Here is a 61115-nt window from a genome sequence, read left to right as displayed (position 1 = left end):
AATGAAGCCCAGGCACTACAACGACCTGTAAAAAGATGTCCTGTGTTGTACAGCCCCTTCGCTTTACGAACGTGGATTTCCGCATCTCGTCGGCCATTTCAGGACTGTTGGAGTAAAATGGTGCCCCGTTTGTGCTTGTATCCGTTAGGGGGTAGTAGAGCACAGGCACGTGTTTGGCAAGAAATATGTATATAACAACTACAGATATGGAAAAGGAAGGTGCTGGGGCTTTTCCAGCGTGTTTCTCGGTATTCACCACAGGCCCCAGAATGTGACACATTAAAGGCGAACCATAGCAGCGTTATGCAATCCCAGGGTGAAAAAAAAAATCAATGGTCATAGCTCAAATCTCAAAATTCCAGTATCTTAAATAATATCTACTCATTCTAGACTGGACACATACACACTACAGGACCACCAACACAGCGGACACAAACTCTACACTTCCCGCCACAGTACGTCGTGCAGAGTGGGCTGAGAGACGAGGCACCGGAGCACGACATTAATAAAATGGCATTCAGAGCACGTTGCTGTGGACGAGGTCTAAATGACCGTCGTCATTAGCAAAAACCAACAAGCTATACCTGTTGGTCAACCAGGCATCACACAATGCAGCTTTACACTGTTACTTATTAACCTAAACATGAACTATATGTATATATGTTTGTTGCTATTTACAATCATTTTTTATTCGACTTAATTTCTCTTTATATGTGAAGTTGAGTGGCTCTGACTGAGTTCAGGCCGTTAATTCAGATTCTGACAAGTGCTTATTAATCAATAACCAAATCTTGGGCAATTGGCCCTCCTGCAAATTTCAGGTTGTTGACATGATGAAAGGGTGGCAAAGTGCAGATCGGAATTCGTGAGGGTGCCGCGGATGCCAGCCTCAGTACTTCATTCTTCCGTGTTGTTCTTGTTTTTAAGCCTTAGAGAGGCAACTAAGAAGTAATAAACCTCTTTATTACTTCTGCCCTGATGTTGTGCATGTCTGTAAATAAGATCCTGATTGTATATTGTAAATTTTGCTCTCTACTGTATATTATTTTGTGTTGTATTGTGTTGCTTGACAGACTCCAAACCAAATTCAGTGCCTACAAAGTTGGCCAAGGCACACGATTGTAATTCTTCTGAATTAATGGCATGAGAGCAGCGCAGTTATGCGGGAGATGGTCTGATCGTTATAACCAGTTCCTTATTTCCGTATTCAAAACACCGATAGCCGCTGCGCTTCAAACTCGCCGGGGAATGGCCGCCATTTTAGGTGCCGCACAGTAAAATGGTGGCCTGGCGTTCAACTTTACCTGCTCCACCGCGTGACTGTGTTCCCTGTAGGGGGTAGTGGAGCACCGGCACGTTCACGTATTGAGCGCTGTGGTTATAATACCGTGTGCCAAGACAAGAGAGAAAGTGAAGGTACGATTCGGGGACTTTCCAGACTGGGTGTGCCTTTTGGTAATAACCATGGACACCGTCCTGTACTCTGAACTCTGAATACCAACACGTAGAGATATGTTGATATTGTATTGACGTTTATGTGCAATTATAAATAAAATTCTTAACCCAGAAGAAGTCCTTGTGGCAGAAAACAATAATTGGTCTGGAAGACCAATCAGACATTTACATATATTACATTCCATATTACAAGTAAACATTTTGCCCTTGAAATTGAAATGATTTAAGCAGAAGAAATTTGTAAGCGTAAGGATTTTGTGGACGAGGTCACAGCATCCCCAATACAGCTGCTCTTTGTGGGAAGTTCCTGCTTTGGTCAAGGAAGGCCACTGATGTTGCTGAAAAAGCAACTGCTGGTTCTGATGGGGATGTGCCAGAACACACAGCGCATCACAGTCTGTTGTGTATGGGGCTGAGAGGCGGCAGACCAATCGTGGATGTCCATTCTGACCCGTGTCCTCTGAACTAGACCACCGAGCAGTGGAAGAAGGTGTCCTGGTCTGATGAATCACATTTTCTGACACTGAGCAAAGCACCGTCCCCACACACTGCTCCCCGGGTGCCCGTCATGGCTGCCCACTGCTCACCAATCGTGATGGTTAAAAGGAGAGGACGCATTTCACTGTGTCACCATGTGCTGTGTATCACAATGACAATCGCTTCACTTTCACTAATTAATAAAACAATTAATGAGCAGTGGTTTCTGCAAATGACCCTTCAGCTCCGGTGGAAGCAGAAAAAACACACAGATGTATAAATAAATTATTGAAACGTATTATTATGTATAATAGATATGCAATTATTCATTATTTGTCTATTTAGGAAATAGTTTAAAACTATGTTAATGCTTCTCCGTAACAAATTTCTGAATGTTAATCATATACAGGAAACATAAACTAGTAAAGGTTGTTGTTGGTTACTGATGTGGGTGGCTGGACACCTCATTCCTCTATGCTCATAAATGCAGTCATGTCAAACTTAATTTTTAACCCCAGTCCATGACAATAACGGATACCTGGTGGGACTTACAAGGTTCTGGAAATGAGGTTTTCTGTGGGAATCTTTCCTGGCCCTCTTGTCCCTTTTTTATGCTCCTCATTCCTTCCACTCATACAACGTACTTCTCACACTCACAATACATGAATATTTTGGATTTATTGTTTAATTTTTTTAATTAATAACTTCAAGAAGTACTCAAGGAGGCCAGGTGATCTAAGGAGGCCAGGTGATCTAAATTTCATACAACTTGCTCAGGGCTTCTTTTTTTGTAGTATTGGGGATCTAGCTCTTATTTTACTATTATTATTTGTTCAGAGTGACAAGTATTCATTATTTAAACATAGATATTCGTTTGGGATGTATTATCGATAGCTGTATTGTAATGGCATGTTTCTCTCTAGTTTGCTGTTTCCTACATAAATGCAGAGAGGCTAACAAACAATAGGTTCTTGGTAAATTCTCAGGATGACTCCATGCAGTGAAAAATAAGCAGCCCTCATGCTTACCAGCCAGCCAGCTGACCCCACCCCTCTACCGCAGAACCAACAACAACAGGTTTCTAGATACACTGACAAGACAAATGATGCCTATTATCCATGCAAACAACGATGAAAGAACGATGAATATTTTATGGGTCCATGTACACTGGTAACATTTTACACAACCAGACAAACCCATTCAACAACAGAAATAAAAATGGACTTGTTTTGTGAGCTGTGTTTCAAATTTTAGGCTGGTATTCTACGGTTAAGTAAAACAATCACCCCGGCAAGGTCTTGTGAAAAGCAAACCAACCTGCAGAACAAGATCTGCTGTGGCACTGCCAGGAAGAGTGCCAGTCACACACACACACACACACACACACAGAATCAGAGGGGGAGGGGGAGACAGGAAGCAATGGGACTTTATTAGCACACAAGACAGACTCATACACCGACTCACAAAAGAAATCCGAATAGAAGCGTTTCTTTAATTCTCAGTGAGAATATTTTATTGGTTTTCACTAATGTTAAATAATATCTCTAGTTTACAGCAACAGCAGAAAATGTACAACTTGATAAAAGATACAGTATATTTACAGTTCAGGAAATTTAGCATGCACATGATGCTGTCAAGAAAGCTGTTCATTGGGACTGGCCTCCTGTAAAAGTGAATTTCTGGTTGAGAGTTTTCTGATGTTGATGTTGTCTGCCCTTATCCAAGTCCTACTCTGTCTATCAATGTTTATATGTCTGTAGATGTATTTGCCTTTTGTCCTGTATGCTGTGCTTTTGTTGAAAGTCATGCAAATGTGTCCTGTGTCTTTTCCATGCCGCGTCCTGACACATTATTTTGGTATAATCCCAAAATTGGCTCGTGGAACTGTTACCTCCAAAATATATACATTTCATTAGTTTTGCACTTTATATAAATGTGAAAATTTTGCAGTAGCCTGTAGGAAGGGTGGAACGGGCATTTTTTTTACATAAATTGTTAATGCTGCCCCTGTGTTGTGTTATGATCTGTGAAGAGTCTCTCTCTCAGTCGGTAGTAACTGCCCTTCTTGTCCATCAGCTCTTCGTGAGTGCCACGCTCAGCCACCGTGCCCCCGTCAATCACGACGATCTGATCCGCCCTCTCAATGGTTTTCAGCCTGTGTGCGATCACCAGAAGGGTCTGATTGGGGCAGTTGGCCAGGGTTTGCTGGACCTGTGGCAGAAGTCGGCATGTTTTTTTTTATCATTTACGTTTATGGCATTTATTCAGAGCGACTTAAAATCAGTAGTTACAGGGACAGTCTCGCCGGAGACACTCAGGGACACAATGGTAGTAAATGGGGTTTGAACCTGTGACTTTTGGTTCATAGGCGAGTTTGTTACCCACCAGACGACTACCACCCATAATAGACATAACACAAATCATGCCTATACATGTGTTTTAACTGAATGTTTTTTGATGGAGGTTTTCATAAATAGAATATAATGAAAATGTGGCAATATTGAACTTTTTTTCCCCCCCAGATGCTCACTGACATGAATGCAATTGACTTACACCAAGTTTGACTCATTGAAGCAAATGGATCAGGAACTTGTTACATTGAGTGTCCTTTTAAAGAAAGAGTTCGCCATTTCCCTAAAGGCGTTTATGGCTTTAGAATCAATAGAGGTTTGTACTGTGATGTCTGGGTTTGACATCAGAGGAGACTAAATATGGAGGGGGGTTGTGCACTATGTACACGTGTGTGCATGTTAAAGAGCGGAAGTGAATTTTAAACACAGTCACTGTACCATGTTTTCGCTCTCCATATCCAGGGAACTGGTGACTTCGTCCAGGATGAGGACCTGGGGCTCTCTGACCAAAGCCCTGGCGATAGCGATCCGTTGTTTCTGCCCACCAGCCAGCAGACTGCCCCGCTCCCCAACATCTGAAACAGGACAAAAACAAAAGGCTGTCGAAATACTGCAGGCTGTTTAGTAGCACTATACCTATGTTCTGGATGAGTACCTGTGTCATAACCTTTCTCCAGCTGACATATGAATTCATGGGCGTTGGCTTTGCGCGCCGCCTCCTGTACCCGCTCCAGAGAACAGTTTTCCAGACCGTATGTGATGTTGTCCTTGACCGAGCCAGAGAATAATACTGGTTCCTGCCCCACCATTACGATCTGTAGTTCACAAAGATATGTACATTGAACATGAATTCTTATTTTAGGTACAAATAATGTCTTGTTATATTAGTTTACTGTCATCTTTACCTGGTTGTGAAGGTACTTATGCTGGTAGCTTTGCAGTGGCAGTCCGTCCAATAGGATCTCTCCCTGCTGAGCTTGGTAGAATCTCTCCAGGAGGCTCACACAGGTGGTTTTACCTCCTCCTGAAGGCCCCACCAGAACAGTCATCTTACCAGGCTTCAGCTCCAGGGAGAAGCTCTAAACACAGATACATTTACACTTTTTACACTTTTCACTACCTGACTGGATGGCAACAATCTGAACGTAAAGCCTCCATCTGATATTTTGTCATAATTAACTTAATTTGTAGACAAATATTCAGTACTTAGTCCAATAATGTACCTTAAAGACCTGATGCTCAGCCTGGGTTGGGTAGGAGAACGTGAGGTTTTGAAACTGGACATGTCCCTTCAGGGTGTCTGGCTTAAGGGTCCCTTTGGTTTTGACCTTTGGCTCCCTGTCCAGGTAGTCAAAGACTTTGCCTGCAGCACCCACTGAGTTCAGCATGTCCCCAAATATGTAGATCAAAGTCTGAGCACAACAACAACTTTTTTGATAAATATCTCATCAATTTAAAATTCCTGCCAATAACATAAGCATAAAATGTATGACATTTCTGTTTTATGAATTAATCAAATCAGTAAATTATTGAAAATGCATGGAAGGTTTGATATATACCAGCTAGCCACACTCACCCTGATATTATCAGCCAGGTCAGACTGGTAAAGGAGGAAGGAGACCAGGTTCCCGGTACTCATCTGTCCCGACTGGATGATTAGCCTTCCATAGTACAGCATTGCTACCTTCACGGCCACCTCTGTCAGCTGTTTACAGCGCACACACAACACAGTTCAAAACTGATGCCGTCCACATACAGTTCCATTTGTTTCTGCTGTGCAGAGAGACCAGAGTTTCTCATTTCATTCCATGGTAATTAGAGGTAGACATGGAACACATTTTTCAGGTGAGCAAATGTTTTAGAACATGACAAGTAAAATTGACTGTTCAAGTAGCTTAAATACATGAATTTATTTATTGCACAGTAGAAAATAATGAATTGGCCTTAATGTTCTGCTACTTTTGGAGGAGACTAGTTCTAATATTTTGGTCAATTTATCTATCTGTTTATCTTTATCTGTTTATATGTTTCTATTTTTTATGACAATTTGTCCACTATTTTTATCATGTCATGTCTGTACTAATGAAAGGTGAATAGACAGGTATTTTACCCTTCGGACGAGCAGGTACACAGCTCGGACCGTGTCCCTGTGAGTCTTCAGGTTGTGGGTGTCCATCAGTCGGGCGCCGTAGTGACGAGACTCGCTCCGCTCTGCATTAAAACCACGTACTGTGCGGATGCCTGACAAGACCTCTTCTGCAGTGTCATTTGTACGCGCCATGGAGTCCTGCACCTCTTTTGAGAGCTTCTAATATGTAGAAAATGTATTTGAAAAATTAAAGGTTTCTATTTAATCTTACTGTACTTCTTTAGTTCTTCCAACACTTAACTGAAATCTGTGTTTTTGGTGGCGTCAGTACCTGGTAGTAGGTGTCGTACATGTTCTGTGCCAAGCCGGTTAGCGGCATCTCCATCAGTGTCAGCACTGTGAGCTTCCAGGAGAGGCTGAGCATCAGAGAGAGCATGCCCAGGGTTCTAATGAACGTCCGCACAAGAACATTGACATTCAGGGCCACAGCTCGACCCATCAGATTGGTGTCTATGGTCAACCGGGAAGTGATGTCCCCTGCAAAACAGATCCAAATAACGACTTTATTATTATTACAAAATAATAATAATTTACAAAATAGTATAGCAGAGAACAAAGTGTTCTTCTTTTATAATGCACCCTGAAAGTAGACATAGCCGAGGAATTTGTTGACCAAGTCATGAAACACACAATGCTGGAGAGTTTACCTGTCTTAGTGGTGTCAAAGAACCCAATCTCCTGCCTCACCAGCGCCCCAAACAGCTGAACTTTAATTCTTTTGGTGAATCTAGCGATGGCACACATGAAGAGACCGCCCCGGCTACCTGCACTGAAAGAACTGTGGATAAAAGCATGTAAAATATCATGCAAAATCACACAAAATCCTTACTGAAGTATGTTTTGTCTAGTAAATGTCTAGTTAAAAACTTATCATGCAGAATTCTACAGTGGTTCTACAGCAACCCACTAATAATTTAGTTATAAAGTTACTTTAAGATGCTCCTCTTCTTTGCACTGACCTGCCCAATGAGAAAAGTCCCATGAAGACAATAGCCACGAGGAACTCATTCCACTGGTACTGAGACTGCAGGATGTCGATGACCTTCCCGGTGTAGAAGGGGATGAACATCTCACCTGGCCACACACACATACAGCAAATAACAAGTCTTCATTGTAAAACTCAGGTGCATTTATAATGTTTAGGTTATAACACATTCGTTGGACTCACAGAGGACAGCTAAGGCGAGGAAGATGAAAGCGCCCAGCATGAACAGGAAGTCGGGTCTGTAGAGTCGGATGACCCTCATGAAGAGGACCCGGGCCTTCTGCTTCTTCTCCGTCCCGTTACTTTCCCCGTTCCCGTCCGGCCACGTGACCTCCCAGAAGAAGCAGGCGACCCCGGCAGCAGCCAGACTCCCGGCCCACAGCCTGAAGCTCTCCAGCAGGCAGTCGCTGGCCAGCAGGACCCGTCCGGTCTCCACCACCGGACCCAGGGCGCAGTGGGTGGCGAGCAGGCGCCGCAGCGCCGGCCTGAAGCTGCCGGGCGCGACCAGCGACGTCCCGCACGCCGCCGCCCACCGGAGACACGACGACAGCCACCGTCGCAGCAGGGTGGCGGCCACGTGGCCGTCGTCCCGCAGGGACCAGCCGAGGTCCAGCAGATACACCAGCGCCAGGTCCACGCACACGGCCGCCACGGTCACGGCGAGCGCGCGCGTTCTCTTCAACATGACCACAGCAAAACTATAACTGTGTTCAGCAGAGCACGAACAGAATCAGCATCATACGGCTTCGATATCGCCGAGCAAAAGTTTCGGTTGCTTTCGCTTTCGTTGTGTTCACGGAATCCCCCACCCCCTCCGGCCCAAAAAAAAAAGGAGACATTTAACTGTAAAACGTGCGTGATCCAACATCTCCTTCCATCTACCTCCATCACCCTTCAGTTGCCTTCTGGACAGCCCTTGATATTGTTTTATTAACAGAAGACTAAACCTACGCTTTTCTTTTTTGCCTAGCAACTAATGATGCGAAAGGATATTTTAACACAATGGAACAACGTTTTAAACATTTAAAGACAATTCTGAGACCTTTTTTTTTAACCACAGTTTATTTTACCAACATGACTTCCAAATATGATGTTTAGTGCTTCAGTAATTTCTTATGCCATACAATTTGCCACGTGTCAATAGTAAGTTTCATAGATTGTCCACTTTCACTGGTCAAAGAATGTGGGAAGTTCGTTGCCAAGTACACATTTCTCTTCTGTGCCTGTCCGATCGATGGTGACAACATAGGCCACACCGCCGCTGGAGCCATCCCGACCCATGGCCAGTGCGAGGGCTAGAAGGAGAGGCAGGGAAATTACAATAATTACAGAGAGCAAGCCGGCTGAAAACTCAACAAACCTTATTTACAGGTCCTTTGAGGAATAAAAAATGAAAGCACTCACCATTAACAACAAATTCCTGACTCTCTTTCCGACTCATGCCCTTCCGATACTCAGCATCAACAAAGCCGTAGATGTAGGAGCTGCCAGAGCCACCAATTGCAAAGGGCTGTCTGCACAGAAGGCCTTCCAGGGTCACATATACCTACATTCGGGGTACAAATGCAGCGTGTGAGCCACAGCAAAAACACTGGTCAGAGTTTATATGTATTCGCACCCACATTTAACATTTTACAGAGATCGGTCTGTAAAACTGACACTATTTTAAATCACATTTACTCCGCCCTCCTCAGGTAAAAGCCCCATAGTACTATGAATGAAATTTTATGGCACTATTAGGATGGTTTTAATGTTTGATTATTCTTGATATTTTACAGGAGTGGTTGGAGCGACACACTGGGCAGCCAGAACACTCCTGTGCCATTAATATGTAATAGTTCTACACCTTTAATCTGAGACAGACTACTACATAAACGAGAAATCCACCCTTCTACCTCTAACTAACGGCAAGCAGAAGCAAGCAAAGAATCAGCAAAATGTTAATTCAACTTATGTTAATTCAAGGAGAGTGTTCCTTAAATTCCAAAAGCAGAGCACCGGCCATGAACCCAAATTTAATATTTAGAAAAAGAAAAGTCAGTGATATCCACATCAGTGTTCTTCATGACAGTGGGTAAATCTCACTGATATGGCTTCTTGGATTCATATTAAGATGGTGCTGACATTCACCACCTGTTGGGTACCTGGGGAGAGGCGGAGTCACTGTGAATTTTTGACAATTTTACAGTCCTACAGTGGAGGAAATAATTATTTGACCCCTCGCTGATTTTGTAAGTTTGTCCAATGACAGAGTAATGAAAAAAGTCTCAGAACAGTATCAGTTTAGTGGTAGGTTTATTTTAACAGTGACAGATAGCACATCAAAAGGAAAATTGAAAAAAATAACTTTAAATAAAAGATAGAGACTTATTTGCATTTCACTGAGTGAAATAAGTATTTGAACCCTATAACAAAAAAAGACTTAATGGCAAAACCCTTGTTTGCAAGCACAGAGGTCAAACGTTTCTTGTAGTTGATGATCAAGTTTGCACACATTTTAGGAGGAATTTTGGTCCACTCCTGTTTGCACATCATCTTTAAATCAATAAGGTTTCGAGGCTGTCTCTGTGCAACTTTGAGCTTCAGCTCCCTCCATAGGTCTTCTATTGGATTAAGGTCAGGAGACTGACTAGGCCACTCCATGACCTTAATGTGCTTCTTCTTGAGCCACCCCTTTGTTGCCTTTGCTGTATGATTTGGGTCATTGTCATGCTGGAACACCCATCCACGACCCATTTTCAATTTCCTGGCAGAGGGAAGGAGGTTGTCGCTCAGGATTTTACGATACATGGCTCCGTCCATTTTCCCGTTGATGCGGTGTAGTTGTCCTGTGCCCTTAGCAGAAAAACACCCACAAAGCAAAATGTTTCCACCTCCATGCTTGACAGTGGGGACGGTGTTTTGGGGGTCATAGGCAGCATGTTTCTTCCTCCAAACACGGTGAGTTGAGTTAATGCCAAAGAGCCCAATTTTGGTCTCATCTGACCACAGCACCTTCTCCCAGTCACTCTCTGAATCATCCAGGGGTTCATTGGCAAACTCCAGAAGGGCCTGCACATGTGCCTTCTTGAGCAGGGGGACCTTGCGAGCACTGCAGGATTTTAATCCATTGCGGTGTAATGTGTTTCCAATGGTTTTCTTGGTGACTGTGGTCCCAGCTACTTTGAGGTCATTAACTAACTCCTCCCGTGTAGTTCTAGGATGATTTCTCACCTTTCTCAGAATCATTGAGACCCCACGAGGTGAGATCTTGCGTGGAGCCCCAGACCGAGGTCGATTGATGGTCATTTTGTGCTCCTTCCATTTTCGAACAATTGCACCAACAGTTGTCACCTTCTCTTCTTGCTAATGGTTTTGTATCCCATTCCAGCCTTGTGCAGGTCTACAATTTTGTCTCTGACATCCTTGGACAGCTCTTTGGTCTTTCCCATGTTGGAGAGTTTGGAGTCTGCCTGATTGATTGATTCTGTGGACAGGTGTCTTTTATACAGGTGACTAGTTAAGACAGGTGTCATTAATGAGGGGGACTAATTGAGTAGGCGTGTCTAATCACTCTGAGCGGGAACTCTTAATGGTTGGTAGGGGTTCAAATACTTATTTCACTCAATGAAATGCAAATCAGTCTCGGTATCTTTTATTTAAAGTAATTTTTTCAATTTTCCTTTTGATGTGCTATATGTCACTGTTAAAATAAACCTACCATTAAAATGATACTGTTCTGAGACTTTTCATTTCTTCGTCATTGGACAAACTTACAAAATCAGCGAGGGGTCAAATAATTATTTCCTCCACTGTAACTGTGTAAAGTGTTAAATTCGGCCGTGGATTCATATAAACTGTGTTCATGCTGTGTTAATAAAGAAAATTAGCTCCACATGCACATGATAATGGGCCCGTTTTCATACCTGTCCTCCTGCTTTTCTGTCCCATCCTGCTACAATGAGATGTGCTGACAGTTCTTCTTTGTACTTGTAGGAAATGCTCTTCACCAAAGTGGCTGCAGACTGGACCAAAGGGTCTTCTCCCACCTCCATGCTGAAAACAAGCAGAATCTTTTGTTACAGACTCCTTGTTGTAATTTACTGCTAGCGGTGCTAGTAGGCCTGCTTACCTGTGCACATCAAGCTGGTAGTTGACGGCCTCAGCCATGGTCTGTGCATCAGCGGCCGATCCCGACAGGGCACAGTAGATCTTGTCGTGCAGCACCGAGAGCTTATTCATCACCCGGTTCACCACTGCCGCTCTGCAACACCAGCGCGTTTGGTGAATAGGAAGAAGCATCACTGTTTCAGGTATTCAAAACACATTTCACAGTGAGTGGGAAATGCTGGACGTGGAATGGAGTGGGAATCTCACCCTGCGGACACGCGAGAGTCCGAGCCAATCACGACGCCTCCTTCAAACTCAACCGCTATAATAGTGGTCTGTGAACACAATGCATTTACTTTATTTGCATTAAACAAAACCCACAAGAACAACTCCCACCGCGCACTTACCCCCGTTTTTACTTCTTCGGAGAGCCATTCCGGCTGCAGCGATTCCTCCAGCATTTTCAGCAGCCAGAGAAAATGGACTTTTTAGACTACCGCGGCTCAAGCGATACGGACGAGGACGCAACCGAAACCGATGGATATTTAATATCCCACAGCCCAGCCGCGACCATATATCGTCTTTAAACGCTTTCGTGAAATAAAAACGCACGCTGGTCCGCCGTTGTTCCGGGTGGAGGTGAAACCGAAAGTAATGTCCAGCGTTCCCGGTCCACTGCGCCGCGAGTCTTTACAGGAGCGAGGTGTGGTGTGAACAGTGAATGCATTCATTTCTATCTTTCCTTAAAACGCTTTAAACAGATGATGTTGCATTAGCAGTGTCTTTTAACCCCTTAAAAAGATATATCGTCTTGGCAGTGTCGCAGTCTGGTGACCTTAGTTAACCCCGCCACTCATCAGTGAATACAACAAATCAAACGGGCCGCTTTTTACAGCCTTTTATTCTCAGAGTTCATTAAAAAAGAATGAACAGGCCACAAAACCACTGTAGATATCTGTGGAAATTTAAAAGACATTTTTTTTATCCATTGTTCCACTTTGCCAATGTACACCCCACACCTCAACAGAACCATATACACTATATGTCATATAAAGGATTTAGATGGATAAGAAACAGCTGCATGATATTTTCTACTCGTCGTGGAACTTGGGCAGCTTGTTCCCGGGGACGATGACATGTTCAGCCTTGTCCTCTGTTATCACCACCAGGTGTATTATGCCTCCGCTCACATTGTCTCTGCCCATAGCCAGGGCAAGAGCTACAGAGAGAATAAAAAATATATATATTAACAATGTTACAAAGAAACACAAATGAAGTGGAAATACAAATCTTTACCGTTTGTGGCGAACTGCATGCACTCCTCTCTGCTCATGTCGGGTTTGTATTTGGCATCAACGTAGCCATAAATGTAGGTGCTACCTGAACCAGCAATAGTGAAGGGCTGACTTACTAGCATCCCACCCAGGGACACTGTGTATACCTAGACCGACACATGTGAAAAGAAAAAAAACACTCAGACTAGACTATTCTGATATGTTTGACCCCATACATATGTCTTCATATATGCTCCATGAACCCATTCCATGAATTTATTATATGTTCTTGCATTAATACAAAATACTGATTTAATAGATGTATTGTGGTGTTCAGAAAAACCACACCTGTGGTCCCTTTTTCTTGTCCCAGCCAGCAGTTATGAAGCCTGCCTGCAACTCCTCCTTATTTCTGTAGCACAGCTCCTTCAACACAGACGCAGCAGCCTTTACCAGAGGCGGTGATTCCATCTGGATACTGAAACAGAGGAAGAATTAATTTAGCTATGTCTATGGTTCTTACTCACACTACTTCTTTACATAATAATCTGTCTACAATTTGTTAAGTAGTGGTCCTGATTCAAAAACAGATTTAATGCAGGTATTATGTGACTATTTATTTTCAGGAAGTGGTAAGCTGTAGGTGGGATTCCACTCTGAATAATTTGATGAAGGATACCTACCTCAGGAAAGAAAGCTGGAACTTAGCCATTTTGGTGACAGCTTGTGCATCTGCTAAAGATCCAGCTATGCAGCAGAATATCCGGTCATGCACCTGGATAAGCTTGTTGACAACTTTGGAGACAACATAATCCCTGTGGGATTTACACAATGTTTAATACAGTTTTGTTATTTACAAATTGAATCAAGCGATTACTTACAGCACATCATCATAGATTATCATTGAGTTGCTGTAGGGTGACTGTCCCTGACTATACTGATGGTAAGTCATTGTGGATAAATCTGTTAAATGGTATAATGCAAATTATGTCTATTCTCTTTGCACTTTGGGCTTCATTTTTGTGCTCAGAGAGATGTGCAGATCTCACAATGGGGAAACAGAATAGAACATAAATCATGGAACAAAAGTTTAAACTGAGAAAATGTAGCATTTTAAGGGGAAAATATGTTGATTCAGAATTCAGCAAATCCCCAAAAAGTTGGGACAAGGTCATTTTCACCACTGTGTGGCATCTGAAAGTGAAGTGATTGTCACATGTGATGCACAGCAGCACAGCACACGGTGCACACAGTGAAATTAGTCCTCTGCATTTAACCCATCACCCTGAGTGAGCAGTGGGCAGCCATGACAGGCGCCCGGGGAGCAGTGTGTGGGGACGGTGCTTTGCTCGGTGGCACCTCAGTGGCACCTTGGCAGATCGGGATTCGAACCGGCAACCTTCTGATTACGGGGCCGCTTCCTTAACCGCTAGGCCACCACTCTCGCCTTCTTCTTACAACACTCAACAGACGTCTGGGGACTGAGGAGACCAGTTTCTCAAGTTTAGAAATAGGAATGCTCTCCCATTCTTGTCTAATACAGGCCTCTAACTGTTCAATCGTCTTGGCCCTTTTTTGACGCACCTTCCTCTTTATGATGCGCCAAATGTTCTCTATAGGTGAAGATCTGGACTGCAGACTGGCCATTTCAGTACCCGGATCCTTCTCCTACGCAGCCATGATGTTGTGATTGATGCAAAATGTGGTCTGGCATTATCTTGTTGATGCAGGATCTTCCCTGAAAGAGATGACGTCTGGATGGGAGCATATGTTGTTCTAGAACCTGAATATATTTTTCTGCATTGATGGTGCCTCTCCAGACATGCAAGCTGCCCATGCCACACGCACTCATGCAACCCCATACCATCAGAGATGCAGGATTACATGGCATCCCAGGTTTATAAAAAGAACTTCAAATCGTGACTCGTCTGACCACAGAACAGTCTTCCATTTTGCCACACTCCATTTTAAATGATCCCATGTGAAAACACCTGAGCTTGTGGATCTTGTGGCTTCTTCTTTGCACTGTAGAGTTTCAGCTGGCAATGGCGGATGGCACGGTGGATTGTGTTCACTGACAATGGTTTCTGGAAGTATTCCTGAGCCCATTCTGTGATTTCCTTTACAGTAGAATTCCTGGTTGTGGTGCAGTGTCGTTTAAGGGCCCGGAGATAACAGGCATCCAGTATGATTTTACGGCCTTGACCCTTATGCAGAGAGATTGTTCCAGGTTCTCTGAATCTTCGGGTGATATTATGCACAGTTGATGATGATAGATGCAAAGTCTTTGCAATTTTTCGCTGGGTAACACCTTTCTGATATTGCTCCACTATCTTTCTGCGCAACATTGTGGGAATTGGTGATCCTCTACCCATCTTGGCTTCTTTTTATACCCAATCATGTTGCCAATTGACCTAATTAGTGTTAATTGGTCTTCCAGCTCTTCGTTAGGCTCAAATTTACTTTTTCCAGCATCTTATTGCTACTTGTCCCAACTTTTTTGGGATTTGTTGACACAGTGAAATTTTGAATCAACAAATGTTTTCTTTTAAAATTATACATTTACTTGGATTAAATGTTTGATCTGTCATCTACGTTCTATTACAGATAAAATACTGACATTTGCCATCTCCACATCATTGCATTCAGTTTTTATTCACAATTTGTTTAGTGTCCCAACTTTTTTGTAATGCGGTTTGTAGAATAACTGAAACGATTGCACCAAATTAACATTAATGGCATTAATCAGATGCCCTTATCCAGACTTAATCAGTAGTTAAGTGACAGTCATCTTAGAGAAACTCAGGGATAAGTGTCTTGTTCAGGAAAACTTTTGCAGTAAGTGAGGTTTGAACCTGGGTCTTTGTGATCTTCTGGTTCATTTTTTCAAATAATTGTTGAGGTTTTTGCCATTCCTCTTGTTGTTTATCCTATGGAAAACTTGTGAAAACAGCTGAAGGAGTACAGATGTTGTCCTCCAAACAGACCCAAATGGAGGATTACCTTATAATGTCAGGATTCCGCACCATGGACATCCTCTTTCAATTATTATTAGGGTGGTAGTAGCCTAGTGGGTAACACACTCGCCTATGAACCAGAAGACCCTGTAACAACTGATTGTAAGTCGCTCTGGATAAGGGCGTCTGATAAATGCTGTAAATTTTATTTAAATATTCAGTAAACAACCTGTATTATGTACTGCTTTACTCCATGAGTGTGAGTATGTATGAGTATGCACCTGGGGGTAAGAACTGTTTTCCAAGGCTCTTTTTTTATCTACTGCCACTCACCCTCCAATAGACGCCCTGGAGTCTGAACCAATGATTACACCTCCTCTGTACTTCACAGCAAGTATAGTAGTCTATGGACAAGTACAAAAAAGAGAGTGAAAAAGAACGATAATGCATTATAATGGACACTGTGTTTAACGTCATTTTGATGTTGCAGTAATATTTATATGCATTGAGTAGGCGTGGACAGTAACTGTAGACCACTGGATGCAGGATGAATGAGTCCCATTAATGGAACGCGTGCCCTAGTTGAAAGTGAAAGTGACTCGAACTCGAGATATTTACGATTAAAAACTCGAAGTAAAGTCGCCAGGAAACATCAATACTTTAATACAAATCTGAATTAAAGCACATCCGGCAGATCCCTGCGATACCCAATGTGCAATTCACCTTGTTCGGGCTCCATTGCATAATGAATAAGAGGGCAGTCGCCAGGCGGAATGCGGGTATTGATCGGTATTGATCAGTATTTATCAGTAAAGTCTGTACTTACTCCAGTGCTGACGCCTTTTACTTGGGACCCCGACATCTTTGGATGTTCTCCTCGCGAACAGGGAAGCGCAGTTTAGGACTCTTTCATGCCGGATTTGAGGTGTTTTGGCGACACGGTGGGAACAGCGACCCCCTTCGACCATAAACTGTAACTGCACCCTCCTCCCAGCCTGCCGTGTCGGGGAACAACGAGGAAATTCTCCCCGTGTGGACATGGCGCTATCAAACGTTCTCGAGCTTCCAGCGTCGGGGTTCAACTTCGAAAACTCCGCAAGGTAGGAGCGGCAGGTCACTGCGTTCCTCTGCAGTTTTAAATATTTCAAAAGCAGCAGAGGCTCCGAAAAGTCTCGTGGTAAAAGTGAAAGTAAAGTTATCTGCATTATAATTTCGTTGCACCTACTATTATTTGAGTCACTTTTCAATGGTAAACCTACAGACCATCGTAAAATTATGATTACTGGATGGTAACCATGCTGCAATGTGACTGACCCTCAGAAATGCTGTACTCGAGGATGTGCTTGGAGATGGAAAGACCAAGACCCCCAAGCCGATGAAAACGGGGACCACGATTGCTGGAGTTGTTTACAAGGTAGTTTCTAAGATGCTGTTCAGCAGCACGTTCATAATTACGGAATAAATGTTTTTTTCCTCCTCATGCACAGGATGGTGTGGTGCTGGGAGCGGACACCAGGGCCACTTCAAGTGAGGTTGTGGCTGACAAGATGTGTGCAAAAATACATTACATCGCTCCTAATATATAGTGAGTATTCCTTTGAAATATTTCTTTATTAGTGATTATAATTAAGTGAGGTTCATTTTGTTTTCTGTGTGCAGCTGCTGCGGTGCAGGTACTGCAGCTGATACAGAGAAGACCACCGACCTGCTGTCCTCCAACCTCACCATCTTCTCCATGAACAGCAGCAGGAACCCACGCGTCATCATGGCAGTCAGCATCCTACAGGACATGCTCTTCAGGTCAGTGTTAAACAGTTCATTATCAATACAACTATGACAAGAGATGCTGCTGTTATTTTGGTCCCAATTCACACCCATTGTGTCCCTCAAAGCGGTCGTCTCATCCCTGTGTTCACATCACAGTAATAATACAGTATTGCAATAACCCACACAAATATTTTCATTGGTTATTGAGATACCATATTCATCAGCATATTATTCATCTACATCTGACGAAAACTATTCATAGCACATAAGTATCTATAATTAAAAAGTGTGCCAAATAGTGAATTTCCCATGAAATTCATGAAATGCTCATCATCAGTGTTTGACTTTTTCTCTGCAGGTACCATGGCCAAATTGGAGCCTTTCTGATCTTGGGAGGAGTGGACTTCACAGGCAGTCATCTCTACAGTGTTGGTCCTTATGGAAGCGTGAATGAGGTTCCATATCTGGCTATGGGTGAATACTGATTTTTTATTTTGTTTTATTTATCTAACATGGTGAGGGTTGTCATTACATTTATCTGTTTGGTGTAGGATCAGGAGACCATGCTGCCATGGGAATTTTAGAAGACGGTTTTAAGCCCAGATTGGAGGTACATATTTGTATGTATATACATCAACGTATTGACTTCAAATGGAAAGTTATGAGGACACAAGTATTCACGTCTCCTTCAGCTGGATGAAGCAAAAACGCTGGTATGCAGTGCCATCCATGCTGGCATCATGAGCGACCTGGGCTCAGGCAGCAACGTGGATCTGTGTGTTATCACTAGGCAAGGGGTGGACTACATCAGACCATACCAAGAGTCTGAGTTTAAAGACCAGAGGTAAGATATTTCATAGAACATACTTCACCTTTACAGATGGGTTCTTGTACAAATTGCAATGTGACTATTATTACTATTATTTTCTTCTCAGGCAAGGAAGGTATAAGTACAAGCCAGGCACAACCCCAATTTTGAGAGAGAATGTAGAGCCTGTGGAAGTGGAGGTAATGCAGGAGACCGTGCAGAAGATGGACACCGCATAACCGGCCTGGCCCAATGCTGAAGTGTGCTACACTGAAACACAGGACTGAATCTACGGATCACCGTTTCCTGTTAACCCAGTTGTTGCCTATTTGAGAGCAACAAATGGGAAATAAAGTTTTCACCTTTCAAGTCGTGGCATCTGATGCCATGTGTTAAAATGTAAAGATGGTTTGCTCTGTGGTACTGACAAATAATTCTGCGCAGGAATGCTGAACGCTGAATAAACTGGCTTCATGTGATTATTTAGTGCATCTCGATCTTGACAGGAGGAGGGCTGACAACATCAACTGTATTTTTATTATTCATTTTTATTTTTTTTCACGTTCACAAAGCCCCCCTCACTCAACAACCAAATAACAGATGAATACACCGCGTCATGACGCTTACCTCCGCCAGGAAAGGGGCAGAAACACCTGGAAACGTGAAGTCTGCATAAAGACAGATGACGCAGAACATCGCAGCCTCCCATTGGTCCACGATGCTTAACACATTTAGTGAAAAGTGAGGTGAATAAACGCAGGAGTCCTGAAAATGGAAGGTCTAAGTAAAGGCGACGTTTTAAACCCACGCGGAACGTACATTCTCCTTCTTGGCCCCCGTTTCGCGTTGCATGCGATTGAAGTTTGACGATAAGCGCCGTTTCTAATCGAAAGTAACGCGTCCCAGTCGGAATCCTTTCAGTTTCGACGGTTCCCCTCATCTTCCCCACGCGATCGTGTTTCCGTGTCTGGTCGTGGAGATTTAGCTTCTTCTTTTTTGGGGTTAAATTAGTTAGTCTGAATCCACCATGGCACTTTTCGACGTTACGGGATTCCGGTGCGGTTCGGAGCTCCGCGGGCAGCTGTTCGGAACCGGACCGTCGCTGCTCTCCGACCGAGCAAATCATTTTACATTCGGCACCAAATGTCAGGAATTTGCGGTACCAGCGGGAGTCGACGTGAGTGCAATTTAAATAAAAGTTATTAATTAATACCAAACACAGTGTTTACAAAGAAAGTAGAAACTTTTAAAAATGCACACAGAATATTTGGACCAAACCTATTAAAAAAAAAAAAAGAAATCGCCTCTTTATTGGACTGGTGGTTAGAAGCGACACCAGAAGCGACCCAGACCAAGACCAGGTACAAAATACCTGATAGATTACAAAGATTAGAGGCTTCATGAATTATATTTTCTTCTTGTGTCTTCTTCAGTCCCTGCTCCAGTCTGCTATAAAATACACAGAATTATTTAATAAATTGTAGGACAAAATTAATATTTTCTGTTGGTTTACCACATGAACCACGCACACCTATATGAAATATAAAAACAATATTTCTATATTAAAATAGATTTAAATAAAATTAGCTCTTTTTAATATTACAAAACGAGATTTGTTGTTGTCTGCATGTCTGTCTCTGTTCTCCAGACCTCAGCTTTCCTGAAGTCATGCAAACAGGATGATGGTGTGTCCATAGAGATGAACCATGGAACCACAACCCTGGCTTTCAAATTTCGCCGTGGTGTCATCGTAGCAGTCGACTCCAGAGCCTCTGCTGGGAGTTACATAGGTATCATGTCAAAACATCAGCACAAATTCTTCCACAATATCATGTTTGTAGTTGACAGGGATTTTCAAAACAGAAATGACATGCCATCCCTTCATGTGATGTACCATTTCTTATTGAATTTTCACCAAAAAATATATATATAAACTTTACCTGTATATTTTCCAGCTTCAAAAGATGCACTCAAGGTGATCGAGATAAACCCTTACCTCCTGGGCACCATGTCTGGCAGCGCTGCAGACTGTCAGTACTGGGAGAGGCTCCTGGCTAAAGAGTGCAGGTCTGTCCCAGCACGCTTTAGTGGTTTCAGCTGACTCCAAAATGTTTGTATGCTATCTTGCCGTTGTCAGCTTTTAAAGTAATAGAGCAGCAGTGATGCAGTATAGATTTACAGAACACAGAAGCCGTGCTTCACAACCAGAGTTTATGTACCATTATTATGTGTGTAAAATTCCAGGCAGTGCAATTACAAATGAAATATTCCATGCTTTTGTGAATTATAATTGTCTTGATTCTCTCACAATTTATTAAACCAGGCTTTACAAACTGCGCAATAATCAGAGAATCTCAGTGTCTGCTGCCTCCAAGCTGCTGTCCAACATGATGCTGGGGTACAGAGGCATGGGTCTCTCCATGGGGAGTATGATCTGTGGCTGGGATAAGAAGGTATGTGTTTTATGGGTGGAGGACTACTGACCCCATAACTGTTCATGAATGTTCCCTTAATGTTCTCTCATTCTATTCCTTCAGGGTCCTGGGCTGTACTACGTTGACCATAATGGCACACGTTTCTCTGGTCGCATGTTTTCAACTGGCTGTGGGAACGGTTACGCATATGGCGTGGTGGACAGTGGTTACCGTGAGGATATGACTGTTGAAGAGGCTTATGAACTGGGCCGCTGTGGCATTGCCCATGCCACACACCGAGACGCCTACTCTGGAGGGGTAGTTAACAGTGAGTGACCTTCATTAAGCAGAATTTTATCCCTGTAACACCTACAGGAATCAAACAGAGAATTTCAGAAATATCAGAATATCAGCAGTATCATTAAAACTTTTTTATGTCATACACCTTAAATCATGTTTCTTATGTGCATATGTAAAGGAACATATTTAACACACTGTCACATAGTACACACATATACATAACAGTGCTGCCACATACCTAATTCTTACAGTCGAGATATTACTGTTGTCTTATTTATTCATTTTGTAGACTGCACTTGTCAGCCATAACATTAACACAAATCACAATGTGGTATCTGGAACAAAGCAGTCAGTAGTAAATTATATATATTAGATACAAAACACTTCACATCCAACATGTTTCTGGAAAGAATGAGGCCATCATTAAACAGATTTACAGTGGAGAAGAAACAAGGGTCCAGAACAAATTTTTTTTTTTTACAAATAATAGAATAGGCAACATCGGGATAGCTGAAATAAGTACAGAAATGTGCAGATGAATGCTTAGCCAGTTAAGTCATGGACATTATTTTTGTGGATGGGGATTACTGGCCCTATCGGGATGGAATTGGTGTATCTTTTGTGTTCTAACTGGTGTTCTGTGGAATTACATTTAGAACTAAGTATAGGTTTACATCATTAGTTAGTCATAAATTAATATCATTAATAGTGCCCCATACTGTCCCACAGTCTGAACACAGATTAAACTTTCCTACTGTCTGCATAAATATTAAGGTGTGTGTGTGTGTCTGTCTTTGCGTTTTTGCAGTGTACCACATGCAGGAAGATGGCTGGATCAAGGTGTGCAAGGAAGACGTGTCAGAGTTGATTCATCGCTACAAGAAGGGAATGTTCTGAATAGTTCCCTGATTTCCCCATATTTATGTTCATCTGTTGTCTGGGAAGGTCACCATAAAGACCAGTCTAAAACCATACTTGATGTGTTGATTCAAATTTATACAATGCAAAGAGTATTTAAGATTTACATTTAAGGCATTTGGAGCAACTTATCTAGAGCTTATCTAGAGCGACTTACAACGTTACAAGATGCTGGAACTTCAAGGCCTCCAGAAAAAGGCAAAACAACATAAACTGTATTCACAACATATCTATAATCTATTTTAAATTTACAATTATATGGTTTAATGCAGATCATACTGTAGATGATACAGTCAATGAATTGTTTTTCTTCATGTAGAATAGTTTGCTAGAATGTTCAACATGAATCTGTATTTGGTGCTCTTTCAAACAAAACAAGATCATATTTTAAACTACCGCATCATCAGCGTGCTGATTTGTATAAATGCATTGGGGCTACATTTACAACACTATTACAATACTTGACTTATAAAACAAAATATAGTGCTTTATTCACATGATACTTATTTAATAGGATGTCATTTTATAGAAAAGTGCATCCTATTTTTTCATTTTATTAATAAATGTGCATCCCAGTGGATTTTACTAAAAAATGTTCTATTAAAATTGGGTTTAAATTTTGTGTAACTGATTCATACCCCCTTAAAAGTTGTCATCCTTAATTCAGTTAAAAATATTGTGAGGAAAAAGTATATTAAATTTAAAAATGTGAATTGTATTGATTTGCATTTTGAGTGCATCATAATATCTTCATGGCAGGTATTCTATGAACATGTAGGTTGTAATTGATGCACTTAATATATATTGATGCACTGCTTTAATCTGTAATATACAGAAATGGTTTGAATGAAGCCGGACATCTATAGTGAGTTTTTGCTCTGCTCCAGAGCTGTCAGACCCTGCATCAGAAAAGCAGAAATAATGTATAATTGAAAACATAAAACAAATAAAAATCTGTACTGTGCATAATTCTTTACATTATAGTATATAACATTATGATCAAATGATCAAATATTTTTAAAAGACAAATATTCTCTCATGTTTTGAGATGAGTGTAATACTCATGTCTGGCCTTCTTGTAACCTGCATAAAAGAGAAGTATTTAGTATTTTACTGATTAGTATTTTCCCCACATGACACCATGTTTGGTGTAGAAGTTACTGATGTTGTTTGCTGCATCTCTCTCACCTGATCTTCTCTTCACAACCATCACAACACCAACAACCACAGCGATGAGAACGAGAGCAGCAACAACCAACCCAGCAACGATGCCTGGAACATTATTAACTGCAGTAACATTAAAACATTTTCATTATTATATTAATTTCACAGTTTCTTCATAAAACATAATATTTCTAAAAAAAAATGTAATTTAAATTCATTTAAGCACATATTTGAATCCGCAGAAACTTCTTAAATTGATTTTGTATTTTGCTCTGTGTTTAATGTGTAAGTCATCTGAAAAACATCACCAGTTTCTTAAATATATCTTTTATAATTGAGTATTTTTTTTCATTTTATTATTGATTGTATATGTGTCATTTTGTTTAAAGGAGTTGAAATTATATGTCTTTTTAAGGGCAGGATGGTAAATACAATTCAAATCAGGTCAATACTGGAGGAATATGAAGTTAGTATGGAGTGTAATTTTTTTTGTGGTCACTACCATTATTTTTATGGTTACAGGTCTTCTTCAGAATAGAACTGAACAGAACATTTTAAGATAATGACAAGTAAAGGAGAAAAAATTATACAGACATTTCTTTAAATTAGTTTACTCTGCACAGTGTGATTCTCTCTAACCAACTTTAAAATGTTCAAAGTTCCTGTATTCAGTATTAATTTCTGTCTGCTGCTAGAAGCTCCTGTACCTGCACTGTTGGTCCTGATCTTCTCCTCAGTCAGGATCATGTGGATTGGGTCTCCACTCTTGTGCTCCACCACACAGGTGAACTGGTTCTTCTTCCTCTCATCAGGTGTCACTTTGAGTTTTGCACGTTTCTGGAAGGTTCCGTCATTCCGTCCAACATTTACATCTTCATGCAGGTCCTGTCCATCTTTCTGCCAGCTGATCTTCACCTTATCAGGGTAGAAACCTGTAGTGTGACAGACCACTGGAGAGGAGGGGTCTGTCTGCAGCAGAGACACCTGAGGAGGAACTAGAGACAGGAAGAGAGGAGGGGGACAGGACACCTTCATATAAACAGATCAATCAACAAACACTTTACATTTGTAGATGATTCCTGTGTATGTTTTGTCTCTGTTTTACTGTGTTGTTAGTAAATGTTATTCTTTACATTATCAGGTTTACTGGATGTTTTTTGCTTATTTAATGTGTTTGTAACAATGTTTACAATGCAAATATAAACAACAATAAAATATTTTCTGATTTTAATAATAACATATAAACTGTCTCAGCGTTTGTGTTTCTCGTTGTTCTGTGTGCTGCTGTACCTTTTCTCTCCAGACTGATCTTCCCATAGTCAACATACTTCTTCAGCCATTCAAGACAAGTCTGGGTCAGGTAGTTCTTCTGATACTCAGCAGTAGCTCCATCATTTTTCTGTTTGGTATTTACAGCCTGTGAAACTGGAGCTACATAAGATGTGCTCCTCAAATCCAGTGAGATAAAATCTGCTCCATTGTAACCATACTGGTCGTATCCATCTGTAGCTCCAGTCTCATCATCCAACTCACAGCCGTACATCTTCTGTACAATGTGGATTCCTGTAAAGAGAAAAGAAGACAGAGGGGGAGTTTATATCTGTGCCAGTGTGTGATTTTAATGTATTTTTAGTTTTAGTCTGTTTATATATGCAAATGAATTTATTTATTTGTTCTGTCTCATAAGTAACTGCTTTAAGGAGTTTATTATTTTATAGTTATAGTAAACAGTTGTACATTCACATTTACTGACAGAACCATTTCTAACTCATGTAGCCTCTCAACATGTAACTTCTGCTGCTCATACATACTGAAAAGTAATTAATTATTTGAAATTAATTTTTTTAAATGTGTCCTCATTCCTCAATTTTCCACTGTGTTTTGGTACAAATAAGATGCACAAAGTGCAGAATGGGACAACACAGAAATGACAAACCACATAGAGTTTATCTAAGATGATGATGATGGATTTATTTAAATCATCGTCATGCTCCCACTTATTTTACAAATAAAATGTCTTTTATTTAACTTCTACCTGTGAACGTATCATCAATACACGACAATACACGACACCGAACCAGTTTCTCCCGGTTTCTGCCGATTCTGCTGCACATGAAACCCAGATCAGGGTGTGGAGACCAGACCAACCTTCTCACTTCTGTTCTGCTGACCTTATTTCTAGATTTTGTATTTGCGGGTCTCAAGTCGCACGTTCTTGGTCTGATCAAGTTTCTTGGTTCTCCAGAATTCCATGAGTACAAGATCTCCTCTCTCACTTCTTCTTCTTCTGGAGGAGTGAAGACCTCCTGCTTCTTCTCTCCTCCCCTCTCTCTTCATGTGTGTGAACCTCTGTACTTTACTGTGTGAATAACACACACTCCTCTGCCTGCGGAAGTGAAGCTTCAGTGTTGAATTTTTCCTCATTTTCTTCAGTTTATGTGGCGCAGAGACTCAGCAGCAGAACCGATAAAAACCTGGCGAGCAGCCATGACACCAGTTTACACCGCGCCTCCACATTTACTTCCAGAGTTTCAGGCTTTATCCTGGCTGGGGAGGGAAAAACATAGGTAAACATGTTTATCTACCTGCTTAGAAACCAACCAGCATTTTCTCTGTTGACACACGACTGTGCTGCACAGTACAGTTCGAACCACATTATCAAGTTTGCAGATGACACCACGGTAGTGGGTCTCATCAACAACAATGATGAGTCTGCTTACAGAGAGGAGATAAAACATCTGCTGGATTCCGAGCCAGAGTGAGCTTGGAACGTAATGAAGGACTCTCACCACCCCTCATATGCCCTGTTCCCCCTCCTACCTTCCGGCAGACAGTTCCGCAGCATCAGAACTGTAACTTCCAGACACTGCAAGAGCTTCTTCCCCCAAGAAGCCAGAGCTCTCAACTCTCAACTGCCATTATCGAAAAACTGATAAACTCAACAACAATACACATTAAGCACCTACTAACATTCTGCTAATTTTGCACATGATTTTGCATTCCTTATGGAAGCGTTGATGAAGTGCCATTTCTGGCTATTGGTAAGCACTAGTACCTTGTCTCTTTAAGCTGGAGGAGGCAAAAACATTAGTATGCAGTGCCATCCATGCTGGCATCATGATGGCAACGTGGATCTGTGTGTTATCAATAGGCAAGGGGTTGACTACATCAGACCATATCAAGAGTCTGAGTTTAAAGACCAGAGGTAAGTGATGTAGGCATAGATTTATAGTTAGCTCATAATATTTTTTACCTTTATATTATATGTAACATCGCTCTCTTTCTCTCCAAGGCCAGGAAGGTATAAGTACAAGCCAGGTACAACCCCAGATTTGAGAGAGAAGGTGGAGCCTATAGAACTGCAGCATTCAGAAGATGGACACGGAATAACCCTCCTACTCACACCTACTATAAAAGCAGTTCTGCACAGACTGCAGTTATCTGAAAAGTTCATGTGCACTTATTTTCTGGAAGGAAATCTTTAAGCTGAATACATTTCTGATGTACTTTATTAATATTCACGTAGTCAGTTTTCACATGTTGATGTTCTTTTGTACATTTTCAAAACCAAAAACATGAGGGATGCACAGACCAGGAAGAAACAAAATTATGCTTTGTGATCCTCCACCAGGAAATAAAAAACCTGAAAATATGAAGTTTGCATGTGTGCCGGAGTTAAATGGTTACACTAGATTTATAAATGTATTTCTTCTTTCTTGTGTCTTTTATTTTCTTATTTTCTAAAGACTTTTATTTTGTTTACCTGTATTCTGATGTGGGTAAGGGAATTATAACAACAATCAGGGTGTTTGTTTAATTGTAGAATGTTAAAATGTGTTAATGTTTCTGGTTATGTTAAATATGTTTCTGTATTTTTGTTTGTTCAATTTATGATTCTTATAAAAAGTTATGTGGGTTCTAAAAACTTTGATCCCCCCCCGAAAAGTGGTTGGATGCGGCCGTGCCCTTGGGTTAGTGGGTTGGAGACCCGGTTTAGTTCTCTTGGACACATGGCATGAGCTGTGAGAGGTGCGTGGGGCTTGTGTGTAAAAAGTTATTGCTTCTGTTTTAATTTATGTACATATTCGGAATATTTTGCATGCGTGTTACTTTGTGAATATTTTAATGTTCTGTTATTACTGTATATTGTAGAGATAGGTGCAGAGATACGCGATTTGTGACGCGATGTTCTGATGTGACCTCGCTTTTGTACAGAATACAGTTTGCACGGAAAATCTCGTGGGTGTCGGCTCGTCATTACGGTTCAAGAAAAGAAATTAAAAAATTACACAACGCAGAAGAAGAACCGCTACACACCGCAGTTTCTAATTGGTCCAGAAAAAACTGGCTGATAAGTATCATGAACAGAAATCAAGCCTGCTAATGAAGGCAATAAACTTTGAGTTTTAAGTCTTAAGTTTGCATTTTCACCCTCATCCATCCCCTTCCACACTGTGCACCCTGCTTTAATTAAAGCAGAGTGATGAGCTTAATTTTTTATTGAAATTAAATCTTCAGAATCGTTTCAGTTTCAATTGCAGCTCCTCCTTTCATTCGCGATTCCGCGAATGGTTGTGGACGGGTTTTTTTTGTTTGTTTGTGTTTTTATTTAGAATACAGCAATGTTCACCTCATTTGTGGTTGCTGCTGAATGTGATTGTCTCTGATGAACTCTCTGTGTTCTCCAGCCCTCAGCTTTCCTGAAATGAAGATGATGATGAATGAAGATGAACCATGGGACCACGACCCTGGCCTTCAAATTTCAACATGGTGTCATCATTGCAGTCTGTCACTGCTGGAGTTTGGGGATGCATTTGCAGGCATGCTGGGAGCAAGGGGACAAGTCGTCGCACGGGGAGCAGACATAGGACGCGCTGGGGAGGAGGACCGGAGGCGTTTGGTCGGGGAGAGGGAGGCCGGAGGTAAGTTGGGACGGGAGTGTAATCGTGGACACGCCGCAGCACGGCGTGGAGGGAACTAGGGCTTCGTGGGGGGTAGCGGGGAGATCGTCTTGTCACAAGGGGCAGGCAAACTCAGTGTCAGTGGCAGGCGAAGGTCGTGGTGTCGAGGTAGAATCCGTCAGGAGATCGTCGTAATAAAAGGGGCAGGCAAGGCTCGTGGTCAGGGACAGGCAAAGGTCGCTGTCCCGAAGGAGCGCTGCCCGCTCTCGTTTCCGCTTCCGGGTTGCCGTCTCTCTGTCTGGTCTGGTGCTCTCTGGTGGGCTGGAGGTGTATTGGCTGTGACACAGTCGATTCCAGAGCCTCTGCATGTAACTATATTAGTACGTATTGCCATAAAATGCGTTATTAAAACTTATGTTTGTAGTCAGCAGATCTGTGAAATGACTTCAAATACAAATCATTTCATTTACAGTAGTACTTCTGTTCAGGCACAAAGGAGTTCAACAAGGTGATCGAGATAAACCCTTACCTCCTGGGCACCATGTCTGGCAGTGCTGCAGACTGTCAGTACTGGGAGATACTCCTGGCTAAAGAGTGCAGGTCTGTCCCAGCACGCCTCTGGACTGCTGAAGTGCCTGACACGCAGTATATGAGCTTGCATTCGTCACCGTTTATAATACGAGAACAGCAGTGAAGATGTATCAATTTACAGAACAGAGAAGACATGTTGAATCCATAGTGTTTCTATATATATTATTTAAATCCAATATTATTTATATTTACATTTTTGAAAGACATAATTAAACTGTTCCAGTGAATTATTATATGCAATATTACATACGTTTGTAATATATGTATAATGACTTATTTATTGTATAACATACTTTACAGACTGCGCAATAATCAGAGAATCTCAGTGTCTGATGCCTCCAAGCTGCCTTCCAACATGATGTTGGGGTATAGAGGCATGGGTCTCTCTATAGGCAGTATGATCTGTGGTTGGGATAAGAAGGTATGGTGACTTTTTGTTTGGTACTTTCCACTTTGTAATGTGGATTTTTACTCATCCCATTGAATCATTATTACTTTTTTTCTAAATGCTCTTCCATCCTGGGTTTACAGGGACCAGGCTTGTACTATGTTGATGAAAATGGCACTCGACTCTCTGGTCGCATGTTTTCGACCGGCTCTGGGAACGGTTACGCGTACGGTGTGGTGGACAGCGGCTACCGTGAGGATATAACCGTGGAGGAGGCTTATGAGCTGGTATGTTGTGGTATTGCCCATGCCACACACCGAGATTCCTACTCTGGAGGGGTGGTTAACTGTGAGCATCCTTAATGCCATTTTTCAACACCTTAATTTTATTCAAGCAGAAACTATAAGTGTGTCTGACATTCAAATGCCATGTACACCTTCACCTTCAGAATCAGCATTTAAACAAATTGCTGATGATGGTTATTTGCATAAATACTGACATATAAAAGCCTCAAACACAGAATAAATGCATTTTTGTAAATCATTCTGGATAATGCTGTCAATTTAAACAACAGATAATACTAATGTAAACATTTGTTACTAGCTCACAGTATAAACTTTTTATATTTGAGTATTGAGTATTGTCACATGACGAATGCTAACTATATTATTTTGATACAATGTTTGTATGGCTTTTGTGAGAAACTTCAGATTAGGTCCCATTAAATACACCCACTCAGGGGATGATGATAGTCACTTTGTTACTGTAAGCAATAGTGTAAAAAATATACTTAACACATCACTCATCTAATTAAAATGCCATGTAGGAAAAACTGGAATAATGTTAAATGTATTATTTTCATACTGTGCTAGGTGAAATACTGTAAATGTTAAAACATCTCTATATTTTTGCAGTGTACCACATGCGGGAAGATGGCTGGATCAAGGTGTGCAAGGAGGACGTGTCAGAGCTGCTTCACCGTTACAAGAAGGGGATGTTCTGAGATCAGTTTTTCTCATATTCCAAGGTCATGCTTGTCGGTTTCCAGTTCAGTTAAAAATAAAGAAAAAAAAAATCAACAAGTTGTGTGTCTGTGCTTTGTAACAGGCTGCTGAATGGTGCAATGAAGGGATCAAATGAAACTTCTTTTCACCTGGCAGGAAGACAGGAAAAAAAAGACAAAAACACCAGTTTTTACATTCATTCATCCACTGTAATAATTTATCTTAATGATGGAATAGTATACGTGCAAATCATACTGTAGTTCATCACCCCTGGACATTGTAGACAAATCCAGGCCTTGTTTTCAGTTGTCAGTATTTCCTCATTCTGACTGACCATGCTGTAGGAAGGTTACAGCTGTGAACCTGCAAACTTCTGTAATTTCAGAATCATTGAGTTTGCCTGGGAAATTTAATTTCTTATTCAACATTAATTTAATGTAGCTAGATGTTCATTGCCAAAAGCCGTCCAAGAAAGGAAACACATTATCATTATCATGTTATTTTTCATGTAGATTTGATACTTCGGTTTCAGCACATTTTTTAAAAAATATTTTATTATTAAAGTTTATCATAAAGATCAAATCAAAAAAAGAAGCTAACACATGACACAACCAGACAGACAGATAAATACAGTGTCTCAGAAAGCACGGCCCCACGTAACCCCCCATTTTGTCTTGTCCGCGGGGGAAGGAAGCGCAGAGGCGGGACATGCTGGGAACGGTGATTTATTAAATACAAATTAAACAGCACGAGGGCCAAAAACGGGAAACAAAAAGGGGAAAACATAAACAAACCCGCAGGCATGTAGCCATTGCCTGAGCTGAAAAACAACACTACACAACAGTGGGCTGATCCACAGTGCCGTTTAACCGCCATCCGGATAGGTCCCAGGTGTGTTTCCAGGTGCAGCTAATCCAGACAATTTTCGACTGATTGGTAATTTGTCTTTTGTATCATGTATTTATGTTATGTGTCATGTTCATTTGACAGATATAAGACAAAGTAATATTTTAATCATCTCATGACAACCCGCCCTTCATCACTTCTATCATTAAAAATTCCATAACTGGTCTTTTCCTAACAGCCTTCAAAAGGGCTAGAATCATCCAGAACCTTAAGACTTCCACTTCCAATCCATCCTACCTTTTCTCTCTAATATCCTAGAACAGTGGCTCCCAAACCTTTTTTTCACTGAAGCCCCCCTGCATGTGTCCAAGACAAGGCAGGTACCCGCCAACCAAAGTTCCTTCCCACATATATACGCATTTAAAGAATAAATTAAATACAATTGAATACAATTGAAACATTTATTTGCAAAAAAATTTACTAAAATAAAATAAATAAAATAGGTTTTTGTTCTTATTTTCCTTGTTTTACACTGAAGGTTATATAGAGTCTACATATTTTACGGGATTGTACGGGATTATCCTTTTGGGTGTATTATTGAGGTTTTATAAATTTAATGCTGACATATATAATTTTTGCAGATGACACCCAACTCATCTTCTCTTTTCCACCATCAGATGTACACGTGTCCACCAAGATCTCCTGGATGGCAGCACATCATCTGAAACTCAACCCAAACAAAACTAAACTGCTATTCCTCCTGCTGATTCTTCCCCTCAACAGGATCTTAAAAATTCTCCAATCTCCCTCTGTCACTGCACATAACTTTGGGGTATTGTGTTTATTTGTGTGTTTTTGCTGTTCACTTATACTGGAGCTTGTTGGAGTACATCCAACACTATGAGGTTACATCACACATGCAGGTGTCTGTAAACTCAAAAGACCCTGTTGAAGTAAACTTATTGTAGGTCGACCACCAGGACCCAGCAAGGCTTAATAATTGGAGAAGTACCTAACATAAGATGATAGGAAAGCTTGGGATGCCCTTGACAGTTGTAGCTGTTGCAGTTAGCATTGTATCTTATTCCTAAAAAGCTAAATTTTAGGTATTTTGAGGTTATGGCCATTTGCAACCAGAAAACAATACATGATGACAGTTAAGTGCATTGTCAGAACCTTCTTTGGTAGTCATGTCGACACAGGCTACTGAGATACTTGTCCAATCTCTGGTCATCTCCAAGCTGGACTATGGGAACTCACTTGTGGTTTGTCTGCATTTAAGTGCTACTGTACCTTTCCAGCTGATCTAGAACGCTGTAGCAAGACTTATTTTCAACCTTCACAAATTCTCCTTCACCACTCCACTGGCTTCCTGTGAAATTGATTGTTTTTTGTCATTGTGATACACAGCAAGCACAGCGATGTTTCCTCTTCATTTAACCCATCACATTTAGTGATCAGTGGGCAGCCATGAAAGGTGCCCGGGGAGCAGTGTGTGGGAACAGTGCTTTGCTTATGGGGACCTGTCACGACCGCGAGCTGACGGGGGGAGGAAGCGCAGAGGCGGGACATGCTGGGAAAGGGATTTTATTAAAGAAACACAAATAAACACCATCGCGATGGCTGAGAACAGGGAAATAAAGGGGAAAAACACAAACTTGCCGGCGTCGCCACTCGCAGGCGTGTGGCGATTGCCAGAACTCAAAGTACACACGTTCACCAAAGTTCACAAAAATGTCGTCCCTGCAGAGAGGCGGAGTCAGAGGTTTTTAACAGCTGTCAGAATTGACCCCAGCTGGCAACCTCACCTGGAGCCAATCCTGACAGGACCTCAGCGAAGGCCGGTTGTAGACAGGAATATAAGAGGGGGCAGACAGAATGTGAAGGGGGCACATAGTGGGACTGAGGCAAGAAATGGGTGAGATGGGGTGGATATTGTTTTTGTCATATAATTGGATGCAATTTGTCAGGCTTCTACCATAAGAATTGTCCAACTTGTCCATCCTGAAGACTGAGCTTCTGCTGATTTTGCTCTTAGAGTCACTGAGACACGTAACCCCCCCCTGACCACAAGTTTTCTCACATTTCTCACTATTGCCGATATTAACAAATTTAAAAGAGTTGGTCAAGTCTCGGGGTCTGACAGACACAGTTCTTTCAGTGGACTGCAGCAGACAGGTGTCACAGTGGTGTTTGCAGGATCAAGAAAGAAACAATTCTCTATCAGACTGAAACTGGGAGAAGAATAATGGACTAATCCCCCATTGACTGTACATATATAAATATATTTATTTTAGTTGTTTGATTTAAGGGGGTAGGACGTTTATTTAGAGCCAATTTAGAGCCGGACCGGCCTCAGTGGCATCTTGATGGTTTGGAATCAGAACCCGCAATCCTTCGGTTACGTGTCCACTTCCTTACCTGTTAGGCCACTACTGCCTCACTGTTGCTGTACATCACATTCCAAATACTGATGCTGGCCTCCAAAGCCAATTTGTAAATACCATTATCTTAACCCAGAACCAAAGTACTACTTAAAAAGGAAGCTTTTTAAGTTCCGTTCGTACATCATTAGTGACTCGAAAGTATAGTATTGTGTTCAAGTGGAAGTTCATTCCCAACACAAAATGAGGGGTTTTAATGATAAATATAACATAACAAATAAGATAATACTATTTTACAACACTAGATAAGTCTGCCAAATGCTCTAAATGTAAATGAAACAAAAATGTAGTCATTGTGAGAGACTTCAGGGACAACTGTGAATATCAGTTACCATCTGTTTTTTCCAAACAGTAGTCTTGTTTTTGTCATTGAAAAAAAAACACCTATTGGTCCTACTTGGTGGTCAAGGGTGGACCTCAAAGATTGCATTGACTTTTTTAATCTGACTCCATTAATTGTTAGCAATGTATTTTATTTTTTCTGATGTTACCTACAGAGGTATTATTAACCTGATAATTTATTAACACAAACGAGAGAAAAGGAGAAATGTATGGAGAGAGAAAGACAGAGAAAGAGCACAGAGCCAAACTCCAGAAAGGGAGCCTGTGCCTCAGAGAAGGAACAGAAAAAAAGCAGAGAAGAGCACAGAATTGATTTGACTTTTTCTTGTAATTCTCCAACAGTGATCCTTGGGGATCTTGTTTGTGTTCTCCTGTCTATGCCATGTTAATGGATCACCAAGGTCATGGGCCTCTGCATTACCTCATTGTCATGGTGGGCTGGACATGGCGAGGAAGGAGGACGCATACGCACATCTTCACATGACAGGGGTTTAATACAGACTGCACATGACAAGGGAACATCAACACGCAATGACCTGATGGCGAACAGACACGTGTTGTTTTCGTGTTGTTTTACCAGTACATTGTCCAGAAGTGTCAAGGAAAACCTAAATGGACAAGCAGCTCTCATTATTTCATAGTTAAATTTTTGCCTTTCTTCTCATAACTTTTAAAATGGTTTAGATGTTTCAATCTAAACAGCAAGACAGTTGACACGGCAAGTGCACTAGGAAATTTGGACTTACCAGGGCGCCCGCGGCTACACACGACAGGCCAACACAGACACACAGTCCCCCCCTGGAGACACTCAGGGTTAAGTGTCTTGCTCAGGGACACAATGGTAGAACGTGGGATTTGATAGGCGAGTGTGTTACCCGCTAGGCTACTACCACCCCTTTATTTACATTCATTTAAAGGTGCAGAAAACTGTATGATAAAACCCACATTCATTTAGGACCGCCTTCCTAATAAAAACATCCCGTGTTACCCTTGCTATACTGGAAATACTTTTAAGATCTACTTAAAATACCACTCAACCACCACACAAGAAATCTAAGGCTGTATCAGTTTGGTTGTATCAGACTTTATTAAGACATCAAACTGAAATTAAAATAAGAATAAAATCCCGCTCATTATTTTCTATTTGGTATATTAACCTAAGACATGAGACTAACTAGTAATCCAATAATTTGTGTCTCTGTATCTGTACAGCATGTGACACACCAACTAATAGAAAGAAAACATTTTATTCAATAAATTGATGATTGTCAGATAATATAATCCCATCACCTGTCAGAACAAACACTAAACAAAAAAAGCCAAAGAACACGAAGCAGGTATTTTATAGACAGCATAAAAATATGTATAAATGTTCCTAAAAGTGATTAAATCACAAAAGAGATCTTCATCGTTTAGAACTATGAATGTATCCCAAAAACTGATTACATGCATTTTTATCACCAATAAAAAGCCTTCAGCAGAATACAGAATGAATTGGAAAAGAAATTAAAAAGTTAAAACCCCTTCTGTGTGTCTCCATGCATCTCCATCTGCATTCTCCGCTCCTATGAAGAACAGCAAAATAAAGTCAAGACACACATCCACACCTCCCAACCTGTATCACTGTGCAGCAGAATAGGTTCATATTGATTTTCATGGTCCACCCAGCTACACATGCAACACTTGATTATTTTTATTTAACCAAATAATATTTTGTATTTATTTAAGTTTTTTGTTATACAATGCAATTTTAAACAAATGATCTTTTGCATAGTCCTTGTAAATAGATTCTGTTTTTAAAAAAGTTGTGAGAAAAGAGTACAGTGAACTTAAAAATAAGTATTGATTCGATTTTGAGTGAATCATTACATCTTTATAGCATGTATTCTATGAACATTTAGGTTGTAATTAATGTATTTATTATTTATATCATCTTCTTTAATCTACACTGTACAGAAATAGTTTGCCTGAGGCTGGACATCTGTAAATAAGTTTAATAACTTACTATGTATGCAGAGGCTGAGCAGCTGCTCCAGAGCTGTTAGACCCTGCATCCGACTCTAGAAAAGCAGAAACAAACAAAAAGCTGTACTGTACTGTACTGAATAATTATATACATTATAGTATATGATGTTACATTTAATACACTTTAATCAGTTGTTTACATTATATCTTTTTTTTCTAAAGATGACCAAAGACATTAAATAAAAGTTTTTTTAAAAGACAAATATTCAGTCATGTTTTGAGATGAGTGTAATACTCACGGCTGGTCTTCTTGTATCCTGTATAAAAGAGAAGAGAAAGTATTTTAGTATTTTACTGATTAGTAGTTTCCCCACATGACACCATGTTTGGTGTAGAAGTTACTGATGTTGTTTGCTGCGTCTCTCACCTGATCTTCTCTTCACAACCATCACAACACCAACAACCACAGCGATGAGAACGAGAGCAGCAACAACCAACCCAGCAACGATGCCTGGAACATCATTACCTGCAGCAACATTAATACATTTTAATATTAATTTCACATCTTATTCATAAAACATAATATTGTGTAGTCTAATTTGATTTGAAAAACATCACCAATTTCTTAAATGTGTCACTTATTATTGAAGGGGTGGTAGTAGCCTAGTGGGTAACACACTCGCCTATGAACCAGAAGACCCAGGTTCAAATCCCACTTACTACCATTGTGTCCCTGAGCAAGAAACTTAACCCTGAGTGTCTCCAGGGGGGGACTGTCCCTGTAACTACTGATTTTAAGTCACTCTGGATAAGGGCATCTGATAAATGCTGTAAATGTAAATGTATGTCTCTTTTTGGTTGACTTTGTGGCAGGAGTTGAAGCTCCACCTACCATCTGCCTATTGGTCACCTCCATCTCAATATAAGTAGACTTCAGATGGTGTTTGGGAGGTTCCCAGGGACCACGGAGATTTGCAAGGAGTTCTCATTTGAGTGTCTTGTTGCTTTGTGTGATAGACCCTTTGTTGTTAGCCTGTTAACTTTATGTTCCCTCTTTGTTAACTTTTATGCGTGTATGAGTTATCCCGGCTGGACCATCCCTTCTTTTAGGCTGTTTTAATGTTGGTTAGCTGTGCTGAGTCCACTGTTTTACTGTACATGTTAGCTCACTGGAAAAGCACTGTTTGTACGCTTTGTTTGGTTGTGTGTGTAACAGTGGACGTTCTCCTCTCCACACCCTTGTCGCGTATCTTAGACCCCTAGACTTAGGAATGTGACAACAAATCCAAACATAAATGTTTTTTTTTTAAGTTTCTGTATTCAGTATACATTTCTATCTGCTGCTAGAAGCTCCTGTACCTGCTCTGTTGGTCCTGATCTTATCAGTCAGGATCATGTGGATTGGGTCTCCACTCTTGTGCTCCACCACACAGGTGAACTGGTTCTTCTTCCTCTCATCAGAGGCCATATTGAGTTCTGCACGTTTCTGGAAGGTTCCATCATGGTTGGGCAACGTCTCACCAACATCTACATCTTCATGCAGGTCCTGTCCATCTTTCTGCCAGCTGATCATCACCTTATCAGGGTAGAAACCTGTAGCGTGACAGACCACTGGAGAGGAGGGGTCTGTCTGCAGCAGAGACACCTGAGGATGGACTAGAGAGAGGAAGAGGTTGAGGTGAGGTTGAAGTTTATTGTACAAAGTACAGCATACAGAGCACAATGAAATTCTTGAAGAGGAGGGGAACAGGGAGAGAAATTGGAAGAAGAAGAAGAAAGAAAGTGAAGTGATTGTCTTTGTGAAACACTGCAGCACAGCACAACAAAATGTGCCCTCTGCTTTTAACCATCACCCTTGGTGAGCAGTGGGCAGCCATGACAGGCGCCCGGGGAGCAGTGTGTGGGGACGGTGCTTTGCTCAGTGGCACCTTGGCGGTTCGGGATTCGAACCGGCAACCTTCTGATTAGAACCACTTCCTTAACCGCTATGCCACCACTGCCCCATTCCTGTGTACGTTTTGTCTCTCTGTTTTACTGTGTTGTTAGTAAATGTTATTCTTTACATTATCAGGACTACTGGATGTTTTTTGCTTATTTAATGTGTTTGTAACAATGTTTACAATGCAAATATAATCAACAATAAAGATATTTTCTGATTTTAATAATAACATATAAACTGTCTCAGCGTTTGTGTTTCTTGTTGTTCTGTGTGCTGCTGTACCTTTTCTCTCCAAACTGATCTTCCCGTACTGAACATACTTCTTCAGCCATTCAAGACAAGTCTGGGTCAGGTAGTTCTTCTGATACTCAGCAGTAGCTCCATCATTTTTCTGTTTGGTGATTACAGCCTGTGGAACTGGAGCTACATAAGATGTGCTCCTCAAATCCAGTGAGATAAAATCTGCTCCATCGTAACCATACTGGTCGTATCCATCTGTAGCTCCAGTCTCATCATCCAACTCACAGCCGTACATCCGCTGTACAGTGTGGATTCCTGTAAAGAGAAAAGAAGACAGAGGGGGAGTTTATGTCTGTGCCAGTGTGTGATTTTACTATATTTTCTGGGTGAATGTGTGAGTGTTAGTCTGTTTATAAATATTTGTTCTGTCTATAAAGTAATTACTTTAAGGAGTTTATTATTTTATAGTTATAGTAAACAGTTGTACATTCACATATAGTGACAGAAACATTTCTAACTCATGTAGCCTCTCCACATGTAACTGCTACTCATACATACTGAAAAGTAATTATTTGAAGTTCATATTTAAAAATGTCTCCTCGTTTCACAATGTTCCACCGTGTTTTGGTACAAATAAGATGCACAAAGTGCAAAAACACAGAAATGACAAACATAGAGTTTATATAATATGATGATGGATTTATTGAAATCATTGTCATGCTCCCACTGTTTTCTGTAATTCTCCTACTGTGCTGCCAACTTTATATTCAGTATCAGCTCTATTTACATTAAACTGCAGCAAAAAAATGAAAATGCTCCTGACAGAGAGCAGAAATCCATCAGCACAAGTCTGGTGAATGAGGAGTCAAGTTAAACGAATGGTAATGTGATCCTCAAACTAAAATACTGAGAACAAATAAAAAGTTTACAAAGGTTCTCCTTCTCCAGGTGGAGTCAGGACCCTCCTGCTCCGGGTCTGAATAATAAAATGTTATAATATATACGTTATAATTAATAATAACTTCTACCTGTGAACGTCTCATTAATACATGACACCAACACGGATGAAGAATCTGTTTCTCCCAGTTTCTGCTGCACATGAAACCCAGATCAGGGTGTGGAGACCAGACCAACCTTCTCACTTCTGTTTTATTTCTAGATTTTTTGATTGCGGGTCTCAAGTCGCACGCTCTTTGTCTGATCGAGTCTTTGTCTCGCTCACTTCTTCTTCTGCTGGAGGAGTGAAGACCTCCTGCTTCTTCTCTCCTCCCTTCTCTCTTCATGTGTGTGTGTTTGGTGAAGTGTGTGAACCTCGATACTTTACTGTGTGAGTAACACACACTCCTCTGCCTGCGGAAGTGAAGCTTCAGTGTCTGTTTTCTCCTCGTTTTCTTCAGTTTCTGTGGTGCAGAGACTCAGCAGAAGAACCGATAAAAACCCGGCGAGCACCAGACCCACATGGTACCAGTTTACACCGCACCTCCATATTTACTTCCTTCCATCCACGCTCACCAGGAACACGGACAGTTGATCCTGGTTTTATTCCTCGTTACTCGCTCGTCCTTGTGAAGTTTAGAAGGTTTCTTCACCATTTCTGCACCATGCTGCAGGCGGGACTGTGGACCTGCTGTCCAGGTTTATTCTGCTGCTTGGACAGCGGAGTAAAAATCTGATGCTGGAGCGAAGCTGACAGGATCAGCATCTCCACCTTCTTCTTCTCCTTTATTACAGTAGAGCTGTAACTGCACCTCCATCCTCCGCTTTTCCTGTGGAACTTGTTCCGAGGAGGCTGCAGAAGGACAAGATCCCACAAGAAGATCCCACAGGACGGACAGGAGACTTGGCTGCATCACCAGCCGTCACGTTCCGACCTTCAGGGCGAACCAGAGTCCGCGCTGCGGTACAGGGTCCGGGTAGAACTTCACCCCGACACGGACTACAGAGGGAGATACAGCGCGCCGTGACCCCCCGACCGAGGAGCGGAACGCGGTGACGTCACTGCGGCTCGGAGCCACGTCATCGCGCACTCGCTTTATAAAGGCGCTTCAGTCCCGGTAAATAATTTCGTGTTGTAGATAATTTCATGTTGTAGATAATTTCGTGTTGTAAATAATTTCATGTTGTAGATCTGGAGTCTCAGAGGCTGATCAGATCCGCGTCTCCTAAATTCCCGCGTCATGTCTGTGTTTTGAAGGATCTTGTGGAACAAGAGAACTTCCAGCCTGTAGGGGGTGTTTGAGGAGGGAAAAGAAACGGGGATTTGAAGTGAAAGAAGAGAAGTAAAAATAAAGAGCAGGAACGTGGTTCTGAATGTTCGTCTGTCTCCCGTGAGATTTATTTAAGACGCCAACAGAACAAATTGGCGACGAGGACCAGCGCTTCACTACGAGCCCACCGGCCTTTCCTCCTCATGATCCCGGGTACGACATGGCGGAGGATTTTCGGTAATAAAATGCTGGTGATAAATGCTGCGGGGACACATGGCCGGACGCGAGGAGACGTGCTGTCTGGCTGCATTGTCTGTGTCCCGAGGGACATCTCTTGTTCTACTCTGGAGAAGGTCGGTGGTCTCCTGCAGAAACTCGAGATCTTGTACAAACGGAGGATGAAATGATTCGTGATCAGCTCAGTGAAGACAGAGAGAAGTTATTTACTGGAGGACGATCTTCCATCGCGACGCGGGTAGAAACGCCGATTAAAAATGAGCCGAGATGTCCCCACTCGCGCCTGTACACGACATTACAGCGTGTCGCTTCCACGGGAAGAGCACGACGCGCCCGGCCACGTTACCGGAGGCAGAAGAAGCAGAACAACATGCTGCAGACGTGGAGCCACCAAGCATCTAACTACCGACAAAAAATGTCCAGCTTCTTCAGTGAAGTTCATCTTGCTGAAGTTTGCAGATCCCTCACTAGTGAAGTGAGAGACGTGGTAGTTCCGGAACTTTCTCTGCTGTGTGTGGATCATGTTAAACTTCTGGCTGCAGGTCATGATAAGGTTACCTGAACTGTTCACACTGAAGCCCTGGAGATAACTGTAGATGCTGGAGCTTCTGTATTTATTCTTCCGGAAGTAACGTACAAGCGATATTTTACTGACCGCCAACTCCGCAAGTGAAGCTGGTCCCTTGTGCCAAACGTGAGCTGTCGGTAGTCGGCTGTTTTCAAGCCTTCGCTGCCTCAGCTGGACGCCGCAAAAGAGTTTCAGCCTCTTTCTACGTCGCTAAATCCGGATCATCACTGCTGGGCCTCGACCGGATTAAAACTCCGGATTTCAGCATCACGGGAGGAGAAGTGCAATATGCTGCAGGGGAGAAAGCAAACGCACAACCAGCTACCCGGCAGAAGCCGTCAGTATACGGTGTTGTTCCCGCTCCATCCTGCCAACTTGGGAGTGAAAGGATTCAAACACGAAGTCCAAGTAAATAGCGAAGTTCAACCAGGACGTCAGAAGTGGAGACGTCTACCACCGAGCGTACGTAAAGAAGCGTCAGAGGAGCTTCGGAGGTGACTGCAAGCAGGTTTAATCGAACAAGTGGAATCTTCTGAATGGCCGAGTCCTCTAGTTGTAGTACGAAGACGCAAAGGTGGACTGTGTTTATGTGTGGACCTTCGAGAACCCAATAAGTCCATAATTATGGATGGCTGTCCACTTCCTCATATGGAGGACTTGTTTTCACAGTTAGAAGGTGCTACACGTTACAGCCAAATGGACTCGAGCTCAGCTTCTCACCAACCACCTTTAGATCCTGAGAGCCGCAAGCTGACTGCTTTTATTACCCATGAGGACGTCTTCCAGTTCACAAGCGTCCATTTTGTCCTCTGCACCATCTGCATTCCAGAAAATGATGCAAACAAAACTGAAAGACCTGCCGGGTGTGCAGAACTACTTGGAGGACATCATAGTGGATGGAGATTCAAAAGAAGAGCATGACAGACACTTACAAGATGTTCTGGAGCACCTTCGGAATGCCGGCCTTCAAATACATTTTGACAAAAGTGCTTTTGGTCAAACATGCATTACATTCCTGGGACGTGTCCTTTCCAGAGAAGGTCCCCGTCCCGGTACAGACCATCTGACTGCCATAGCTGAAGCTCCTGCACCAGGAGACATGGTGGCATTACGCTCCTTCCTTGGCTTGACGTCCTGGTTCAGCAAATTCGTACCAAATTCTGCTGCGCTGGTAGAACCAGAACGGCGACGGCTTAGAACAAACGTTCAGGCTGAATTGTAACGCAACCACGATGACGCTGAGAAAAGCTTCTAGAACCTTAAAATACGACTCTTGTAAAGTCCTGCACTTGGTCTCTGTGACCCAGACCTCCCCACTCTCATAGAGACGGGTGCTTCTGACTGTGGATCAGGAGATGTTCTAATTCAAGTTCACGCAGGAAATGCTGAACACATCGTGGTCCTCACGCACGCTGTCAGCTGCAGAGAGAAGATCCTCCACTACAGAGAAGGAACCTCAGCCTGCGTACGGGCAGTTAAAAATGGCGGACATACGTGTGGGGCCGCAGGTTCACACCCCGGACTGACCATCAGGTCCTCGCTACTCTTCTCCACACGAACGGCATGAACAGAGCTGGCATGAGGATTGCAGGTTGGTCAGCCAGGCTGATGTGCAGTTCCGCCCTGGAAACAAGAACGTCATGGTGGACGTTCCTCTCACGTGTCCCTCTTCTCACAGACAGCGCTGTCATGGATGTTGAGCAGGACTGGTTTGGAGAAACAGCTGAAGTGTCCCCTCTTCTTGCTGCTTTGCCGCTGGCTGATTTTAGAGTTGAATCGGACCATCTCAGACAAGTCATCAGCTTCAGATGGTCCAAAGTCAGAAAGCTTCTTCTCGATTACCTGCAGCATTACTTCTTCATTCATAATGAAATGTCACTGTTCTTCAGAGGTTCACGCCTGGTGGTTCCCAGATCTCTTAGAGAGCGCCTTGTACAGTTCCGCGTCATGAAGGGCACCAGCTATGGACACTGTGGGCCCATTCGAACTGGGTACCCATGACTGCAGGTCTTGCGCCATCACAACTGACAATGGACCACAGATCACTTCTCATGCCTTCACTGAATTTCTGAGGGAACGAACCATTAACACACATTCGAACAAGCATCTATCACCCTCAGTCAAACGACTGCATGGATCACTTCAATAGAGTGTTGAAGGACCGTATTCAGGCAGCACGTGCAGCCCACCTGCCATGGAAATCTGCAGTGACACAAATGTTTCAGAGTTACCGTTCCACAGTTCATGCAACAACTGGTGTTTCCTCTTTCCAACTTCTGAAAGGTAGGCCAATACATACAAACTTCAGCAAACACACACACATTACTCTCACACACACACACACACACACACACCATTGATCGGCCACACCCCCTGTCCTGTTGGTGGAGGGTGGAGTGTAGATGTGTGTGAGGTAAAGTAGAAGCTGTGTCGGGTTTTCTTGGTGTTTGACCTGTAGGGGGCACTTCATATAACTGCCCTCCCCTCGCCGCTAAAAATGTTCTTTCTTGGCCAGATCTGCACTTTACCTCTGTGTGTGTAGAGAACACTGATGAAATATGAAATATAAGCATATAAGTGTGCGTGCTGATAATTGAATAGTGAATAAGCTGCTGCTTCTGGGTTCATATGTTTCTAAATTAGATTTTTTTTTAGCGGAAATACTGCGCTGTTCATTAAAGATGGAAAATAAGCTCATAACAGAGAAGCTGCAGTTTCCCTCCAAACAGGATAAACGTGTGACGTTCGTAAACAAGCTAAAAAAATCATAAATGTTCTCCTGCTTCTCCGGGTGGACTCCGGACCCCCCTGCTGTGGAACTGGACCGGGAGTCTGAGAAATAAAACATCTTTCATTTAACCCTGACCTGTGTATGTCTCCTGTACAGAAATGTGTGTGTGTGTTTGTGTATATGAGTGTTTTCAGTGTGAGTGTGTGTGTGTGTGTGTGTGTGTTACTATATTTTTTCAATAATAAGGAGCTCACTGTTAATCAGGGCGGAGCTACATGCTGCTCTTTTACTACAGAGAACTATAATCTTCAAAAGATCAGAAGTATTTTTAAAATAAGTTATTTTATGAACTCTTAACAGACGAGCTTCTGTCTGCTGGACTGGGACACAGTGAGGATCAAAACCACAGCAGCTGCCATGCTGACCCGTCCCTCCAACAAGCCCCGCCTCCCAGCAGCCTCCCACAAGCCCCACCATTTCTACCCCATGCTGCAGGTGGGACTGTGGTCCCTGTTTTTGACAGTCTGGTGTCCAGCAGGAAGTGAGGAGAGTGAATCACGAAGTAAGAGAGAAAGCAGAGAATTTCGAGGAGCAGATGAAGGTAGAAAGCGAGAGAGAGAAGGATGACAGACTGGAGACGCTGTGGATCCTGATGTTGTTGGATGACTCTGATCTGTATTACGAGTAGGAAGAAGGAAGAGATGAAGCCAGAGAGGTGGAGGTTTCCACTGTGGACAAGTGAAGTTAGACAGATGAGAGGAAGGTGAAGGAAGAGTGTGACTGTGTATTACAGCTTGTAAATGTAAATACATTTAAATACTTGGGATAAACTCTTCTAAATTCAGGGAAAATTTACACAAGATTCACTGCTGCAGCAAAGCAGCTGATCACAAGACGAAGGAGCAGCCGAGATCTCAGCACCTTCCACAGGAGCAGTGAGGAGCTCAGAGGTGGAGATCAGCTCCACAGTCCTGCTGCTGAGGGACGTTTCATGTCCGGTGGTGTAATGAGGGGGTGAAGATGCTGCAGAAACACGACTGGCCTGCGCCGTACATTGTAGCACGAATTAAAAGAACAGAGAGCGGCTGGCACTGTTATCTGTAGCCTGTGGTGGGGTGTATAGAGGGCGGGGTTACAGGGAATCAACTGTCCACCCCAATAGAGTCAGAACTGATCTGTTTCTCCTTTTTTCTGCTGATTTGCTGCACATGACACACAAATCAGAATGTGGAGACAGGAATACATTTTATATCGGTTCTGTTCACACTTACTGTCTGGGTGTTTCAGTATATTCTGAGGCTCATTTGTGATGTTACCAAAATGCCGTAAATGTACCAAAATATTTCAGTTTGGTTTGATATGATGTGCATATAGTACGACTCTTGTCCAGATCCTTTCCCTCTGCATGTCTGAATTCCACCTTTTTTGATCATTAACATTACATAAGTCATTTACATTTACATCGCACCACCCCTTACCTTAAATATGTAAAAAAAATTATTATTATTTACATACTACTGTAAAAACACTAAAATTGTATATTTTATAATACTAATATTATAGTATTTCTATTTGATGTATTCAATACAGTTAAAACTGTCTGAAGATCTGTGTATCTTTCATCATAGAAGACTGTGTTTTGTTTGTTATCATGACTGCAAAATAATTCTAATTATATTTATTAATACAATGTATGCTAAATGTCTAGAGTAACTTTACATACCTCCAGTCTGGTTGAAGCGCTCTTTGGCTATGCCTATATTAGCTTTGAAGGATTGATGAGCTCCAATCATATTCTGTGTGTTTCTCTTCCAGAAATCAGCATCCACAGCTCCTTTCACCCATTCTTGCTTGGGAATCATCTCCATTAGATTGTTGTCATAATAATTTACTTGCTGTCCATCGACAATGCAAACAGAAATAAACTCTGGAAATCCTGGAATCCCAGATGTCCCAGTGTAGATCCAGGAATGGGAATGGATAACTACAGGAAACAATTAAAACATTAAAATACAATTAACATTATATCAGTAACACATCCAAAACATTACAATATATTGATTAATTTAAAATACAAATCTTATATTTTACATCGTGCTGGAAGTAACTAATTAATTCTATTGTATGTTGTATGTAGGAGGGACAAATTCAGACAAAACCGCACAGCATCGTATGCTGTGAAGCACAGTGCCTGTAGTACAGCGTCAGAATCTCTGTGCTGATCGTGAGAAAACTACAGCATAGATCTGCCTTACACAGAACAAGAGTTTCACCTCACCATGACACCCTGCACGATTAATGGAAGATTATGTGAACGTAGAAATGTAGAACAGGAATTCTTCCACTACTGGTGTACAACATAGTCATACCGCAGTGGTGTAAGGGGAGTGAATTTGCATGTTTTTTTATTTTTATTGTTTTAGCTTGTTAAGCACTTTGGCCAACTGCAGAGGTTTAAGTCTGCTGTATAAATGACTTTGACTTGACTTGACTAGGAGACTTGGTTTGTAGTAAAATTAAAGTATCTGGGGCAAAACAGATCTAAAACAAAGAGCAAAAGTACCACACTTTTTTCAGAGAAATGAATCCAGCTCTTCAAAAAAGGAAACTTATGTTTAAATCTGACAATGTGACTCTCCCATTTATTTTACAATCTGAAGCTGAAGTTCTGCTGTTTCCAATCTTGGACTTTAAATTTACAAAACAATAAACATTTAGTACCATTAATACATTAAGACTACAGATCTTTGGTGGTGCTTCAGTATGTATCATTCATAACGTACGTTGTAAAACACAAATGAACACTTGAGCTGAAATTCCAAATGCGAGAAAGAATTATAATAAAAAAATTGCAAACCTCCAGCAGTGAGATGGATGCCAATGATGAAAAGAATGAGAATCTTCATTTTGACAGATTATCTTCAATTATCTTCGATTATCTTCAAAGTTGTTCCAAATTTAGGTCCAAGAAAACTGACAAGTTCCTGCAACCTTGATGTCTGGCTGCGACTGAGACTGGTGATTGCGTGACACTTGTGCTTATGTCAGTAGCTGAAGAAGAACTGACCAATCAGAATTAAGATCAGTAACTGCATCACTAAAAACCAGGATGAAGCAACTGCACTGGGTTGTTGTTAAAAAATGAAAGCAATACTCACTTACAACAGTGTAAATATATTCTAGACTTTTATTTAGCTTTTAGTTATATCTAGCTGCTCTGTTTATTTTCACTCTGTTCACTTTGTGCACAATCCTTTAAACTAGTTTGAAATTATTACACTAATGTGCACAACAAAAATGTATTTATACCGGTAACAATATTTTATATTTTTAAATAATTCATCAACAGTCAATGGCAGAATGGCAGTTTGACTTCCAAATTGTAAACCCGACTGGAGCAAACTGGAAACAGACACCTGTCTCGATAATGAGTTCCTGAAATTTCTATTTCTTGAATAATATTCCATTCTGCCCCATAGTATACCTGAAAGTAATAATCTCTCAAATAATTAGGTTAGAAACCTCGTTTGAATCACTTACCCTCATTAAACTGAGGGTAATACAATGGTTCCCTCTAGTGGCAGCTCACACAGTGTTGATTTTTAAAATGTGTATAAAAGTAAATATACTCTTAACATAATACACAGAAACACTTCTTCAAATCAACTTTCATTAATACAAGTAAACTTTATTGTAAAATCTTGTCGTAACAATATAAAATTTTGCCAGATAAAGCATACCACATACATGGGCAGTCCTAGTTGGTTTGGTGCTCTGGGCTCTGCTAATTTTATATTTAAAATGATTATTTTATATTTAAACATCATGAGACTGGTGAGGAGCATGAGACGTCGCTGTCAATGAGGCAAATGGTGGAAACACACTCTACTGACATTGTTAATTTTTGTTATTTGGGTCTATCCCTGTTACTGTCAAAATTTCTGGTGTAATAAATATTAAACTAATGAAAATGGTGTTTCTTCTCATACATTATTAGTAATATCAAATGTAACTTTTACTTATTTCATTAAAATTCAGAGCAAATAGGAGCAGCACTCTTTAAATAACAATACCCCTAACTTATATTGAGTAGTGTTGCTATTTATACATTCTGATTTAGATATCAGAATGAAGAAAAAATCTTATTTTTAGAAATTTCTTAACATTCTTAACATGTTCATTGCTCTTAAACTCAAAACTCCAAAATACAATTCAAGTTAGAGTGAAATAACTGCTTTCACATATTTTCTCAGAGCAATTGAAATATTTAAATAATCAAAGTAAACTTTGGGGCTTAAATAGCATTTAATTGCTTTTATTAAAATGAACCACAGCAATAGAATCCAATAGTCCACCATGGTGTACTTCCTGAACCAACAGAATTTAACAATCATGTTAAACAAAAAAAAAAACATGTTTTACCATAGGTACCGTCATGTGATTTCATTTATCAATTGATGTGATCAAAATTGATGCAGGCAATTTTACCTACTGGCCAGTATCTTATAAATATTTTAGAATAAGTTATTTTATATATATAAAAGATTATGTCATATATTACAGAGAGCCAACAGTAGCCTAAAGCATCGACTGGGATTTGACATTGTCCTGGGTGTTTTTCAAAAGGTTTAATCCAGATAAAATTGATCCGGATTTTGTAATCGTTTTTTTAAATCTGTGATCACGTCATCCATCTTACTTTTGAGCCAGTTTTTCAAAGCAACATCGGATTGGATCAATCTGATCCGAATAGGAACTTTTCAGGATCATGAAATCTGGATAACCAGTGCTCAAACAGGATAGGAAATCACAATGTAGAACTATAGATATGTCAAGAACAACAAGTAGAACGACCAGTGTGGGGTCAATATAAATTTATTTCAAATGAAAACACACATTTAAAAAAACTAAAAACAAGAAAAAACCCACCCCATCCTCTTCCAGCTCATCTGAGACCTACAACACAAACACTGTACATTGAGGATATTTATAACGAGTTTCAAATATAGATGTATTGAATTTAAAAAAATGACTTAATGTCAAATACTCCACAATAATTTCAGACTTCCTCATCTGATGTGGAGAGACCATCTTGTCTGAGTGTAGCCTTAAGGAGGCGGATCTCAAGTCTGGCCTTGGTTTGCTGCAGTTTGGTCAGAGTCAGTTGTTCCTCTGCCAGACGAAGCTGTGCTTCTGCCCTTTCACTCTCTTTTTGCAGAAGTGCCTTGTAATGATCATCTTTGTTTGATGAAGGGCGCTTCAGAGATCCTGTAGCAACTACCACTGGCTCAATCAATGAGAATCCAGCTTCTTCCTCAGGAACCGAGCTGAGATTCAATATAAATATGCTCTCTGGATCAGCCTCAGGAGGAACTGGCAGATTCTCCTCCTCCTCCTCAATCCAAGGCTCGCCATCCCCTACAACACCTTGAATACCATGGAGAGCTTGTGACTTATAACCTCCAATGATGTCGAGGACCACATCTGTGTAATCTCCCCTCTTAAAGGACTTGTTGCCTGTTTGTGGGTTTTTGGCTTCAGCATGGTCCTTTGCTGCCCTGGCCTTAAGATTCTTCCACCTTTTTTTCTTTTTGTTGGTATCCTTAGCATAATTAAAACATCCCACTGTTGTTCCATAATGGCACCGAACACCAGTGGCGTAACAACATAGTCATGGGCCCAGGTGCGAAAATTCAATCCGTAGTGACGGGCCCCCAGAGATCACGGGCACCGGTGCGACCTCACCTGCTGAACCAGCTATAGTTACGCCACTGCCGAACACCCTCTAGTAGTGCATTGGTTTCAGCAGCATTGAAGTTACAGCTTCTTGAGTCCATGGTTCCGTTGCTTTACTATAGTGAACATTGTTCATCATTTATAGGCCTTGGGTCCAATTGCCTGAATTGAACACAAGCCAAAACTAATCAGTTGTAATAGGTGTGTTTGAAAAGGCCAATTACACGGTCATATAAATCAGTCTTTCTCAGAGGATTCACAGAGAGACAGTGAAATGGCAGGTGTTGTCCACCGCCACTACCACTTTGCCAGGAGAGGATACCGTCATGGGTGTATGTTGAATGTACCAAGCGACTGGAGCAATACACCACTGAGGAGCTGAATGTGCGGTTTTGCTTTGGGAAGGCTGATATAAAGTACCTTGTGAACCTTCTCAGGCCAAAACTTCAATACAGAACCCAAAGGAGTCACGGTCTGTCTGTGGAAGACCAGATCCACCCTTCTGGGGCTGGTTTTTCAAAAGTAATCAACTAGGATTTTGGATAACGGTTTGATCCGGATCAAAACCAAGATTGGATTACGTGATTTTATCCGATTATGTAATCAGTTTTTTCTTTTGAAAAAAACATTTTCAAGATTTGATCTAATTCGTTATCCAAAATCCTAGTGGATTAATTTTGAAAAACCGGACCCAGAAGGGTGGATCTGGTCTTCCACAGACAGACCGTGACTCCTTTGGGTTCTGTATTGAAGTTTTGGCCTGTGATTTCTGTGCTGTGTTTGTCTCCCTCAACAACAATTTCTGAATGATAAAGAATTATTATATTATTTAAGAAATACTGTATTAAACAAGCACTTCTAGACAACATTAAGTTTTATTTTTAATTCTAGGGTGGTAGTAGCCTAGTGGGTAACACACTTGCCTGTGAACCAGAAGACCCAGGTTCAAACCCCACTTACTACCTTTGTGTCCCTGAGCAAGACACTTAACTCTGAGTGTCCCTGTAACTACAGATTGTAAATCGCTCTGGATAAGGGCGTCTGGTAAATGCCGTAAATGTCGTGACTTGACTTGACTCGGACTTGGATATTGTGATCTGTTCATTTTGTGGAATTATTTATGTAACCGAGCTTTACCTCACTGTACTTTAGACATGTACTTCAACATTGCATCCCTCATTTGAGTATTTCACAGAGACATGTATCTTAGGACGTAAAAATCTGCTCCGCTTTTGGGACAACGAGGACTATTCTGGACTCTCAGGTGAGCGGACCTGTCCGAAGTGAAGCGCCAGTTAACATGAATCTGTAATGTTCACAAACGTCCGATCGTTGCACAACAAGTTGGATTACAGCAAACTACAGTGTGCCAACCAATGGGAGATGAGAGACTGCTGTGTCTTCATTTTCACCGATTGGTCGCTTTGTCCCGCGGAGGTGGGCTGTGTGTGTGTGTGTGTGTGTGTGTGTGTGTGTGTGTGTGAACTCTGAGTGGTCGCTGTTTACCTCCCGCCCGCCCAGCGCTAATGCTAACCAGGCGCTAGCAGACTTGTACCTGATCCTCAGCAAACTTCACATCGGTGGAGACTTCGACAAGACAAACCTGAAGTCTGTCCCACCAAAATTCTTTAAAAATGTAAACTTTGCTACCAGAGGTGGTAAAACATTCCTCATCACCGTGTTCATGGTCCTTGTGTACAAGTCTCTGCTGAAACGCACTAAACCAGCCACCTAGAACATCATGGTCTCAGCTCTCTTGGGACAGACATGGGACATCTTTAGGGAGGCTGCTCCATATGGGGAGTACACAGACACTGCAGGAGTACACAGACTCAGTCACTGGTTACATCATCAAGTGCATTGAGGTTGCCGGTTCAAATCCCAAAATGCCAAGGTGCCACTGAGCAAAGCACCGTCCACACACACTGCTCCCCGGGCGACTCTCATGGCTGCACCCTGCTCACCAAGGGTGATGGTTAAAAGCTGAGGACACATTTTGTTGTGTCACCATGTGCTGTGTTTGACAATGACAAAATAAGAGGGACTACACACAGAAGATCAAGAAATACTTCCACAGCACCAGAGACACTCGTGGAATGTGGCTTGGCGCACAAGCAATCCACAAATCAGCAATGGTGATGCCTCCCTTCTAGATGAAGGGGATGACTTCTTGGCACATTTTGATGCAAACAACAGAGAGCAGGTGAGGAAAGTGACCAAGTTCTCTGTCTCTCCACAGCTGATGTGAGGAGGACCTCCAAGGCTGTGGTGATCAGCTAGCTGGAGTCCTGAATGACATCTGAGTCTCTGGTCCCAGCATGTTTCAAGACCACCACCATATATATTAACATATTTTATTGTAAAACCTGTTGTTGAAACCTCACTGAATTTAACCAGGTAAACATATATGGGTCTTTGTGCTTTTCTTGTCCATCTTCCGTTGGTGTTAATTTTGAACTCCAGTATCCAACCCGAGAATGTAACACCACAATATAACACAACAATGTAAATTATACACTTTAGTGTGCAGATTCGGTTTGTATGTTTTTATCTGCAATTTTGCACAACCCAGGAAAAATGAATTTTGACATAATGAGCTTGGATATTATGAATGAAGGAAATATGCTTCCTCCCCTTTAGAAAAGTGTGAGAGCAGTAAGCAGGCACACAGAGGACCTCACGCCCACTCAATTTTCAATTTTACATTGAAATGTCCATATTCATCATAAATCAGTGTGCACATGACCAAAGTTCCCAGGTGAATTTTTCAGTGTTTTGGGCCAGAAAGGTATTAATTTCTATTTTTACACATCCTATTTTACCCTAAACAAGTGCATTATCAGTGGCCCAGAGCTTTTGAACTGTTTTTTTTATCCTTTTTTGTAAAAGAGTTCCATTCATCAATCCAATCCAACAGTTCCCTTGTGAAATGTTCAGTGAAAACAGTGTTGTACAGTACTGCAGCCTGCAGAGCAGAATTTAAGGTGGAACTGACAATTCCAATAAGGAGCTACTTCAGCATCCTGTTCTATTTGTAAAATGGTTATAAGATGTTGCTCCAGCCAGCCAGAGAATCTCTTGCCGCCCCTTCGCAAAATACGGGCTCCCTTACTTCCTGCAAACGGGGAACAGAAAACTGATCGTGGCCGTGAAATCATGATGTCAGGGCAGCATGTGTGCATGCACGCACAAAAAAAATTGCAGATGCCGCCCTGGGCTACCAGCCACATTGCCCATAGCAAACATCGCCACTGCCAGTGCCAAAGAAGTCTGCAGTGACGAGCCACAATGACTACTGACCTGTTGCACTCACACCAATCATCATGAAGTGCTTTGAAAGGTTAGTCATGCCACACATCAAGAAGAACCTCACCACCTCCCTGGATCCACTTCAATTTGCATGTCAACTGAGGATCACATATCCTCAGCCCTCCACTTCTCTTTGACACATCTTGAAAAGAAGGACTCAAATGTCAAGATGTTATTCATAGAATTCAACTCTGTGTTCAACATAATCATCCCTCATAAGCTGGTTGTGAACCTGAGTGGCTTGACCTGAACACCACCCTCTGCAACTGGGTCCTGGACTTCCTGACAGAGCGGTCCTCCACCTCCTCCATCATCAGACTAAGCACAGGAACACCACAGAGATGCAGGCATGCACTTATATTAAACCAGTGGTGTCTTCATTCCGTGCATCCTCATGGTTTGAGTGTGAAACCAAATGTATACAAATTCCTTAAATTTAAGACTGAAATGTACACTAAACCGTGCAACCATTAAAAACAAGGTAAATGTGTCAGACAAATTCAGCCCAGACCATCGTGGCCCCCCTGATCCACCAGGTGGCGCCACATCTTGATTTGTTTTCCATGTCTCTGGAGAAGCGTGGTAATTATGACCATTTTACCTAAAAGTATATTACCTCCCCAGTTTCTCCAGTCCTGGCCGGTTTTCTATGTCTGTGTTCTGCGTATTTTCTGTTCTGTTTCACAGTCACATTATATTTCGCTTGTGTTTCTGGCTGTCTTCACATCATACTGGTGGCATGTACATGGTCCCCTAGTGCCCTAATAAATTATTTTAACTTTTTAACAGTTATATGATTAATTCTGTAAATATTCTAATTACGATACACAATCACATATGAACAGATTTGAGTGGTTGAAGTGAACCTCAATTTGGTCTCTCACACTGAATTTTTTTTGGGGGCTCAGATGGGATTGATCTGGCATGTACCCAGGAAGCGTGTTCCTCAGATTTCAAGGCCATGGCTGTTGTCAGGAGTTCCTGGTTTTATGATTTTATGCTTCAGAATTTCAGAATGTTGGTGTCTGGAATGGTTCTCTGTACATCTGACAAACTGCCAGCAGGCTCCAGATTTCAGGACGATGCTCAAAGGTCTCAGCCCACATCCTTAAACACCAGTAGTGAACACAGGTCCAATTTATATGGGAGGAAACTCCACTTTCAAACAATAAAGATGTCATGGCTCCTGAGCTCATTAACAATTCATTTTGTATTGTTTTGTTAGAATATATATCAAACTAAGTAAAGTCATCTTTTATAGCCGATTTCCTTGACATTTAAATAAATCAGACTCCTCCAGCTTTGCGAACTGATGTGATGCCTCCAATCCTCAAATATTGTTCATCCGTCAGGTGCTGTCAGGTGAAACGTGTCATTTGACAATCTCTGTTTCTCCCTCAGCTCCAACCGTAATTTCTTGGACTCCTGCAGCTCTGTTTAATGACCTTTCTTTCATCTCCAGACTCTGATGTGGCATCATCAGGTTTCCTTTTCCTGTGGGTTCCTGTGCATCTGGTTTCTGGATGGTCCTACACCAGAGCTTCTTCCACCCGAAAGTGTGAGCGTGTTGTACAGAAACCTGTTTCTCTACATCATACTCAGAAATACTCATTTTTTAACATACATACTCATGTCAAACTTCTTGCCTTGTTTATGGTTCCTTGCTCCTTGTCATTGGTTGTATTCGCCCTCGTCTTCTCTCCTGGTCAGGATGTGTTTAACCTGCCCTGCCGTGTCTGAGTTCCCCTGCGCTCCCTCCATTCTGTCTCTGTATCTGTGAATTCTGGTTACTGCATGTTGTATTTCCCCTGCATGTTGTAAGTCCACCAGTCTTGCGTTGTTCCTGGTGCCTTGTGCCTTTGTTCCTGGTTTTATATGATTTTGAATGAATCCTTTGTCGCCTCCTCCATGCCTGGATTCCCCTCTGAGTGTGAATGTTGTGATGAATACTACCACTGAGTATTATTCAGTATTATAATGAAAAGCTAAGCTGATTACAGTAACGGTGATTTTTAGTCACAATTTTTCATTTCTATTGCTTTTTATGCGTTTTAATGACAATTAAATACACTCTTGTAAAAATTAAAATACAGTTGTGGCCAACAGATAAGTGATTGTGCAAAACCATACAGTATACAGTACCACAGATGTAAACAGGAAAGCAGCAGTATTGACAACCAAATGCTGGTTACTTTACACAACAGTAGATACTACCAGTGATTTAAAGCATTAAAATGACAGCACTGTACAGTATGTTTGAAATAAAGTAATGTGTTTTACTTAAAAAACGAAATTGCAAAAAAAAGCCACACAGATTTAAATTAGTCTCCACCCGAGTTGATGTCAAGTTCCAGCCCTGACAGCTCCTTCTGTCCGCTTGTCTACATTATGAACCTCAGTCAGTCTCTTCTTGATAGTTCTGGCCTGTATCCTGGTTTTGGTTAACATCTTCATATATAAATGAATGAGTCTCTGCCCTGTGCACAGTGAGTTCTGGATGAAGTTGGTTATTGAAGGTGTTTCACCTCCTTCCTGTCTGTGTATGATCTGCAGGAGTCTTCATCTCCGGTCTAGATTGGCACCATACGGCCAGATATACGAACAGCGCCGTCTGCATCACTGTGCAACAGAAACAAATCTTTAAAAAAATATTCTGTTCATGAGCATTAAGGAGAAGTGAAATGTTTCTATAGTGATAGACGATGTAGGTTCTTACTATGTGATCAGAGCTGCTCCAGAGTTGTTAGACCCTGTATCAGACTCTAGAAAATCAAGTATAAAAGTGCAAAATATAAATCACAACCTTCCCAATTATAAAGCTAAACATTCTAATTAGAAATAACATGTTACAAAATAACATGTTAACATGTTAGCATGACAGCATGTTTGGTCTAGAAGTTACTGATTGTCCCGGTCCCAGTGAGGGACCAGAACATGAGCATATGTGGGAAGAAATGAGAAACCCCGGTGCGGTGGGCCGCAAGGAGGCAGGTAAGTTTCCTCCGGTTTACTTACTTTTTCTGTGCTTGTCTGTATCAGGCACCGACATTATCTCACACACTCCTTCAGAAATAAAACTGTCAGACCCAAAGATTTACGAATCTGTTTTCCTGGCTCTGGATGAGAAACATTTAACTTTCACATGAAACACTTTGCTTTAAATTTTCTCTCACACAGGATAAGTCTTACTGGTGTCAGATTGAGTAGGAGCCGAGTCGAGTTGACGGATGTCAATCAATGACTGAGCGGCTGGCAGTGGCCATCTTACCAATTTATAGGAGTCATGCAACCTTGTTTCCATGTTGCTCCCAGTCACATAGATGGAATCATGTGACACTGATGTTGTTTGCTGCGTCTCTCTCACCTGATCTTCTCTTCACAACCATCCCAACACCAACAACCACAGCGATGAGAACGAGAGCAGCAACAACCAACCCAGCAACGATGCCTGGAACATTATTACCTGCAATAAAGGATTTGTGTAAATTACTTTTATACTGGACTGTGTTCAGTGTGTAATAATAATCATCTTACATTCAGCACTTACATTCTGTTTTTATTTTAATTATAAAGTAATTTAGCTCTCGTTATCATTATTGTTATTGGTTATTGTGCATAGGATGAAGATCTTTAATTGTGTCCTCAGCACCATACAGTGAAATACTCTCCACAACACTTTGTTGTAAACTGGTCCTGCACATTTCTATCCAAAGGACATTAAAGCAAGAAGATTGATGATTCTGTCTAGAAGCTTCTGTACCTGGACTGTTGGTCCTGATCTTCTCCTCAGTCAGGATTATGTGGATTGGGTCTCCACTCTTGTGCTCCACCACACAGGTGAACTGGTTCTTCTTCCACACATCAGGGGTCACTTTGAGTTCTGCACATTTTTGGAAGGTTCCGTCATGGTTGGGCAACGTCTCACCAACATCTACATCTTCATGCAGGTCCTGTCCATCTTTCTGCCAGCTGATCATCACCTTATCAGGGTAGAAACCTGTAGCATGACAGACCACTGGAGAGGAGGGGTCTGTCTGCAGCAGAGACACCTGAGGAGGGACTAGAGAGAGGAAGAGGGGAGGGGGACAGGACACCTTCATATCAACAGATCAATCAACAAACACTCAGATATTTAAATCTAATTACATTTGTAGATGATTCCTGTGTACGTTTTGTCTCTGTTTTACTGTGTTGTTAGTAAATGTTATTCTTTACATTATCAGGACTACTGGATGTTTTTGCTTATTTAATGTGTTTGTAACAATGTTTACAATGCAAATATAAACAACAATAAAATATTTTCTGATTTTAATAATAACATAGAAACAGTCTCAGCGTTTGTGTTTCTCATTGTTCTTGTATGCTGCTGTACCTTTTCTCTCCAAACTGATCTTCCCGTACTGAACATACTTCTTCAGCCATTCAAGACAAGTCTGGGTCAGGTAGTTCTTGGTATACTCAGCATCAGCTACATCCCATTTCTGTTTGGTGATTACAGCCTGTGGAACTGGAGCAACCCAAGATGTGCTCCTCAAATCCAGTGAGATAAAATCTGCTCCATCGTAACCATCCTGACTGTATCCATCTGTAGCTCCAGTCTCATCATCCCACTCACAGCCAAACATCCGCTGTACAATGTGGATTCCTGTAAAGAGAAAAGAAGACAGAGGGGGAGTTTATGTCTGTGCCAGTGTGTGTTTTTACTGTATTTTCTGGGTCAATGTGTGGGTGTTAGTCTGTTTATATATGCAAATAAATGTGATTGAGAGAGGTGAAGGTGGGTAGTTAGTGGTAAATGTGGTAGAGAGAGGTGATGGTGGGTACTTAGTGGGGGGTAAATGTGGTAGAGAGAGGTGAAGGCGGGTAGTTAGTTGGGGTAAATGTGGTAGAGAGAGGTGATGGTGGGTAGTTAGTGGGGGTAAATGTGGTAGAGAGAAGTGATGGTGGGTAGTTAGTGGGGGTAAATGTGGTAGAGAGAGGGGAGAGGCGGGACAAAAATAGTAGAATTTAATCTCCTCCTTTCCTGGAGACCGGGGGGAAGTAACCACATTTTAATGTTGGCTGGTGGTAGGAATGAAGCTGTGAGCATGATTTATGAATTTTAATGCCGGTTTATGGTTGTGAGTGTAGAGGGCGGGTTAGAAAGCAGGCTGGGAATGAATATGTCTGGTGGTTTTGCACATTTCTTGTGATTTGTAAATTGCTGTGATTAATAAACTTTCTTGAGGTGCACAAAAATTGACATGATCTTAAGACTGTGATACTGTGATATTTTGTGAGTTTTTATGCATATTATTTATATTCCTGGCAGGTTACAGTATGTGTTAGTTCTTGGATAAAGACTATAATCTGTGGCAATTTAAAATAAAAGTGGCCCTTTGTTTTCTGTAAAACTCGTTTTCTTGGTGCATTTTATTTCTCTGGATCTGCCCAGCGTTGTTAAATAAAAGGTGTTGGTAGCGACACCAGTTTATATCAGCGAGGTCCTCATTACTGAGCACACTTACTACACGTAGAAAATAACGGGGTTCGTCCCGAGTTCGGACTGAAATCGGCTTAAAGAAGAGGTGCGGGCGAACTTCAGCAAACACACACACACACACTCCCACTATCACCCCCCCCCCCCACACACACACATACCCACACATTTCTCTCCCACTCCCACACCCACCATTGATCGGCCACACCCCTCGTCCTGTTGGTGGAGGGTGGAGTGTAGATGTGAGGTAAAGTAGAAGCTGTTTTCTTGCTGTTTGACCTGTAGGGGGCGCTTCATGTAACTGATAAAAAATCATAAATGTTCATAAAATATCTTTCATTTAACCTTAAACGTCTCCTCAACACAAACATGTGTGCGTGTGAGTGTGTGTGTGTCCGCAAGTGTTTACATTGTGTGTGTGTATATGAGTGTTTTCAATGTGAGTGAGTGTGAGTGTGTGTGTGTGTGTGTTACTATATTTATTAAGTAGTAAGGAGCTCACTGTTAATCAGGGCGGAGCTACATGCTGCTCTTTTACTACAGAGAACTATAGTCTTCAAAGATCAGAAGTTTTTTTTAAATAAATTATTTTATGAACTCTATTAACAGACGAGCTTCTGTCTGCTGGACTGGGACACAGTGAGGATCAAAACCGCAGCAGCTGCCATGCTGCCCCGCCCCTCCAACAAGCCCCGCCTCCCAGCAGCCTCCCACAAGCCCCACCAATTCTACCCCATGCTGCAGGTGGGACTGTGGACCCTGTTTTCGACGGTCTGGTGACCAGCAGGAAGCGAGGGGGGCAAATAAAACTTCATCCCGACACGGTCACTTATTCAGAGGCGGGTTTGGGCATAAAGTGTAATAATAACACGTCACCTACACAGACTGTCGCTGTTATATGAGAGGTCAGGCAGGTTCGGGTGGTGAAGGACGTAGCTGGACAGTATAAGTGAGTAAGAGAGAAAGGAGATAATTCATACAGTAAAGGTTACGGATCATGTTACAGGATCACAGCAAAATACACACGTTGCCTGAAGGTGCAGGTGATGATTTGATTGTTCAACCAACAGCAAACCTTGACTTTCTATTGGCTGTTGGACGTTTCACTGGGGATTTCAGTTTTAAGATTGGTGAACGAGGAGCTGATCCTGAATCAGAGGACATTTATACCAACTGCAGCAGCAGAACTGGGGAACCAGAACCAGACCAGCAGGACCTGAGCACAAGTAGAGAGGATTTGATGGTCATTTGAGAGAGAGGTGGGGTGAAGGATGAAGTTCAAGCACAAGATTTAATCTGGTCTCCAGCACGGCTGTCAGAAACGTAGCAAACATCTGTTCTTGAACCGGACCTGTGTGTGTGTGTGTGTGTGTGTGTGTACCACAGTTATAATAGTTTTGGATTTTTCATTAGTTTTAGTTTTTATTTCGTTTAGATTTTTTGCATGAATCAAAATCACCAGAATAGCCTTATCCATCTTAGCTCCGATGAGGTTATTGACTCTTGCAGCTCCGGGTGTTTTGAATTTTGGTTCGAGTGAAGTGGTGAACTTTTTGAAGGTAATCGAGTCACACAGTCGTGTAGACATTCCAGTCTTAATAAACATATTTACCAATGCTTCTTCTCATTTGTGGTGTTCCTGCGTATTTACTAGCCAGCAGCTACTTGGTCCATTATGGATGCTGTAGTATCACGTTCCTTTCCCATGTTACCTGGCCTGGCTACCGCTTCTCTTTCGGGGGAGGGAGGGCGAGAGGCTAGCTTGTTCAGGTACTCTTGGTTCGCCTTTTTGTGTGAGCTTTTCAAATGGACTTTCAGATTCGTGGGGTTTTTCCCCTTGAGAAGTATTCCACATATTGTATCACCTGCTTCTACAACAAGGCACTTACTTTTATTTTTGCCACTGTCATAATCAAAGAAATCCCAAATAGGACTTTCGTCCGCTTTCTTCCGACTTTCGCTGCAGCCATCACGCTAGCCGACTATGGACACGTGACGTCACAGACCACGTGTTACCATAATGGTCAAAAACCTGGCTTAAAACTGGCAGCGTGAAGTAAATAGATTTTAATTCAACCCAAAAGGCTTATTACAAAGATGAAAACGAAGGATGTTTTTGCTATAATATTAGTTCGTTTAAGTTCGTTTTGTATACACACAAAACAGTTTCAGTTAGTTTTCGTTTTTTTTTTTAACATTTTCCTTTGTTTTAAATTGTCAGAACAACAGTTAGAAAACTAATTTGTAAGAGTTTAGTTTTTTATTATTATCTTGTCTTGTATCATGAAACTTTGATAAACAAAAAATGACTGCATTCGAACTTTATGTAGTTTAAATAAGAGATTTAACTAATAACAAGATAATTATTATTTAAAAACAGGATTAGATTTCTACTCACCGCCTGACTGGTTAAAACGCTGCATCAGTGTACCGATATCGACTTTGAAGTTTGCTTCAGGTCCTTGATAAATCTGGGTATTTCTGGTCCAGTATTCTGGTTCTACATTCTTAATCCAGTCCACTTTGGGAATCGCTTGCCTGATGTTACTATCATAGTAGTCAAGCTGCTGTCCATCCACCAGGCCGACAGCAGTGAATTCTGGGAAATTAATTCCCTGCGTCACTCCAGTGTAGAAATACTGCATGGAATGAGAACCTGTAAATAAATATTAAACACAACAAAAATAATTAATAAAAATATAGAAAATATCTCTCTCTCAAATAGACTCTAAAGTGGATGAATATAATGTCTGAAAGTTGATTCATGGCAATGTGACATTTGCACATGCAAAGTTTCCCTCACTCCTCTCTCAAACCACCTATCTTCTCTGTCCAATATTTGAACATTCTCGTCCAAAAACGAGTGTCCTTTGGCCCTGAGGTGTTGCTCCTTCTGTGCTGGACCTTCCTCCCTGTGTAGCAGCTGTTTGGTTGTACAGCTCGGAGCGCTCTTCACCGCACTGGACAGCATACACTACATGGCTCTTCTTCTGTTTAGGTGCCCGGTCGTTGGGATGGACGAGTCTCTGTCTCAGAGTGTTTGCAGGTTTGAAATAGACCGGTTCAAATATTGAACAGAG

At 41.6% G+C, this 61115-nt stretch overlaps 9 protein-coding genes and 1 long non-coding RNA gene across 11 annotated transcripts in view; 3 read left to right on the top strand and 7 right to left on the bottom strand.

The window, feature by feature from the left end:
• Positions 1–3418: 3418 nt before the first annotated feature.
• LOC114774167 (antigen peptide transporter 2-like) lies at positions 3419–8169 on the bottom strand. The gene is made up of 11 exons (XM_028966074.1): positions 7601–8169; positions 7392–7506; positions 7080–7210; positions 6704–6909; positions 6394–6591; positions 5860–5988; positions 5507–5695; positions 5189–5362; positions 4939–5098; positions 4722–4858; positions 3419–4143 (listed from the first exon to the last, which is right to left on the bottom strand). Exons 1-11 carry the CDS (start codon positions 8100–8102, stop codon positions 3928–3930), a joined length of 2157 nt encoding a protein of 718 aa, XP_028821907.1. The 5' UTR covers positions 8103–8169; the 3' UTR covers positions 3419–3927.
• A 297-nt stretch (positions 8170–8466) lies between these two features.
• On the bottom strand, positions 8467–12236 carry LOC114774170 (proteasome subunit beta type-9-like). The gene is made up of 6 exons (XM_028966078.1): positions 11914–12236; positions 11774–11841; positions 11529–11660; positions 11323–11452; positions 8822–8963; positions 8467–8712 (listed from the first exon to the last, which is right to left on the bottom strand). The coding sequence occupies exons 1-6, from the start codon at positions 11965–11967 to the stop codon at positions 8585–8587; spliced, it is 654 nt and encodes a 217-aa protein (XP_028821911.1). The 5' UTR covers positions 11968–12236; the 3' UTR covers positions 8467–8584.
• A 153-nt stretch (positions 12237–12389) lies between these two features.
• LOC114774171 (proteasome subunit beta type-6-B like protein) lies at positions 12390–16686 on the bottom strand. Its single transcript, XM_028966080.1, has 6 exons — positions 16564–16686; positions 16071–16141; positions 13464–13595; positions 13129–13258; positions 12803–12947; positions 12390–12725 (listed from the first exon to the last, which is right to left on the bottom strand). Exons 1-6 carry the CDS (start codon positions 16597–16599, stop codon positions 12598–12600), a joined length of 642 nt encoding a protein of 213 aa, XP_028821913.1. The 5' UTR covers positions 16600–16686; the 3' UTR covers positions 12390–12597.
• A 28-nt stretch (positions 16687–16714) lies between these two features.
• LOC114774168 (proteasome subunit beta type-7-like) lies at positions 16715–18791 on the top strand. The gene is made up of 8 exons (XM_028966075.1): positions 16715–16837; positions 17058–17151; positions 17225–17322; positions 17397–17537; positions 17863–17978; positions 18056–18114; positions 18197–18348; positions 18440–18791. Exons 1-8 carry the CDS (start codon positions 16776–16778, stop codon positions 18549–18551), a joined length of 834 nt encoding a protein of 277 aa, XP_028821908.1. The 5' UTR covers positions 16715–16775; the 3' UTR covers positions 18552–18791.
• Positions 18792–18997: 206 nt separating this feature from the next.
• On the top strand, positions 18998–22898 carry LOC114774169 (proteasome subunit beta type-8-like). 2 transcript variants are annotated; one of them, XM_028966077.1, is made up of 6 exons: positions 18998–19058; positions 19961–20102; positions 20268–20379; positions 20636–20765; positions 20850–21054; positions 21835–22898. In XM_028966077.1, the coding sequence occupies exons 2-6, from the start codon at positions 20012–20014 to the stop codon at positions 21921–21923; spliced, it is 627 nt and encodes a 208-aa protein (XP_028821910.1). In that variant the 5' UTR covers positions 18998–19058; positions 19961–20011; the 3' UTR covers positions 21924–22898. The 2 variants fall into 2 exon arrangements, with proteins under 2 accessions (XP_028821910.1, XP_028821909.1); XM_028966076.1 differs by lacking the exon at positions 18998–19058 and adding an exon at positions 19084–19489.
• Positions 22899–23139: 241 nt separating this feature from the next.
• On the bottom strand, positions 23140–25953 carry LOC114774267 (patr class I histocompatibility antigen, A-5 alpha chain-like; the record flags this gene model as incomplete). The annotated part of the gene is made up of 4 exons (XM_028966208.1): positions 25929–25953; positions 24399–24671; positions 23822–24103; positions 23140–23231 (listed from the first exon to the last, which is right to left on the bottom strand). Coding segments are annotated over exons 1-4 (672 nt in total), but the record flags the coding sequence as incomplete, so codon positions are not given.
• A 1882-nt stretch (positions 25954–27835) lies between these two features.
• LOC114774172 (proteasome subunit beta type-8-like) lies at positions 27836–29991 on the top strand. The gene is made up of 6 exons (XM_028966081.1): positions 27836–27896; positions 28357–28389; positions 28498–28609; positions 28901–29021; positions 29132–29336; positions 29903–29991. Exons 1-6 carry the CDS (start codon positions 27836–27838, stop codon positions 29989–29991), a joined length of 621 nt encoding a protein of 206 aa, XP_028821914.1.
• Positions 29992–34692: 4701 nt separating this feature from the next.
• LOC114774186 (class I histocompatibility antigen, F10 alpha chain-like) lies at positions 34693–46530 on the bottom strand. Its single transcript, XM_028966109.1, has 8 exons — positions 46369–46530; positions 45235–45495; positions 37811–38083; positions 36949–37245; positions 36017–36115; positions 35889–35906; positions 35630–35684; positions 34693–35189 (listed from the first exon to the last, which is right to left on the bottom strand). Coding segments are annotated over exons 1-8 (1053 nt in total). The 5' UTR covers positions 46418–46530; the 3' UTR covers positions 34693–35188.
• An 8060-nt stretch (positions 46531–54590) lies between these two features.
• On the bottom strand, positions 54591–55881 carry LOC114774208 (uncharacterized). Its single transcript, XR_003744754.1, has 3 exons — positions 55572–55881; positions 55273–55318; positions 54591–55175 (listed from the first exon to the last, which is right to left on the bottom strand). It is a non-coding gene; the product is annotated as an uncharacterized LOC114774208 (long non-coding RNA).
• Positions 55882–56155: 274 nt separating this feature from the next.
• The window catches only part of LOC114774266 (BOLA class I histocompatibility antigen, alpha chain BL3-7-like), a 5579-nt gene continuing 619 nt past the window's right edge, over positions 56156–61115 (bottom strand). Inside the window, exons 2-5 of the mRNA XM_028966207.1 lie at positions 60434–60691; positions 56929–57201; positions 56317–56616; positions 56156–56259 (exon numbers count right to left, since the gene is read on the bottom strand). Coding sequence (XP_028822040.1) covers positions 56156–56259; positions 56317–56616; positions 56929–57201; positions 60434–60691 — 935 coding nt within the window. The remainder of the gene's footprint in view (positions 56260–56316; positions 56617–56928; positions 57202–60433; positions 60692–61115) is intronic.

This window comes from Denticeps clupeoides, unplaced genomic scaffold (genome assembly GCF_900700375.1).
Source record: "Denticeps clupeoides unplaced genomic scaffold, fDenClu1.1, whole genome shotgun sequence".
In the NCBI taxonomy this organism is placed as follows: Eukaryota; Metazoa; Chordata; class Actinopteri; order Clupeiformes; family Denticipitidae; genus Denticeps; species Denticeps clupeoides.
This window is presented reverse-complemented; position numbering and strand designations above follow the sequence as displayed.

Coding starts and splice junctions, on each gene's coding strand:
- LOC114774167 (XM_028966074.1), bottom strand. CDS start 8,102: ATGTTGAAGAGAACGCGCGCGCTCGCCGTGACCGTGGCGGCCGTGTGC. Junction 5,989..6,393: donor TGTACCTGCTCGTCCGAAGG/GTAAAATACCTG, acceptor CGCTGTAAACAG/CTGACAGAGGTGGCCGTGAA. Junction 5,363..5,506: donor CTGAGCATCAGGTCTTTAAG/GTACATTATTGG, acceptor ATCTGTGTTTAG/AGCTTCTCCCTGGAGCTGAA.
- LOC114774170 (XM_028966078.1), bottom strand. CDS start 11,967: ATGCTGGAGGAATCGCTGCAGCCGGAATGGCTCTCCGAAGAAGTAAAA. Junction 11,661..11,773: donor GACTCTCGCGTGTCCGCAGG/GTGAGATTCCCA, acceptor CTGGTGTTGCAG/AGCGGCAGTGGTGAACCGGG. Junction 8,713..8,821: donor TCAGGAATTTGTTGTTAATG/GTGAGTGCTTTC, acceptor CTCTCCTTCTAG/CCCTCGCACTGGCCATGGGT.
- LOC114774171 (XM_028966080.1), bottom strand. CDS start 16,599: ATGTCGGGGTCCCAAGTAAAAGGCGTCAGCACTGGA. Junction 13,596..16,070: donor TCCAGGGCGTCTATTGGAGG/GTGAGTGGCAGT, acceptor TAAATCCCACAG/GGATTATGTTGTCTCCAAAG. Junction 12,948..13,128: donor ACAAGAAAAAGGGACCACAG/GTGTGGTTTTTC, acceptor GTGTCGGTCTAG/GTATACACAGTGTCCCTGGG.
- LOC114774168 (XM_028966075.1), top strand. CDS start 16,776: ATGGCGCTATCAAACGTTCTCGAGCTTCCAGCGTCGGGGTTCAACTTC. Junction 17,538..17,862: donor CTACAGGACATGCTCTTCAG/GTCAGTGTTAAA, acceptor TTTTCTCTGCAG/GTACCATGGCCAAATTGGAG. Junction 18,115..18,196: donor GTTTTAAGCCCAGATTGGAG/GTACATATTTGT, acceptor CGTCTCCTTCAG/CTGGATGAAGCAAAAACGCT.
- LOC114774169 (XM_028966076.1), top strand. CDS start 19,340: ATGGCACTTTTCGACGTTACGGGATTCCGGTGCGGTTCGGAGCTCCGC. Junction 19,490..19,960: donor CGGTACCAGCGGGAGTCGAC/GTGAGTGCAATT, acceptor TCTGTTCTCCAG/ACCTCAGCTTTCCTGAAGTC. Junction 20,103..20,267: donor CTCTGCTGGGAGTTACATAG/GTATCATGTCAA, acceptor TATATTTTCCAG/CTTCAAAAGATGCACTCAAG.
- LOC114774172 (XM_028966081.1), top strand. CDS start 27,836: ATGAACCATGGGACCACGACCCTGGCCTTCAAATTTCAACATGGTGTC. Junction 27,897..28,356: donor TGGTGTCATCATTGCAGTCT/GTCACTGCTGGA, acceptor GCTGTGACACAG/TCGATTCCAGAGCCTCTGCA. Junction 28,390..28,497: donor CTCTGCATGTAACTATATTA/GTACGTATTGCC, acceptor ACTTCTGTTCAG/GCACAAAGGAGTTCAACAAG.
- LOC114774186 (XM_028966109.1), bottom strand. CDS start 46,417: ATGAAGATTCTCATTCTTTTCATCATTGGCATCCATCTCACTGCTGGA. Junction 38,084..45,234: donor GCGCTTCAACCAGACTGGAG/GTATGTAAAGTT, acceptor TTCTCTTTACAG/GAATCCACACTGTACAGCGG. Junction 36,116..36,948: donor GATCAGGACCAACAGAGCAG/GTACAGGAGCTT, acceptor ATGTTGCTGCAG/GTAATGATGTTCCAGGCATC.